The 72,089-nt window shown below is 36.1% G+C and overlaps 1 long non-coding RNA gene across 1 annotated transcript; it reads right to left on the reverse strand.

Annotated features, from left to right (window-relative positions):
* Positions 1-13,805: 13,805 nt before the first annotated feature.
* On the reverse strand, positions 13,806-37,824 carry LOC309610904. Its single transcript, XR_014234222.1, has 2 exons — positions 14,523-37,824; positions 13,806-14,485 (listed from the first exon to the last, which is right to left on the reverse strand). It is a non-coding gene; the product is annotated as an uncharacterized lncRNA (long non-coding RNA).
* Between the last annotated feature and the right edge of the window lie 34,265 nt (positions 37,825-72,089).

A 72,089-nucleotide genomic window follows, 5' to 3' on the forward strand; every position in this document is an offset into this window, starting at 1 on the left:
AAAAATTGGTAGGTGTTATCTCTAGTACTTCTGAGCATCCACTGTGCTGCTTTATGCTTGCTGTTAACTTTTACTGTCCATTTAGAGGATATAACTCCTTGAAAACCAGCACAGGTAGCAGTGTGGGAAAGGAGGGTGAAATATATCATCCCAGGAAGTATACAGTCCCATAAGTAGAGTGTTAAAGAATATGAAGGGATATAAAGAGTCTGATATTAGTGAATATAGGAGATACCAGTTTTTACATGATTTATTAATTCCATGTCCCAAAATATCAAAGTGAGTTTATGATATGATCTGTCATCTCATTAAAACCACAGTTGGTGAATATTTTTCAGCATTTGAGAATCTGGTGAGCAGTTGTACACATCAGCAGTTGTGCCAGATGTGAGTTTATAAAGGAACCCAGAATCAAATTATCAATGAGTCATCAGAGGCTGAATGAGAGAAACTGGACTTCTGATTTCACCTGTCAACAGTGAGATGGTGCCTCCAATACTCTACAAGAAGAGTGTCAAAGATACCCACCTAAAACAGAAGGTTTAAATAAGATCCAGAGTCTTAGGATATTATGCAAAAATGTCCGGATTTCGATAAAAAAAAATCATCATTCATCATACAAAGAAGGAAGATCTCAAACTGAAGAGGGAAAATAGAAACAATGAATTATATAAATATATATACATAACATCAATATGACACAGATGTAATATATCAGAAAAAGATCTTAAAATAATCATGATAGAAGTATTTCAATGAGCAATTATGGACATGCTTGAAACCAGTGAATAAATAGAAATCCTCAGCAAAGAAATATAAGATATATAGAAGAACCAAATGGAAATTTTGAACTAAAAAAATATATTATAGCTGAGATAAAAAGTCAGTGGACAGGATCAACAGGAGAATGGAGACTAACGAGGAAAGAATGAATGAACTGAAAAATAGAACAGAAATTATCCAATCTAAATAATAATAAAAAAATAACTGAATAAAAACAGATTTTCTCATGGACCTGTGGGATTATTGCAAAAGATATAACATTCATGTTAGCAGTGTTTCAGAAGATGAGATGAGGGTGGGGCTTAAAAAGTACACAGAAAAAATAATGGCTGAAAACTTCCCATATTTGCAAAGACATAAACCTACAGATTCAAGAAGGTAAGCAAACCCAAATGAAATAAACTCAAAGAAAGTCAAACCAAAACACATAATAATTAAACTTCTGAAAATTAAAGACAAAGAACAATACTTGAAAGCAAACAGATAAAAAAATAACCCCATACTGATAGTAGAAAAAATAATTCAACAATAGTGGATTTTAAAATTAGAAACCATGCAGTCTTGAAGGAAATGGCACAATATTTTTTAAGCGTGGAGGAAAAAAAAACTACAGTTAACTCAGAAGCCTATGAAACTATCTTCCAGAATGAAGGGGAAATCAAGACATTCTCAGATAAAGAAAAACTTGTAACCAGGAGATTTACTGTAGAGGAATGGCCAAAGAAAATTCTCTAAACAAGAAGGGAGTGGTAAAAGAAGGATTATTGGGGTGTGCAAAGGGAAGAAAACATGGTAATCAACAATCTAGGTAAATACCATCGACTTTCATTTTCCTCTTGAGTACTGTAAGTTATGTTTGATGGTTGAAGCAAAAATTATAACAATATCTGATGTGGCTCGAAATGCATGTAGAGAAAATATTTCAGACAATTACGTTATAAACAGGGAATCGTAAAGAGATGTAAAAGGAGGTAAGGTTTCTATACTTCACTTGACCTGGTAAAATTATGACACTAGTAGACTGCTGTTAATTATGTATATACAGTAGACCCTTGAACAACATAGGTTTGACATGCATGGGTCCACTTATACGAGGATTTTTTCACTAAATATGTAGTACAACACTACATGATCTGTGGTTGACTGAATCCATGGATGCAGAACCAGGGATACAGAGGGCTGACTGTAAAGTTATACATGGATTTTAAACTGCACAGAGGGTCAGCACCACTAACTCCCATGTTGTTCAAATATCAACCATATAATGTAATACCTAGATAACTCAGTAAAAAGGTATATAAAGATATATACTACAAAACAGTACAGATACATCAGAAAGGAATTCTAAAAATTGTTCAAGTGATCCACAGGAAGGCAGGAAAAATGAAACAGAAAAACATAAACTATAAAAAAAAAACAGAAAACAAAACAAAACAGCAAAATTAATCTATATCATATCAATAATTACATTAAATGCAAGTGGTCTAAATATACCAATTGAAAGACAGAGATTGACACTGTGAATCAAAAAACAAGACCTGATTCCATACAGTTTATAGGAAAATCACTTCAAATATAAGAATACAGATCTTCCTCAACTTGCAATGGAATTACAGTCTGATAACACATTGTAAATTGAAAATATTATAAATTGAAATATATTTAATACATCTAACTTACTGAACATTATAGCATAGCATAGCCTACCTTAAATGTGCTCAGCACACTTACATTATTCTATGATAGGCAAAAACATATAACACAAAGCCTATTTTAAAATAAAGTGTTGAATACCTCATGTAATTTATTGAATACTGTATTGAAAGTGAAAAAACAGAATAGTTGAATGGGTACAGAATTGTTGTAAGTGTGTTGGTTGTTTACCCTCATGATAGCATGACTAACTGGGAGCTGTGGCTTGATGTCACTGACCATCATCAGGAGAGATTATCATACCACATATTGCTAGCTCAGGAAGAGATCAAAATACAAAATTTGAAGTATGGTTTATACAATGAAGTTGAAAAATTGTAGGTTAAACCATTATAAATTGGGGACCATCTGTATATGGAGATTGAAAGTAAAAGAATGGAAGAAGATTTATCATGCAAACATTAGCTAAAGGAAAGTTGGAGTGGCTATATTATCATCACATAAATTAGACTTCCAAGTAAAGAGAAAACATTATATAATGATAAAAATGTCTGTCAGTGAAGACAACATAACAATTCTGTGTTTATACAGCAATCTACATAGCTATAATATATGTGAAACTAAAACTGGAAGCTCCAAAAGGGGAAATAGAAATAGAAAATAAAAATAGGAAAAACAATATACACATATATGAAAAACTCAATTTCTCTTTCTTAATAATTGAAAGAACAACTATATAGAAAATCAACAAGCATACAGAAAAAAATAACATTAACTCATAGTATCAAAATGGCATGAGCAGATCACCCCACCAAACAAATTCAGAATAAAAATTCTTTTGAGTTGTCCAAATATATATATCAAGATAGATTATATTATAGGCCATTAAATCAAGCTCAGCATATTTATAAAGTCAAATTTTGAATATATTTAAAGGTAAAAAAAATGTTTGAATCAATGGATAAACCTACCATGGTTTTAAGTGGAAAGATTAAATATTTCTTTTAAAGATAAAAATTCTTTCCAATTATTTAAAAGTGGATGGAAATTGTAACCAAAATCAGATCAGTTGTTTGTGTATTTTGCTTTTTAAGAACTTGTATGCATGACTCAATTTCATCTGGAAAATAAGTGTGGTGGTCATTCTTAGTTTTTGTAAAGAAAATAGTCTTTCAAGAGAGTTGGATTCTAGTTTTAACATCACAACTTATTTCTAGTCATTTTGGAGACACTAAATCTTTCTAGGTTTATTTTATATAATTCATATAATTGACATAATCATGTATAATTTACAGTGTTATTGTGATTATTAAACATCCGAAGAAATCATTTAGCACAATACCTGACATAGTTAACACTCAATAAACGGTAGAGTTTTTTCACTACATTTTTCAAAGCTGGATAGCAGCCACTGAATTTTACCAGAAATTCTTGCCCTTCCGATGAAGACTGAAATTTATTTTTGGTCCAGCCACACCCTTAACTTTTGGAAATGTGTGTCACGGGCTTTTCAGTACTGAAACATAAAGCATGTGATAAAGATGTGACCTCACACTTTTGCTTCAGAAAAGAACGTTCAGTGTAATATTTAGGTACATCTTTTACCAGAAATATCCTTCAGCATATTTTTAAAAATTGTTTACCAAATCTGAATTTAGACTGCTTTATGCACATAAATATGTATGTATTTTTGGGTGAATGTTTTTGCAGAAAATATGAATGTAGCTAGAGAGGACAATACATTTTACATCACGATGGGAAAAAAAAAAAGGTCGTGAGTGACAAATTTATTTAGTTGGTACAGTGAAGCCTGGGCTGAACTGTTTCATACAAGATGTACTTTAAAATCAAATAACTTATTCCTAGGTAATATACTGTCAGAAGGTTAACAGGTAAGATTTTCCTTGATACTAGGGAATAGGGACAGTACTAGGTCTGGAGATCTGGGTTTAAGGAAATACTTGGATAAGAGAAGAAAGAACTTCTCAGTTTAGTGGAACTCAGAAGTGGAGAGGCATGGAGAATTTAGAAAGTTGAGCAAGTGTGCTGAGGGTTAGAGAGAAAGCAGAACAAGTGTGAATCGGGAAACCAACCTGGCGAAGACATGGCCAGATCTATGTGGTAGCATTTAGTTATTCCCCTCCACTGGTTCAAAACCTTCTGCAAAGTTTTACTGTTCCCATCAGTTCACAATTGGGCTATAGAGAATCAGAAATGGGTATAATATATTGGGTTGGCCAAAAAGTTCCATAAGATGTTATGGAAAAACCTAAATGAATATTTTGGCCAATCCAATACATCTTCTGTTGGGTCTGTTGAAACTATCTATTGCCTTTGTTTGGAAAATGATCTTTCCTTCACTAAACAAGTAGTTTCAACTGGTGATATGAACGCCCTCAACTCACCCTAACTCTGCACAAAATGGATTGAGTTGATTGATGAAGGCATGGATACCCCAGGTTACTTTAGTTCTCTATCCCTGCCCACAGATGATAGATAAAGGGAGAGGAAAATAAATCAAAGTGAGACAGCTAGAATTTTTCTGTAAGTTATTTGAACTTGAGCTCAATATCTTTCTGGTATTAGTCAATAATGGTATGACATAAAAATTGTCAGTGGGCAAAGTTATGTGGCATAACCTAAATGAGAAGATGAAGCTCACCCCACACCTCAAAGGACTGAGAGCATCTATCACATATGCTGCCCAACCCAACTTTTTAGGCCCTGATGTGGAATCTATGTGAGTAACCCACAAGCTCTCTCCCTTATTTTGAGCTTTGATCTAACCAGAGTTATGACTCCCCATGCTCCATCAGGTTGGATACTATTAAATTTGCATGCAGGAAACAATAGATACAAAATGATGTACGCTGGTCATACATGAATGACCCTGCTCTAAGGCTGACATGTTTGCCAGGGAGAAACATCAATAAACAATAGGTGCTTTATCTCCAGGATAGAATATCATATCCTAATAATGAAACATAAAAGGACACAAAAACTTCCATGCATGGTTTTTATAGCTCCTTTTCTGAGTTTCTGGGAGATAAATTCTCATTCCTCTTGGTTCTGATATCACTGACTGGTAGACATGTCACTGGATTTTCCAACAATTGCCAGTTTCCAGAAAATTATTCACAACTGAACTTTCTAGATTATTTTAGTTAAAAGAGATTAAGAAATGATCAAATCAATGTCCTGTCTAGTGTTGAGAGTACACTTATATCACTTTATTTGGTATTGTTTAATGCTAAAAACAGTACAGTGAGCTGTAGTGGGGACATCTTATGTTGGGAAATTCACCTTAATATCTAATAGTCTCTGGAGATTAATATTCTTCTCCTCTAGGAGTGGTGGCACTAGATTCAAGTTTTTTGCTTTACATACACCAAAAACTGCTTAAGTCATCGCTATACCACTTAATACTGCCTTCTACATATATTAACAAAATCTTTATTCTTATTTAAATACTTTAAAATATAGTTTCTTTCTTGAAATGATATGAAAAAATATATTGAATAATGGAGAAATTTAGATATAGCTAGTTATGGGCAAAGTGGGCTGGAACTTAAGGGTTTTTATTCTTTGTCTGGTCTTTTCTGAAAACTCTTACTGCCTCTCAACTGAAAACAAGATATATTTTAAAAAATGAAAAATGTAAACCTAAGATTCTTTTTCATTTGTTTCAAATTTGCATAAAAACATATATATATCTATTTTTATGTCATTCTAGGTCTGTTCATTCATTCTTGGAATAGAGTTATTCCTCCCTTCCTACCCCTTGCCTACTTGCTAGTCTAGGAATTGGTACAAACAAAATTATCTATCAGTAGTAGTTCTGAACCATGACATTTCTATAGGTCAATTTAGGAGACAACAATGTATGCAAAGACACCTCTGCAACAATGAAGATGAAAGCTATTAATATTTACTGCAAAATAGAACCTCCCATGTAAGAGAGGTTGTCTTAAAATACATAAAAGTCTAAGGAAAACTTCTAAAAGCTGTAAGTACTGATCACACACTACCAATCCATAAGATTAAATGCAGAGAGGCCAAATGGTAGAATTCAGTAAGGGGAGAAAGAGGATGAAAGTAAAACAGAAAGAGAGTCTCCAAAAATAAATTCTAACTTTTTGAGAAAATAAGTTAAAAGAGAGAAGGCTTTTCAGGCTATATTCAACAGCAATAATCAGGATTCACAAAGCAGAGGCATTGTTGGTAGTTATGGAAAAGCTGTTTTAGAATGTGCTCTGAAATGGACTCTATCTTTGCTTTCTTCACTTTCTTTTCTGATTCTGTACATTGTTTCTCTATGGTGCTGTCACTCAGTTGCCTGTGTTTGACCAAGGACACCCTGAGAAAACTCAGCTCTGTTGCTAAATTCCCAGGATTTGTGACTCTTGCTTTGACTCCTTTCTGTGACACATTTAATATCTCTGACCCTTTTCTCACCTTCCTTAACATGGACCCAATTAGGGGAAATTTTTTTCCTTAACAGAAAGATTGGGCTAGTTCTGCAGCCTGGATTCTGTCTAAATGCTGGTGGCATTTCTTTAGCGTTTCTAACTAGTACAAAAATAGAACTTTCTCCTCACATAGGTGTTGGGAGAATTAATTAATGTTTATGAAGCACCTCAGATCCTTGGATGAGAGGGCCCTGAAGAATTCTCTCATTTGAATGTGGTATTATTGCATCATCTGATCCTGTGGTGAAGCTGGAAGATAAAAATAGCCTCAAGTACAGTGACCAGCTGTAACTCTGTGAGGGAGGTGTACTCTCTGTTCAGGGTCTGGGTAAAACATTTATTAAGCATTTCCAGAGAAAAATTGACTCTATGCACATTTTAGGATTGTGCAATTTTCTTTCACAAGAGAAACTCCCAATTCCATGCTTTTCTTTCTTGGGTGAAGACCTTATGTCTTCCCTAAATATAAACACCAAGGACATACTATTTTTTACTTCTTCTCTTTTGAAATTTGATAGCAAAAAATATTAGTAGTAGTAGTTAGTTATTAGTAGTTCACATACTAGTATAAATAATTGGTAAAGCTTAAACTGGTACTCATAGAATGAGCACTCATTCACATCATAAACTTCATACCCAAAGGAAATAATAACCAGATAAATGAAAGAATTCTCAAATAAGGAGATTTCAGAGTATTTTGATTGGCTAAGGTAGTCTTGCTGCCTTCTCTAAATTCGGAATACATTGTCTGACATTATGTAAAAACCAGATAAGATAGAGTTAATGGTAGAAAAAAAAATCATTGGAACTTAACACTTTTTCTCTCCTAGAACAATTTTTGACTACTCTAAGATACTCTTTATTTCAAATCATAATATCTGCTTTATTTCAAGTCATAATATTTCAAAAGTAATATATGCTTTAGATTAGGAAACTTTATTTTCTCACAGTACTTTCCTGAAGGTAAAACAATAGATGTGAGTTTATCAATAATAATAAAAATTAAAATAGCATTTATAAGCTAATTATATCTCAAGATCATTTCTAAGCCCTTCATCAATATTATCTTATTTAATTCTTGTAACCTGAGAGGTACATGCCATTACTGCTTTACAGATGGAGAAGCGAAGGCACAGAAAAGTGGAATGACTCGCCAAAGATGGCAGACTGAAAAGTGGTGGAGGCCAGGTATAAACTCAAGCCATTTGACTTCAGAGTGCTGGTGGGTATAGAGCTTTATTGTGTAGCGTCATGAAGGTGCTTTGATAACATTTGATAACTAAACTCTGAGTGTGAGGAATTTTAAGCACTTTGAAGAGAGATGACTCTTGAGAAGTACATAATTAAATAAAATGGGGAAAAGGGAAATTTATTATTTTCCTTCCTTTAGTCAGTGGTAAACCTCTCTGCATTTGAAAAATATAGGCCCCCATGAAGTAGGAGCATGGCTTTCCGCCAAATGAGAACTTTAGGGTTAACAGCAGGACAGACTGTGAGCCCACAGACAAAAGAGGACTATTCATGCTTGTCCTCTATTTGGGCCCATTCCATCTTTTCCAGACACAATTGTGTCCTTGGATCTCTATTTGAAGAACTCACAGTTGGCATTCTGTTATTGAGTGTCTGGAGAAGTTTGGTTATCTCTCCACAAGGAATCCTAGGGCTGGACTCATGACCTTGTCACAAAGACTAAGCCTTGTGCTACCCCTGAAAGAAAATAAACAGATGTGTCTCCCCTGGTTTAATGGGATGTAAAACAGCACTTAGGCTTGTCACTGTTCCTCCCAGTATTCATCAGCATCTCACTACTAAATAGCATGCTCCCAACTCAAGCAGCTGCCATCAAGGTAGGAGGTGACAGGCTCTTGGATGGCAAGACGAGATTTCAGATGTGGAACAGTCAAGGTGCCGACTTGAGGAACCTGTAGGGGGATTTAACCATGGTGCTTTTATTTTCAGGGTAATGAGTCAAAGGGAAGGGCCCACCTATGCAGACTGCATCCACGAATGAGACTAGCAGTGAGATTAGGCCAAAATCAGTATTTTCTTAAGAGACCTGGGAAACTTGCTTGTTTTTTCATATATCTAATTATTAGATGGTAATGAATCATACTTAAGAATGCCTGTTTGAGGATCATTGGATACTTGGATAGCAAGACCACTAAAGTGATTATCAGCAGAGTTGGGTATCTGACCACATGCCATCTCATCCCTTTGGCTGTCTTCCTGCAGGTTTCAGAATAGATTGAGGAGGGTTATTCACTGACCCTACTCTGGGCAGAAGCCTTACTGTGCCCAAGGAGACACTGTCCTCATACCTGAGAGCACTCACAGACTCAGAGAAGAGACAATGCTCTAATTTCAATCCTTGATGAGTTTAGGGTAATGTCGGCCAACAAAAATAAAGGCCAGAATGTTATCTGCAGAATGTCATCCATGAGAGCAAATCCTTCTCAAAATTATTTGGCTTTCATGCTTTGAATTAAATATTCTGAATATTTCTATTGATTGAATTTATCAGAAAACTTAGATTTCTATTGCAGTATGTGCTGCATAATGATAGGAGTAAAATGCTAACTAATGATAACATTTATTCAGTAGTTAAAATGTCAAGTTTGAAATTCCTTGATTCTCTGTAGGTATCCCACCCTTGTTTAAGCTTTTGCCAATAATAGATCAGTCCTTCAAAATCTCTATTCTCAGGCATGGTACAAGTAGAAAAGGAGAGAACAAATATAGAATACGGTCCCTGAAATGTAGGCGCTTACAGTGTGGCTGGAGAGAAATTACTCAATAATATTAGAGAAAAAGAAAAAAAGGAAACAAAAAGGAAATAACACAAGTATTCATGATTTTAGATCATAGAGCTTAGGAATTCAGAATTTGGACCTTAAAGGACTGTCACCCACATAGCAATAAAGACTTACCACTTGCTAGGCATGTATCCTTATGTATCCTTATTCATCACATCTCTAGAGTAAACAAAGCAGCATGTACAATCACAGGGTTATTGTGAGGATTAAATGGATCAATGTAGAGCAGTGTTTAACCAAGTACCTGGCACATAGTACATATTCAACATGCATTATATAACAATGGAATTAATATTACTGTTATTATTTCCCCTTAGATAAATTATAGATATTATGACCCTGTAATACTAAGGACTTCAAAATCTACTGATTATATCTATGTTGTTTAAAATCCAGGTTCAGTGAATAATAACAAATGACCTTTGATCATTCTCTCTACATCAATCTGCATACCTAATTCTAAGTCATGTCAATTCCTGTTCATGTATATTTGTATTTTAGACACAGATTCTAAAAGATTCACACAGACCCACCACATACCAGCTTGTGAAATGTGGCATTTTCACTTTGTTGAGCTTATGTTTATTGCTTACTTTTCCTACAATGAACGTGTTAACATGTATTGTTTATACTATAGAAAAACAGGATAAATATTTTTGAATTATTTTTCTCCTCCCCAATTTTACTGTTAATGCCTTAGTTCCGTTTTTTACAACTATTTTTTCAGCCACAGTGTTGCAGCAGCTCTCTTGATGACTCTCTTCCATGCAGTAACTTTGGTGGGAATTCCCAATTGCAACTCTGTGTGACCCCCATAGCCCTGGAGAATGTAGGCCATGGGTACTCACTTTGTATAAACTTTCAGACAACTCTAGCACAGGATATTATAACTGTCTCTGTCTTTCTGCTTCTCTCACCTCTCTATGAATGAAATAAATGAAAGTGGAAAACATTTTGCCATCAAGTTACAATATATTCTCAAAAGACTATAGTTAACAGGGTATATGTAAATCCACAGCTTTACACTTAAATTGAATTTCATTTTTGTAGTTTGCATTTTTTAAGTTGAAAATTTCCACCCAACAGAAGTTGTATGGTAATAATTCACTTTTTCTAACTATGTTTAAATTCATTTGAAAATAAAATGAAATGAAAGAGCTCAAAAGAATTATATCTCATTAACTTTGAAGAAGGAAATGATCAAGATTTCACTACTTTTTTCCTTATATAAACTGCCTGTTTTACTGCAGAATGTCAGTGTCTGGCATGCCTTCCTGCCAACATGCAGAACAGATGTAGGAGGGCACCTTGGGGACCATACATTATAAAGTATGGCTGAAGAACTATTTTTACACCTCTCCCAGCCCTGTCTTCACCTGTTTATGCAGGAAACAGACCTGTGGATTTTAGTTCATCTGGTTCCATGCCAGTGGAGTCCCAGCGGCTCCAGACAACTGCTTTCTCATTTGAAGTTCTGTTCTTTTCCTCCTAGTTTTGGCTGACAGTTGCTCAGGTTTGGCTTCTGGCAGGATGTCAGAGGCCTCTTTGCTACAGGTTGCTTCAGTTTAAGAAGAAGTTGGTAATAAAACAGATTTCTAAGAATGAGACTCAGAAATAAGGCTGGCATTATTTTAATGATGAGGGAGACTTCTACGTAGGCACCTTCAGAAAGAGGAGCAGACGTTTGGTCCTTCCTGGTTCCTGTCTATTACCGTGAGGCTATGAATGCAGGGAGAGAAAGTTTAAACCTATAAACTCTAGGTATATATCCATACCCATCAATTAGTAAAACCACACAGTGTAACAACATCTAAACAGTATCCTGTAACTAATGATTTTCGTGTGATGTACTCAGCCAAGTAATCAAATGCCCCCAACAACCTCAGATCATATGTGTTAAGTTATAATATTAATTGCATTAAAGTCTAATAATTAAAAGAGAATTAGCCATGAACTCCTAAGAGGCAGAAAATTCAAACTTTGATGCCTTAAGGATCAGAATGGATAGAGGCCAACAATAAGCTGTAAAAAACAATACAGACCAAAATTCAACATTTCTGTTCCCTACATTTTTCTTGGCATGGGGAACATTGCAGATGCCTTCCCTAGAGTGTGGTAATTAGTGCCATAAGAGCTCTGTTATCTCACTTTTGGAATTTTATTCCAGAGATGCTCACACAGGTGATGTGAACTTGGTTGGAAAAAAGTCCTTATTCACTTTTAGAGACTCTCTTTGGATGCAAAAGATCTGAATGATGAGGCATCTGTGTTTTCTTTCTCGATTTCCATCCTAGTGGAGTTAGAATGTCTTTGGGAAAACAAAAAAATGCTGCCAGATACTTATAAATTACGCTTTTGATGTGACTCTGAAATAAGTGTCAATATATCATATGTGTGCATGTTCAAGCTTTAAGGAACATGGCATGGGTGAAGACTGGAAAAGAGAGGACAAGATGTCTCATAACAGACTTAATTCTTTTCTTTTTTTGTTAATGTTATTGTATGGAGACCAAATTGATGAAGTGTCAGTAGCTTACAAGGACAAAATTAGAGGTCTTCTAGGACCAAAGGTTAAGAATTATAAGCCATCTTGATAATGTTCTTTTGCCCTCCTTCCCTTTATCACATGGATACCTGACTAAGGAAAAGTGCCTTGGGAAGTAGTAGTGATATTGGCACTTCTAATGTTACTGGGAACAACTCCCACCAATTCGAAACAGGATTGGATTTACCACTTTGCCACATTCCCCAGACATTGGAGGTAATCCTTCAGCATAATAAAATATTTAATATTCTGTGGCCATAGATATTTTTTAGAGCCTGGCTATCCTTAAAATGTGAGTTTCTTCAGAATGTGAGTAACTAGGAATAGAGCATTACACCAGTCTCTGAAAGGATACCAAGCAGTCTAGACTAGAGATTAGCAAACTTTTTTTTTTTTTTCTGTAAAGGGCCAGGGAGTAAATATTTTAGGCTTTGCATGCCACCATGCAGACACTGGGATACTTATTCAACTCTGCTCTTGTAACTCAAAAGTAGCCATAGATAATACATAATAAATATCTAATTTGGGGCGTCTAAATTGCAGTAGAACTTTATTTACAAAAATAAATGGCCAACAGTATTGGCATGTGGTCTTTAGTTGGTTGATTCCGTTGATTCCTGACCTAGACTTCTGCCCACAGTAACTTCACAGTCCAATTGGGCAAATATGGAGGCATGTGAAGAGACAATTAAAGGTAATAACATGAGAAAAAACAAAGCAGTGGAGATAATGATATACACAAGTTCAGAGGAACAAGAAATACTTGAGAATAATAATTATATATTACATGAGCCTTGGATAAGATCACCGATGTTCTTTTACATTCTGTAATCTTAAAACGTACCATCATTATAGCTTTTTCTCTGTTAAGCAGATTTCCATTCCTGGTAAGTGTACCTCAGGAGAGTACATTTTTATTAAAAGAAGTGGGTGGAAAAGGTCTAGAAGAGAGGTACAGAAAATAAAGGACTTCTGAAATTTAAGTGGTTGATTAAATAGACTTGAAAGTACCATAATATGAAGTTTGTGTAATTGCCATCTTCTCTATTTTACACATCCCTGACAAGGACCTGTGAGCCTTAGAGTCTGATGATTGTTTCATTTAAGAAAGCCATGTAGGACGATTCTTGGAAATATGTTGGCTTTCTGTTTTCATTACAAGCAAATATGGAGCTCCTTTCAGACTAAAAATCAAACTTATAACTCCCAGCTAATATTGTGGCCAGCACATTTATTTTTGATAGAAACGAATGTCAATTTAATTGCAAATGAGGCACTCTCCTTAGACTCATGGCAAATTGCAATCCTGGCCCTCAGTTCTGAAAGCTTGGGTTTTTCGTGCTGGATTTTCCTGAGCTGGCTTAGAAAATAACGTTCTGAGTTTCACCAAGCAATATTTAAAAAGGCATCCTGTGCAGATGGTTTTATGGAGATGTGAATGAAAATGAGTTGAAGATGTCTCAAAGCAGCTGTAGTCTCTCATTCAGAGCAACCAAAGACATCAGAGACACTGCATGAAATCAGAGGACGTGGCCATCTTCCTTATCAGGGAGCTAAATTTCCTATCAATGAAAAGAGCTTCTTTCTTTTAATGTGATCAAGATGGGTCCCTTAGGGTCATAGTTGAAGTACGTTAGTGGAGAGATTAAAGCCTACCTTCTGCTCATCTATGTTTAACCTGAACACAAAAGATTAAGAAGATTTTAGACTGGTGAGCTGACTCATTCTTATTCTCTCTCTCTCTCTCTCTCTCTCCATGAACACTGAATTTATCATTTAAATGTTAAAAAGGGAAACCAGATGCTATAGTTATTAACTTTTGGAATCAACTATAATCTTCCTATTAAATTCTTCCATCCAGGTACAGGCAATTATTTGCTTGATCTTGGGGTGCAGAAAATGCAGGCACACAGGGTTTCAGAAAGTCCAGTTTAACAAGACAGGTGGGTAACTAATAATGTGGAAAATTACCTGCAGATTGAGGATATTGGGAATGACTAATGGCCAAAACTAAGTGAGTAAATTAGTTGCAAAATGATACCATTTGCAGTAGTTGTGTGAACGGGGGACAGGAAAGCACAGTGGCATGTGGCAGTGAGCAGAGCTGAACAAAGTTTGAATGTGGCCCAGACACAGGAAAGCATGCCGTCTACTTATGCCTTCCCCCACCCCCACCCCTGCCCTGTGGCTGCCTCTGGCCTTCATTTACTTATCTACTTTTGCTCATCTACTCATCTACTTTTGCTTATCTACTTTTACTCATTTTGTGCTGGGAGAGTAAGTTTTAACAGTGCCGGCTGTGAAGTCTAGTTAGCTTCATAAAGTCTAACACAAAGTCATCACCAAGGTCAAAGCCATCAGTTACAGAGCTTGAGTTTGCTTCACAAACCCAGTAGATTTCAGACAGTCAAATATGGTCAGAATTTGTAGAAAAGGGCACAGGGTGGGCTTTGGAACAATCAAAACTTAAGGTTGACTGTTATTAATTAGAAATGTGTTGGTATTATCCTCTAAGACAGGTTTGTTGAGCAAATATAACATGAAAAACTTTTGTTTAAAGATATTTTAAAATGATGAGTGTCATATAATTGATAGATTTGCTTTATGTGTTGTTTTTTCTCTTTTCCTCATAGAATTTTTAATAAATTGATAGTATGTTTTCAATTCTGTGATGCCTTAAGATAGAAAATACACATATCTTGTTGATATTACATCCATTTTAGAACAGACTTGCTGAGCTACCCATTTTTCCTTCTTCCAGATCCTCTTTGAGGTCCCATCCAGTACTAGCAGTTCAAAGGAGATAACAAATAACATTGCAGTCCATTGTCTAAACTTACCTCAATGACAATAGAATGACACTTGAGACAACTTTAATCAATAAAATGTTATTATTATCTATCTTAGAAACTGTATAAATACAGGAAGATCTTCTCAGATCTAATGTTCTTGCTGCTGAAGTGGTAACCATCTGAAAAGAAGGCTAATTGACTACTTAATCCATTTTCTTTGATAAATGTTTAGTTTAAGCTTACCATGTTCTGCCCATGGTGGTAGAGAGAGGGTATTGAGAGGTGTTTAAGAGAATCACAAAACAAGATGTCTGCCCTCCAAGTACTCATAAAACTAAGATGCTCAATTGTATGAAAAGTGTATCATTAAGTGCTGTATAGTGTAATATATTCCCCTAAGTCACATGGTAGGACATTTAAACTTTCTCCATAGCTAAATTGAAGACATGAAAAACATAATTAACTTTTTTATATCTTCACTATCAAAGAACAGGTTTTCAGTACTTCATGTATAAAAGTCAGCAGTTACCTTATACTCAAGCTGCAGAATATATAGACATATATTTTGGCTGTCTTATCTAACTAACTGGTTTAAAACTTCCTTGTGTTGACTTTACTAGTAGACACTGTCCTTCTCCAGGTGAGTTGATCTATCTGTCCAATAAAAGGGCTACATAATTCCCTGAGTGTTTTGATGACCAAACAATTCATGGACTTTTGTAACATGGCATGAAAGACTTCAGACTACAATGCTAAAATCCATGGATTAATCCCCTTTTCAATGTTCTTTCTACAGTAGTTGGTAATTCAGGTGGGCAAGGAAGAAGAGCTGCCTTTTGCTGAAATCTGTCCTTTGATATTTTTAGGATTAAAATATGAGTCACAGGCCTAGAGAACAAGAGTCCAAAAGGACAAAAAACACTCTATTGCATTAGGGCATGCACATCTCAGTTTAGTAGGGCATTTTAACCATTGCAATGAGCATTATATGAAACAAAACTGCAACTTCATTAGCAGTTACCAAGTAGAACATAATTCCTTTAAAATGTACTTACTGGTTTACATACTTGATATGAAGTCAGATCTTTTCCTTGTGTAGTTTACATGCTATGGTGATACACAATATACAGATGAGAAAGATAAAAAATTAAAAACATGCTTTTGTAAAATGCTTTTAATTTGTTAGAAGACTTTGACATTTATTATCCAATTCATCAAAATTTTACTTCCAATGTTGAATTCATAATCTTCTATCCAAAGCAGTCACCTCCCCTGCTTTTCTTCCTTGTTTTAGTTAGTCATACCTAAATCTTGGAAGCCATCTTGATTAGCTATAAAGTACTATTCTACAATGTCTCTTACACCTGAAACTTTGTTTCCATTTCTATTGCTGCTATTCCATTTATTACTATAAAATTTTCCTGAATCTTCTCCCATCATTGTTTACCGATTTTAAAAAAAGTATCCCAAGAGGATAGAACTTATCTGCAGCAGGGTGATTTTCATACTCAAAAAAGTGCATCCTCATTGTCTACAAAACAAAGTTCATGTTACTAGTCAATCATTCAAGGTAGATGGAATCAACTTTGCAGGAATTCTCTATCTGTACCATCTGATTTAGGATTGAAACTGAATTTTAAGATAGATATACTCTTTTCTACTCTCTTTACTTCTTTTTCTTTTTCTGCTACACCTATGTTGTAGGACTTTTTTTATTGTTTCCGAAGAACTAGTGACTGCCTCTGAAAATGGTCTCTTCCTCTACTTGACATCGGCTGGTTTAAACATGTTCATGAATCATTCCTCCAATTCTTAGTAAGTAAGACAGGGTCAGGAGGCAGAGTTTAACTGGCTGCTGTTCTTGTAACTTTGGTTGGTATTGTAAGTCAGATGTAATCAAGGGAAATATAGTCAGTTACAACAACATGTTCCCTGCACTTGGGATGCAGAGCAGCACTGCCCTGTTCTTAGCTTCCTACCTTCATATCTTCACACTGAGAGGAGTGCATGTTTTCTCAATAAACCAATGGATTATATTATGACAAGTGATCAGTTTTAGTGAGAAAAAAAAGGTTTTTTTGCCTTGAAGCATGTGAAATTTTAGGATGAACAGGAATTACTTGTTCAACTACGAGGGACCTGGCATGAGGAAGCAGGGGCTCTGCAAAGACTAGATAGAACAGGAGAGAGGGAGGCTGACCAAATGAAGGATGGAGGCCCTGGGCACCAATGGGAAGAAAACTCTAAATGAAATGAAGAGGCTGCTGGGAATAGTAATAGATTGTTATTTCTTTTTGTATCATATCTCTACTTTAAGGTAGTTCTCAATCGATTATCTCCTAAATGGTATTTCCAGTTCTTGACTCTGTGAACCTGTTGTGGCCACTGTATATAAAAAAGAAGGACCCCTCACATAAAATTTGCTTTGCTGTCAAAACTAATGACACCACACACAGGCACATACACACCAAGAGAACATGAAAAAGTTTATTTCTCACATAATGAGGTTTTCTAGGGAAAGCAGGGTGGCTCCCAAAAAGATATGAAAATTGATTGAGAGATCAGAAAAGGAGACTGACTGAAGGTTTTTATGTTGTTTAGGAGTGGTAGCTGGGATGAGGCCTTGCATGTATGTGCAGAAGATTGCCTTGTTTCAACTTCCCACCTGTGTCAAATAAGGGAGTGCCTAAGGTTAAATATCAGCTTGTCCAAATGTGGGGCATAAGCAGAAAAAGGAGGGGTGAGGCTTAATAGCTGTCAGCAGGTAAACATCAAAAAGTAGAGTCTGACTCTTTATTACAGAGACATAACTGCCTGAGTGAAGTATCAAAGGTGGTGGTTAAAGTGGTCCAGCTCAATGGGGAGAAGCATTTTACCACTGATATTGTTTAAGATTGCTGGTGACTGGTGATAATAGAAGGCATATCAAATTTTAACCAAGCCTTTATTATTAAATATTTTTTCTGGAGAAAGAGTACCCCCTCTTATCTGCACATCTCCCAAAACATTCTCTCCCCACTACCCTGGTATATTTGTAGCTACAGGAACACAGAGTCTCTGTCTTTTATTCTACAAAAATATTTCCCCATTGTATCTAAGGCTGGACCCTCAAAATAGATCCATGAGGTGGTTTGACCTTGTAGAGGGGTGTGGCAAAAGTTTGGGGTAAGTTTCTGCAATAGATGTTGCAGACTCCTACAAAAGCAGTCATCTTTTATTCACGCAGAAGTAGTATCCTTAACTTCCACAATCTAACAGAACTTTGTTCTTATCTCATGGATATTGTCATACCTTGATTATATTATAGTTATTGTGTGCTTTTGAATTTTTCTGTAAACTTTTTATTTGGGGATAATTTTAGATGTCTAGAAGAGTTGCAAAAATAGTACAGAAGTTTCTATATAGCTCGTACTCAGTTTCCTCTAATGTCAATATTTGACATTACCATGGTTTTTGTCAAACTAGAAAACCATTATCGGTGCATTAAAGTCCAGACGTTATCTGACTTCCCAGATTTTTCACTAATGACTTTTAAAAATGTTTTGTTCCAAGATCCAGAACAGCACATTGCATGTGTTTATCATGTCTCTTTAGTCTACTCTGGTCTGTGACAGTGTCTCAATCTTAACTTGTTTTTCATTACCTTGACAATTTGAGGATAACTGGTCAGATATTTTATAGGATGTCCTTCAATTTAGGTTTGACGTTGATCTCATGGTTAGTTTGGAGTTATGTACTTTTGGGAGGAATACGATGAAGGTGAAGTGCCTTTTTCATCATATCATACCAGGGGATGCTAGCTTTCATTTGTTTTAATATTTCTTCTGCTAGACTCTACAAAAGCTCTTTGAGGTGAGGAAGTATGGATTTTTCACTTTTATATCCTTTCAACCTGGTTAATAAAATGTTTTCTAGATAGAAGGTACTCAATATGTGTTTCCTGAATTAATTAAAAAATGAATACATTCTCATACTACTTCCTATTTGAAGGAAAGGGTAGGGAGTGTAAAATTTTAAATTAGAGTCAAGAAAAAGGAGACCCAGGACATAAAGTTGGTAATTAGCCCTGTTAGAACAAGAAAACAGGTTTTTGGCACTTGCATATTTATGCCCAAATCACGGAATCAAACTGATTTCTATTGGTAAGTGGCATGCCTAGTTCCTCAAATCCCAGAGTTTGCTTTTAGAAAGGAATTGATTAGTTTTCTGCTTGGCAAAACCCCCAAAATTCAGGGAAGTGAGCCCGCAGTACAATTTTATTTTTTATTTATTTATTTTTACTGTTAGGGTAATTAAAAAAAAAATTATTGGAGTATAGCTGCTTTACAATGCTGCATTAGTTTCTACTGTACAGAAAAGTGAATCAGCTATACGTATACATGTATCCCTTCTTTTCTGGATTTCCTTCCCATTTAGGTCACCACAGAGCACTGAGTAGACTTATGTGTGCTATACTCTAGGTTCTCATTAGATATCTATTTTATACATAGTATCAATAGTGTATATATGTCAATCCCAATCTCCCAGTTCATCCCACTCCCCCTTCTCCCTTGGTCTCCATACGTTTGTTCTCTATGTTTGTGTCTCTATTTCTGCTTTGTAAATAAGTTCATCTCTACCAATTTTTTTCAGATATAACATATATGCATTAATATATGATATTTGTTTTTCTCTTTCTGTCTTACTTCACTCTGTATGACAGTACGATTTTAAAAGTTAGGGAAATTAGTATGTTAGCTGATGTGGTATACTGCTCAGATATACCCATTTAAAATCAGCTTTAGGATATAACATTCATGGGGGATTTCAAGATTTCTACTGGTCCAGGAAGAGTAGATATTTGTGACCTTGAATCTTTTAACTTTTTCTGAATGTTAGCTGTTTCATCTGTTTGCATCATATTTGCTCAGGCTCAGGATTAAAATTGAAGACACATCTCATCTCCTGAGGAATTCGGGGGTTCAGCATTGACTTTTTAGTCTTTAGCATACCAATTTTCCCTGCCATCCAGAGTTTTATATATGAATATTCTTTGAACCCATTTGATGTGAACCAGAAAACTAAGATAAAACCCTCTCATTCAAGAAGCAGACACACGGACAAGGAATGCTGCCGTGAACGTGCATTTCTTGAAATACTTTCTGTAATTCCCTGAAGTCCTATAACATTCCTTGACATCAGTGAAAATTATTAGTTTTGTTCTGTGCTGTCGTGTATCATGGTTACCTCTAATTGAAATGGAGGTGTTCCGAATAGCACAATCAGTTAAGAATCTTGCCAAGTGCCTCATTTAGATAATTTATAGTAGGATTCGAGGCTGATGAGTTCAGAGCCCATGAGTCCCCAGAGTCCTTAATCTTTGATCATATTTTGTGGTGGGACAATGCTTGATGAGAGCGGACTTTGAAGATAACTGCTCCCTGCAAATGTATTTATCAAATACCAGTGTTCCTAGCAAAGTGATTTGAGATGGGGATTACCTATCACTGGAAATGAACCACAAGGAGTATCTTAATTTGAAGAAAGTACAGGCTTGATACTTTTTAATAAATTCCTGATATTGAATAAAACGTAACACAGCTCTCAAGTTTAAATGACTTTTTTCATTAGAGACAAGTAAAAAGTTGGAAAAGGGCTAAGAAAGAAATGAAGGAATTAATATCTTTGAAAAAGATTCTGCTGAGAAGTGGCAATGATAAGGGTAAAAAAAAAGTCACTCTGCATCAACTCAGGGACATAGTCCAGTCCTATTTTCCATGTATTACACCAGGAGTTTTCAAAGTGGGGTATACCAAGTTCAGGAAATTTGCAACACAATACCTTAGGGCATGATAATAAATTATTAAAACATGATAGTTCATTTTTTTAATCTCAGCCTACACTGAGGGAATTTGTTTTATAGTGTATATAATATTTTATAGTAAAATGCATATAAATAGATATATAAATATACATTTACTGGGAGTGCATAGTGTAATTTTTAAAAATTGAGATAGAAGTGTGATGAGAACATTTTGGGGAACAGTGTCAGACCATCCTGGTATGACTTGTGGTAGAGTGAGACTGTCCTTTAAAGTGGAAATATCTTTCTAAATATTCATCTTTTCTTTCATTTATCTATGGATGTTTACTACCCATGGATATACCTGAACACTTTCTAAATCTGTGTCGTTAGCTTGTGTTATTTCTTGAACTGAGCTTCATATGCTTACTAAACCCTGAAAAGTGGTATTACCATAATTTATTATATTTTTATTTCAAGATTTATTGCATAGGAGTGCTCACACTCATTTTAATGCTCCGGTTTCATTCAGAGTTTCAGGCTTCTTTTTTCTATTACTTTTTATAATCTTATGAATGATGAGTATAAATACTTTTTAATTAGTCTTCATATAATCAATTTCTCCATTTGATCTTTGACACTTTCCATTGTTTGAAACTTCTTGAGTTATTTTTACCAGAGTACTTTGCAGTATTAAAGATATAGACATATATAAAATATTGGTTTAAAAATGTATGTCACTATTAGTGTTTAGATAGTATGACTTTATTTATTCTTTCATTTAACACATATTTATTGAGTATACAGTTTCTGCCTTAAATGTGCTAAGACATGATTATTAACTTTGCACAGAATATAGGCTGATAAGAAATAGGTCTTTCCTTTCTTCACCTGTGATAAGAGCTATGAATTAGAGATGCAAAGAAGAAAGCCTGATTTAGAGGTCAAAAAAGGTTTCTAATGGAAATTCTTACACTTAGGTGAAGATGATGATGCTCAGTATGATGATACATGATGATGATGAATATGATGATACTATGCAAATTTGTATTGAATACTTCTAAGTATCAAGCATTCTCCTGAGCACTTTCTGTGAATTAATTCATATAATCCTCATAGTAACCCTAAGAATTACTTTGTATTATTTTCCTCATACTTCAAGTGAGGAGATTAGATAACAAAAATGTAATAATTTATCCATAGTCAAACAACTATCATGTGGTGAAACTAAAATTTGTATATTATCTACCTGATTCCAGACAACATTTTTAACCACCAAGATAGCTGTACTACCAAATAGAACTAAAGGACAATAGGAGTAAGACTGAGATCTTAAAATAGTTGAATCTTGAAGAAAGTAGCACATGTGATTAAAATAAAAAAGAATGCAGGATATGAAATTTGGAGAAAATGTAAGACAGGCAAGAGAGGAATGGGGGGAGTAGACCATGGATTGACTTGCAGGATATGTGAGGGATTTTTATTTATATTATGAAGATGATGGAAAGACATTTAAGGGTTTTAAATATATGTGGTGTATAGGGGTGCATATTGTTTGTGCATGTGAAGATAGCTGGTATTCAAAAGATTATTCTGACCTCCATACTGGGAATGGACAGCCATAGGCCAAATGTGGAGGTAGACCAATATCAACCAGGAGATTATAATAGTCCTTAGAAATATGATTTGGTGGCTTAGAATAGGATGGCAATGATGGAGATAAGGAGAAGGAAATCTATTTCTATATGTTTTTTCAGGACTTAAAACCAACTGGATCAGTGATGTGTTAGATATGAGGAAGGAGGAAAGTGGAGTTATGGAAGAAATCTTAAAGTTTCTGCTTTGTATAACTGGATGAACCACGTTTTCATTGCCAAGTTCAAAACCACTGAAAAAGTAATAAACCAAAGGCAATTGTGGGTGGCAAAAAAAAAAAAAAAAAAAAAAAAAAAAAAAGACACTAAACTGAGCCTTAAAGAATGCCAACTTCCTGGTTGGGAAGTGGATAAAAATCCTATAAGAGGGGCTAGGGTGCAATAATTAGGAAGGTTGTGAGAAAATCAAAAAGTGTAATTAAGGAAGTTAAGGGAAAAGTTTGGACTAAGAAGGAGGGAGTGGTAAATGGTCAATCAATTGAATGATATTCAGAGGTCAAGAAAAAGGGCACATGGTTTCGAATTTAGTGTCATAGGTGTCTGCATAAAACTTTCAGTCTTGTTAATGTGTCAAATATTCTAAACTTTGACTCAAGCACTGATTGTGTACACTTTATATTCTGAAGCTTTTAGTTTATTTACTTGTAATTTAGAAAAATAAGAGAAGAAGAGAATTATGATAATCTCTGAAGTTCTTCCTAGTGTTAAAATTCTATAATAACAGCTAAACTAATTAAATACAGACAATAGAAGTACAAATATCAAGAGAAGTTTGGCATTCACTGAAAAGATTCCTTTGTAACAGGGCCTACTTTACTAATAAATATTTTTCAAAATAACCCTGATTATATCCAAACACAGACGATAAAAATGGTTGAGTGTTCCAACTGGAAAACTATGAACTGAACAAACTGCTAATATTTGCAGAGATAGCCTCCTTTCAATGATTAAGGAGAAAAAAGTCCTGGAAAAGAAGAGGCCATCTACTTTCACTGGAATCAGCTGGAAAACTGCACCTACAGGCAAGACCTTTAGTAGTAACACAGCTATTTTGGGAGTTTTGTTGTAACAATTGTAGGGGTGGGAAAGAGGACTAAGAAAAGAACGTTATTGTAAATTACAGTAATATCAGTTTGTTGCCAAAGTAATCAGAAATCTCAGACATTTTACTTGATTCAAAGTAGTCTATCATTTCAAATGAGATACATTTATTTTGTTTATAAGCTACATACTACATTAAGAGATAAAGGGCAATATAATAAGAGACCCACAAAAGATAAAGTAGTAAGTCACAGCTTGCCCATAGTAAGCCTCAGTTTCCTGGTCTGTATATTAGGGGTATTTATAGATAAACAATTGGATCATAAAAACTTTTTTAAGGATTCATTCATTTACACAGATTGTTTTTCTGTGTAAATACATGTTTATTTTATGTCATTGTTTTGTGGGGCACTGGGGCCTTCCTTCTTGAACTTACATCTCAGTTGAGGAAACAAGCAAGTAAATAAACTTTGTCAACACAGAGTTAAGGGGTCCCTACACAGGAGTACTCATCTAGATAAATCAGAAGAGTCTTCCCAGAGGAAGTGATATGTAAGCTGGGTCTTAGAGATGAATAGCCAAGAAGCAGTAGGTGTGGGGGGATAGAAGGGCCAGTCAGTGGGATTGTGTCTTGGTCTTCTTGGGATGCTATAACAAAGTACCATAGACTAGGTAGCTTACAAACAACAGAAATTTATTTTTTATAGTTCTGAAAGTGGGATGTCCAAGATCAGTGTACTAGTATGGTCAAGTTCTGGTGAGCACCTTCTTTCAGGCTGGGGAAGCTAGCTCTTTCATGACTCTTATAAGGGCACTAATCTCCATCATGAGGGTTCCACTCATGACCCCATCTAATCCTAATACCTTCCAAAGGCCACACACTGTAATACCATCATGTAGGGGGGTAGGGTTTCAATAAATGAATTTCGGGGGACACAGGCATTTAGTCCTTAACATATGTGGAACAAACAAGGAGGAAAATATAGTGCTTTCCATCAAGACCAAGTAGAGTTTGAAGTGTCATAGAATATTCAAGTGGATAGGTTTAGTTGGAGGTTGGATATATATGTGATTAGACTTCAGGAGAGATTTTAGAAAGTAAGAAAGGTAATAACTGACTCAATGGAAGTAGAATTGATGTTTTCCAGGGGGAAAGGGGAGAAAAAACCCTGAGGGATATATCATACAAACAATAAGCAGATGAATAGAGAAAATAAAGGAAATTTAAAAGTAGAAGAGGGAAAAAAATAATAAGTACAGTTTAGAGACATAGATGCCAAATGTAGAAAAATCTTTCAAGAGAAAAGGAGTTGTCAACAATGCCAAATGATATAATAAAGATAAATTTATTGGATTTACTAAATACAAAACCACTGACATATTTTGCAAAAAGAATTTTTTTGGTCATGGAGTTAAATACCATGTTGTTTTGCTCTGAGACATGAGAGGGATACTAGGCAAAGAGTAAGGACATTTGCATCAAGAAACTCGTCTGTATTAGGTTATTTGATTCATTTCAGTGCTGACAGTGTAACCGAGCAGAACCCTAAGGAGCCTTCCCAGAACAAACCACCCCCTCCCCCTGTCCCCAGCCTGCCTTTTGTCTGTAGAAAAAACTTTAGTCAAAGAATAAATTTAATGAGAGAAGTGAGAAAATGCAGAAAGAAAGGAAAACAGTCATTAAACAAAGTCAAGGACCTTTATTTCCTCCTCAAGTGCTATAGATAGTATTCTGAGCCATGTCCTTTGAGCTGTTTTGCAGGTACTGAAAACCCCACAGATGGAAGAAGTTAACTGTATGCTGCCCACAAACACATAGACCCCAGACTGATTGGAACCAGATGGTTGATGATGGTGAGTCCCAATTACCTTACCACCAACCAATCAGAAGAATATCCATGAGCTGATCACACATCCCACAACCCCCCTCCTTTACCCTCACTTTAAAACATTTCTTTGAAAACCTTCGGGGAGTTTGGGCCTTTTAAGCATTAGTTGCCTGGACTCCTTACTTGGCACCCTGCAATAAATGCTGCAATTTCCTTCAGCACAACCCTGTGTCAGTAGATTGGTTTTACTGCGCTTGGGCAAGTGGACCCAAGTTTGGTTCTTAACAGTAGGTGCCTATAAGAGAAGAAGCTAAAAAGTGTGCATGATTGAAGAAGGGGTTATCTGAAGAGAGTTAATTTCTTCTGGAGAAATTTTCTTTTCTCTCTGCAGAAAAGAGAAAGATGCACATTTGGATAAATTATATTCTAATAACTGACTGGCTTAAATAGAGAAGCAGTGTTGTTACATGCTTCATTTGGTTAGAAAGTGATCATTTCTTTGAACCGCCTCAATAAATCATTTCCATGGGGAACTCAGCTTAAGGAACCATGGAGTATCAGGAGTAAAGTGAAAAGGTCAACAGAAAGGTAAACACACACACACACACACACACACCCACACACACCCCAGATGAAATATTGTTCACATAAACAAATACACAGTAGACCCACAATCCTATACATTTCTGGGCAGAGGTGTAAAAGATGAATACATGAACAAGATGATCAAATATCCAAAGATAGTACACTGCTGCCCCTAACTTCAAGACAACCAATCAATTCAGTGTGAAAAATCCATTAACCTCTGTTTCTGGCAACTTATAGACACAGACAAAGCAGTCAGACAAACTTGGACTTTTCACTTTGCAGTTGATGGGGTTGTTGTCCTATAGACTCAGATGAAAATATTCATTTTATTAAACCAAGACTTCTCCCCAACCCCCATCACACAAATCTCCACATTTTTATTTTTCTCATGTTAAAGCCTTCATAAATAACCAATTTATCAGCTAGCCAAGTAAGGGTGGTGGAAGCCATAGGGAAAGAAATGTCTTTTGTTTTTTGGCATAAGTACCCTTTTGAATTCACAACAGTATGTGAGCACGCTCACAGCATTTCAATATAACATTAGAGTGTGAAAGAGAAAAGGCAATGATCACCCTGAGAGAAATGCTATTGAGAATAACAGGAAAAAAGTCATTTTCTTCATGGTGAGATTCTCAAAGTAATTCCATGGCAGAAAAGTCAAGGTAAATATTTACTCCAAGTTTCTTAGAACCTGCAGGAGGCTAAAACCTTCAGTATTTCTATTTTAATATTTATCTCATGCTTTCGTAAATTAGTTTCATGACCATCATTTCCCAAAGGGTCACTATTTTAGAAAATTAGTGCATGGGGACAATGCTCTGATGCTGGTATGGAATAAAAGTTTCTTTTTTTTTTTCAATATGAAGAAAAATATCCCCATTGGCCCTTTGGCATAGTTGAAATCTGGCTTTTCTGTATATGTTCTGGTTCTCTCACCCAGAGCTTGGGTCACCCATGTCACATGGGAAAATACATAATACTTAGCTATTTAGTTTGTGAAGAAAATAGAAAGTAATCCCTGTGAGGAAAATATCAGAATGGAGGGGTAGTGGTTAAGCCACTGAAGAAGTAAACTTAAATATTGCAAAGTATTGTTGCGTTTTCAGGGTCCAATGGCATAAAACTCCTGTGAGTGTTTAATTTCTGCCTTAACGAAGGGGTACAAAGAAATTATGTGATGTAAAACAAATTATTTTTGCTTTCTCTCTCCTCTGCCACTATGCTCAGCTCTGTGAACATTATCTGAATCTATCATAATAGAAGCTGTACATGAGTATTTAGGTGGTGTTTCTTTTGAATTTACTCAAGGGTACAAAATTGTCAATCATTTATCAATGTAAAAATCAAACAATGAACTTATTTTGTATTAAATCAAGTGTCTCTGAGTGTATGAGTGTATGTAGAAGTTACTTTTCATTTTCCTTAAAATTCTTAAATCAGTGCTGTTTGATGTCAGCCAGATTTTGGAAAGGAATAAATGAAGCAGGAAGGAAGAGTGAAGTTGTCTATATCCTCTTCTTTGCAAGGAATCAACGGAGATTGTGGAGAAAAGAAACCACAGAGACAGCTATAAGGCAGCAGCCAAAAGACTTAAGAGCAAATTTTGATACATTATTTATCTGGATTACAGTTGGTTACATCACAGTTTTGAGGTAAAAGTTTAAGATTGCAGGTTAGATAAAATCCAGTATTTGAACTGTGCCTTCACCACTTAATATTAGTGTAATCTTCAGCAAGTTGCTTTAACTCCATGAACCACAGTTTTCTCATCAATAAAATTGAGGTGATAATATCTACCCTATTGAGTTGCTAGGAAGGTCAAATAAAATAAAGCTTGTGAAAATCCTTTATAAATTATAAGAAGTTATACAAATATTAGGAATATTACATGTTGAAAAATCTTCAAATATATATAATCTTAAAGATTTTTCCCACATTTTATTTATAAAAGAGATATATGTGGATGGCTTGATTTCCCAACTACTTTACTGACAGAACACCCAGTGTCTCCCTCTTGACTATTGAAAAACACCCAGGGCGACACGTAGTCCTAAAAGGGAGCTGTGTTCAGTTTTCAGTTTATAATTGGAAAAGAGTTGGGATCTGATCAGTCCACTATTGCCAGAATTTCTTGCCGTGACGTGGTATTGCTGCTAAAAATTGATAACACACAATCTGCCTGCTTGTGCTGGGCCACTGCTGATATCCCATTAAGGCTGACATGGCTTTGCAGGGAGGACAGTCCTACTCATGCTAAACTCAACCAAATGCTCTGCATTGACTGCAGCAATTAGAGAGTTCTAATCTTTTCTATAGATAGTTCACATTTTCATTTCTGTATCTTCCAAGGCATAGCCAGGCCCAAAAGACCCAATTCACTTCAAGTCTACTATCAACCACATCACAGACCCAGAACTGTCATCCTTTTCTCCTACACTCCTTGTACTGTGATACACTCTCTTGTCCTATGGGATGAATGAATTTGAATTTGGGATAATTTACTTCTCTAAGAATATCTTCTAAAATCATTTTGTTACCGAATCCAAGCTCATACTGCTTGCAGAATGACAGACTGATAAATCGAGAGACAAGTTGTTGGAGCAAGAAATAGCAACTTTACTCAGAAAGCCAGCAGACTGAGAAGATGCTCAACTAGTGTCCCAAAGAACCATCTTACCAGAGTTAGAATTCAGGCTTCTTTTATACTAAATGGGGAGGGGGTATGGCTGGTTGTTGCAAACTTCTTCCTGCTGGAATCCTTTGTTCTTGCAGTTGTCCATGTAGGTCTGGTAACAAAGTTTTTATAAACTTCCAAAAATACAAATTTTATTCTTTGTTCTGCAACTTTTTATCTCTATATGAATAGGAAAATGTCTGAAGGCTAGAGCCTTGAGAATGGGCTACCTCATATATTTCAGGCTACAGGAAACATTCTTTTACAAAAGATGCAGAGCCAGCGTGCCTAAGCACAGGAACAGAGTACAAAGGTTAGAGCTAAAGGAATAGAATCAATATGGAGTCAAGTTAGTTCTGCTACAATGTCAATAAACTCCACACCTACCTTTCAGGAGAACCACTTTTAGCCATCTCCAGAAGATCTTCTTTCATGCAAGAAGATAAAACAAAGACCAAGCAAAACAAAACTCTTAAATTTAATTTCACCCCTCCAGTAGGATACATAATTAACTCAGTTTGCTATAGCTCAAGAATTTTGAAGATCCCATGTATTAGTTGGTAATACAAGATGCTATAACAAACAAACCCCAGAATTTTAGCAGCTTAAAACAATATACATTTACTACTTTCTCATGTAACTACCCAGTGTGGCTCCATTATGCAATACATTAGGGCAGAGAAAATATCTTGGCTATTTAAATTGCTTCATAAGTGATGTCACCTATGCTCACACTTTATTGATGAAGACCACTCAACCCCTTCTCAATCCAGGAAGTGGAAGTGGGGGCATTGGGAAATAAAGTCCTTGGCTAGATAACTGCTAAGTAACAACAACATAATAACATACAAAGGAAGCATGAGACTTGTAGACAGTAAAGTATCTTTGCAACATGATGTTTATGCTGCTGCCCTCTGAGCTCTTTAAATTTTTCCACAGTAAAACCAATATCCGTCCTTGCAACTCATCTGCCCTCCCTTTTTGATGTTCTAGGAGAGGAGTCAAACCCCAGATTCCAAATTTGGCTGATACAAGTTAACTACAAGTGCATTTTAAAGAGGACCCAGCCTTGTGCAAGATCCTAAAGGAACTCTGGCATTTGAACTTTGAATTTAAGGCTACATGACTTATGGAGGGATGTGCTACTAAAAGGCTGAGAGTCAGAGAGAAACTAAGCAACACTGAGCCCACCAGCAATTCCTAGGTTCCAATTTTGTGAGGAATATTGAAAAATATTACAACTATTATCAGTGAGTTTATTTAAATTATCTATTGGGATAATCAATTAGTTTAGACATTAAGAGTTTGTAAGCTTTAGGTGATCATTGTATTCACTATGAATAAAATTGTGTACATGATTCTGAAATCTACTACCAGTTTTTCTCCTAACTTACTTTCTGATAGAAAGGCTAACAGTACATATATGGGACTCTAGTGGATTCAATGAAAGAGTGACTATAACAAAGGACATTCTTGCCTTACGATACTTATGTTGTAACTTTTATTTTGATAAATCAGTGAGACACAGTCTTTCCAAATTCATCTGATACCATTAGTCTTTTAATTTTTTCTTTTCCTTTTCATATTCCAGAGTTTTTCCAGGCTTCCAGGCTACCAGGCTCTGTGCTAGATGTTCCCTCTGCTGGGTCTTCCCTTTTCCTGCTTCTTGGCATCGTCAACTCTTCTCATGCTTTAACAGCCTCAACATTCATCTCTCTGATCACAGCATCTAAAGTCACATTCCCCCAAACTCACAGTTTCTCTAGAAGTTTTCCATCAGTACCATCTTATCTGAAATTATTTATGCAGTCATGAATCTCTGGTTATATAGTCACATATTCAGTTGCTCTAGAAATGGAGCTTTCTGCTTTACTTCTTTTTTTTTTTTTTCTATAACCAAACTGATTCCTGTTTAAAAAGCAGAAACTTTATCTCAGTACATTTAGGAACACCCCTGCCTCTTCTTCCCTCCTCACCAGACTCCAAATGGCAACTAAATTTTAGGGATTCCCCAAATGACCCTTGTTAGGTGGTAGGATGTGGTGTGTATGTGAGAGGAATCTTGTTATTTGTCCTTTTCTGTGAAACTAAATGAAACTTGAGCTTCATGACTCCTCCATGTCTTTGTATCCATTTCTGTGTTCTTTGTATTAAAAGAGAATTGTGTAAGCTTTAGGTCCCACAAAGCTGAACCTACTCCTAACAATATCCTTAGAAAGGCCATAGAAATAAACACTGTATTTTAAACTAATTAATCCATCTATACAAGTCTCATTTTTCACTTGGGGAGCTTCAAATTATCTCTGTCATTTGAGGGAGGCTTGACAGTTCTACTGAGATGTTTATCCCAAAGAAAAAAGCCTTTGTGACCACAGTGGCTGTGTTTAAAAGACTGATGACTCTCATGCAAAAGTGAGGTACAATATATTTTGATAACTCCAAAGGAAGAAATTAGACAGAGAAGGAAACAAAGAAGGGAGCAGGGTTATTGGGGACCACATATGTGCCAGGCACTTTACATTTCCTCATTACTTCTTACAGACAGGGAAATATATGATAGATACTTTATTTACATCTCTTTACAGAGTAAAAAAATAAATTAAAAAAAACTTCAGAAGAATTGAATTTCCTTCCCAAGGTCACTACTAGATATAGTAAGTGGGCAAACAGACACATTCACTCCTTTATGATTCTAAATCTTTACAGGTGCAATAAATGCCCTGTGGAATGTATCTCTGTTACTACAATATGCTTAAGAACAGAACTGTTATATAGTATGAATATCACATTTATTTTTTAATAATAAAATGATATTTCTTACATTTATGTGAATTGCACATTCTAGACATATTATTGAAATATCCTGTTTTGACCACAGCAACCACACAAATAGGCAAATTAAATAGAAACACAAATAAGTAGATGTATGTACATAAATTACCTTTTGTACCAGAGACATGGGGAAAAAACTGTGCACACAACAATGCCACCTGTGGCCGTAAGAGAACCATTCTGAAAAAAGATAGAGGAAATAAAATTGGATCGTAGAATGTGGATGGGCATGGCAGGGGTGGGAATCTAATGGCCAGAGAAGAGAAATCTGCTTTTGAAAGAGGGATAAAGGGAGCAATATAAAAAACAAACTCACAATGAAAAGATTCAAAATAAAATATAGTGAAGCTCTTCCATTATTTTGAGTCCCATAGGAGCCTGCAAAACAACAACTTGCTGTCAGAATGAAACTCTGAGTGTTCCCATCAGAACTCAGTTACATTAAACAGGAGGAGCAGTTCTCAACGTATTATGCTGCTGTCATTTCTTGGTAAATCCATGTCATTAGCATTGATTTCTCAAGGAGAGATTAAAAGAGATTTAGTTAGGAGAGTAAGGCAGGAGTGGATATTATCCAAGCTAGTGCAGCTCTGGGTCTCAGAGATGACATTTTCCTCTCTGCTTCATTAACTTGCAGAGCTTGTCGAACTTCGGCTGTTTCTAATTAATTCTTTTACTGGCTTTTTTGAGTGTGTATCATCGCTGGCAAACCATATAAAATGAAGAAATCTCTCTAAGGTTTTACCCTTTTAATTATTATTTTTATTGCTTAAATGAAGCACCAGAATTGCAAATGTTGACATTTTGGTTTATTCTAGTTATTAGAGTTTTCAAAGAGGGGAAAAGAATAAAGAAAGGAAGAGGAGGAGGGGAAGCATGAGGAGGAGAGGTGGTGTTGAGCAGAGGAAATGAGGTGAGGTTGGGTCTCAATTGTGCAGACAAACACTGAACAGGGAAAAACAAACAGGTTTGTCTAAAGTGACCTCCATGATGATTTTGCTCTTGTGAAAAAGAAAAGGAAATGAAATATCATTAGAGGTAATTCCTAGTGGTCTCTTACACCAGCCAGTGCTCAGATTACACAGGGCTTGATGCTGCATGTGACATTTATTTTGATGTAAACAAGTAGTTCCAAATATGGTACACCGTCTTTTTGTGTCCATTTGTTTGTTTCCATTTGAGTATTAGAAATACAGAGCATAACTTTTGGGAAAAATAAACTTCAATTAAAACAAATTAGTTAACAAGTAAATTTGCTTTGGTGATACACAGAGCAGTTGCTGAGAAAAGCCACCTCTGGCGGGCCTAAGAAGTCAGTTTCAACCAATATTAATTGAACATCTATGTAAAAAATACTATGTTGGATATGTGTATAGCTTGACTGTTATAAGGAAACTCTAGAGAAATCTGTCTTTTAGTATTTTAGGTTGAGTCTGTAATATAAGATGCATTCAAATAAAAATGTAACACACATTATTGCCAATAGTCTCCTTCCCATATATTGAAAAGAAGTTTGATTTACAAGTGCATTTTTGAAGTTGGGAGGCATTTTTCCCACAGAAAAGTATTTTAGACATGGTGTATTAGTTCCCATTCCACTCACAAAAGCCTATTTAAGTCATAATGTAGCTGAACTACAGTAATGTCCTAATAACACTATGGAAACTAAATACAAAGCATAACAATGTTTCTATGGCATAATGCATTCAGAATTTAAATTTGTATCTCCAGGAGTGAGTCTCTGCTGCTGTGTTGGAAGGGGAGTTATCTTAGCTCCAAGTCCTCAGGGCCCCTGTCATTTGCACTCAGCAATTCAGCAGGGCAGAACCTGCAGACATGTATATAGAAGTAAGTGCTGAGGCCCAGAAGGGAGGTGTAAGAGCATGGTGGTGAGGAGTCCTGAGAAACGTTGGCTACTGGTCTATATTAATCCCTGAGGGCGTGGCTTGGCCTGACTGGCTCCTGGTTGCCAAGTTGTTTTTCATTTATGTCCCCCAAGGAAAGGATGGGTTTCTATTCTGGCTGTCCCCCAGGATTGGTCTCACAATTTTTCTCTCCTTTTATCCCTGAAGGGATTGCATACTTCTTTTAAGAATTTTTAAGATTTGTTTGCCATTTTTTTTTCTTTTAACTTCTTATGTGAAGGCAAGGAAGATGCAGAAGAAAAGGTTCTTTCCCTTTCTACTTCTATACCCATCTCCTCTCCCCTCAGTGTCCGTTTTCATATTGTAGCTTAGATCTTAAACACAAAGCCAAAATCTATGCATAATCATTTCCATTTCAAAGAACAAAACCAGTCACGCCATTCCAATCTAGGAAAGGAGAGAATTGAGAGGATAACACATTAATATAAAAATAACTCATATTTATTGATCATATACTATGTGACAAGTAGTGTTTTAGGTAATTTGCATGCATTAATTAATTTAATCTTCCTAAAAAGTAAGGACAATTATTATCTCTTGTGTACAGATGAGAAAACTGGAGCACTGCCCAAGACCACAGAGTTTCATAGGCGATGAGGTGATGATACGTTCTTCAAAGGGATGAGGCCCAAGAATTCTGCTGAGACCAGTGCTGAAACCAGAATACCCCTGCTAAGAAAGGCCTTGTTAAGGGAATGTTACTTCCTCCCAACCTACTTTTTTTCCCTAATCATCCATCACAGTTAGTTTAGCACCTACAAGTTTGAATTGACTCTAAATCTAGCAAGGTGAGGTAGCAGGATGAATTTTAGAGTTTCATCTCACGTGTGTAAGAAATACCTTTTCCTTATTTCTCTGTAACTAAATTTTATTTCTAAATATGATTTCCCATCCTACCAAGTGTTTGGAAGTTTAGTTTAGTTGTTCTTGGAATTTCCCTAAGGTGATATAGGATTCTAGGATGTTATGTATGGGTTGAAGATTTGGGGAGATGCTGACACCCCATCATCTATCTATATAGGTTACCTCTGAGGCGTCCATAATTCCTGGGTACATGACCTCTTCAGGCTCCCAGGCTCTATGCTGTCTCAGACTCATGCTTGGGGCTTGGGAATTTTGATTAAGCCTGAGAACCCTGTGCCCAGAACTCACCAACTCTGCTGCCATTCCAATTGGAGGATCTTGCCATTAACCAGCAATGCTGTCCAGATTTAAGGACCAGAGCCTCCTTGCTGTGGAATTTCCAGAACTATCTTTCCCCACATTCTATTTTCACATTTCTTCTTAGTGCTTCTTTCACTTCTTTCACTTGATCTTTGAAAACATTCTACCTTCTCTGAAAAATTTAACCCTTTGAGAAAAAAAAATTAGAAATACTTGTAGGCTACTCCATCCTTCCACCATGAGGATGGTAACAACAGAATCAGAGAAGTAGTTCAATGAAGGGATGGAAAAAAGGAGGCAATAAGGAAGACAAGTAAAAGACAATGTTTTATTAATATTTAAAAATGTTTTCCAATCACAGCAAGAATAAGGAGGGATTACCAGGCAAAGATTAAAAAGTCAGAGAAAAGGAAGATGTAAGGGAAGCCAGTCTCTTGTGGCAGCAACAGTGAGTAATGGGGATTTCTGCAGCCACAGTATCTATTAGGGAGGCACAGACAATTTCTAGCTTTAGGTGAAGAATGGCTGGAATGGAAAGGTTGGATGGTGAAATTACTGAGGAAGGACATGGGGTTTCTTCTGGATTTTAAAAGATGAATAGGATTTGGAAAAGCAGGAACAGAAAGGGAAACATGTTCAATAGCAGACTGTCTAGTAAAATCCAGCATGTGGCTTGAGTAGGGTCAAGTATAGCCCATCAGCAGAGACAAGAGAGTCAAACTAGCACTGGACAAGCATGAAGCTCAGAATAATGTACCTGTCCTTGCTTTGCCACAAACACAACCTTGTGCATGGAGGTCAGGTTTCTCCTGTAGAGCAAGGGAGTTTTCTTCTTGGATCCATTTGCTTCCTTCCACTTCTGCCCTTTTGTGTGTGACACTGAAAAGTGTGATCCACCATCCAGATATTGGGCATGGAAGTTGTCAATCTTCTTACCTGCGAATTATGAAATGGGCACATTGTGTACTCCCTTCTCTCAAGGAATTTACAATCTCAAGGTAAAAATTACCATTAAAAGTAAACATTCAAGGAAGCAAAATATTATTTTTTTCACTTTTCTGGTCTGATTTCCAATGTCATCCTTGCCTTCTTTGATTCCTGGCATAAGCCACAAAACTTACTTTTCAGACTATACCTTTCTTATTGTTCCTCTTTCGTATCTCTGTGAAATTAGTCTCAGTGAGACCGTGGCCATGAGTATAAGTGCGTAGATGACCCAGTGAGGAGCTGGTACAGCTTGTACGGCGGTACTAATGAATTGATTCTCTAAGTACAGAGACGTTGGCATAGAGCGTTTGTTGTGTTCTACGCAGAACAAATTAATTTTCCAGGGTTACAGAATGGTCCAACTCTAAAATGTTTACTTTCACTTCTCTCCGACCCTGGGCTCCATTGTTCACCTCCCTCTTAATAAAACCCAAGAGTTGCAGGCTTCAAACTACATCTTCCCTTTCCTTTGAAATTTCATACAGTTTCCTCCAAGTATCTACAACTTTACAAAGAGACTTCTCTGTAATTTTTTTCAAAGAAATAAACAAAATGCTTGCATGGGGTTTGGCAAGATGGGAGGATTTTTCAGCATCATTCAAAATTATTTCTTTCCAGTATCTTGAGATTTAGTTTAATTATTTTCCATCAGTGTGGTTTTATTTTTATTTATTTATTTTTTTGCCTCCACTGGGAAACAGAGGAGAATTAGAAAAGCTGAGTCTATTTGCACTTGGATTTGCCCTTACATAACCATCAGGTGCTCTGGCAACGGATGCTGCCGAGTTTGAAGGAACACTGGAAAGCAGTCATCTGGAAGAAAATAAATTGGAGATTTTAAAAAGTCTATTTTTTTGCCATAGTGGTTTTCTGAATCAAACACCTTTGACTTCCATGAAGATCATAATGAATAAATACAGAAATGATCCACTGTTGATGAGTGTGTGAGTTTTGGAGAAGGGAGGCAGGGAGGGGCCAGAGAGGAGAATTTGCTGGTGAGTAAAACTTCTTCCAGGCAGGTGGCTAAATCTTGACAAACTGCCAAAGCACTTTAACAGCGGCCACCATTGCTCAAGGCACTCTTCCATGCTTTTAATTTTTCCATACTGAAATACCTTGAGCAAAAGAATCTGCCAGCAACTGCCGTCAATGGACGGTTATATAAATGACAGAGAGGTTGAGTTAGTGTCTGAGCAGGTTAGGCAATAGGTGGGCCTTCTGGTGATGGAGAAACAGCAAGAAACAAGGTGAATGGGGGTGGCTGCATGAACCTGAGTGTCTCAGGAAAGCATGGAATCTGCTCTTTGATCTTCATAGAGGACACAGAAAGTGAAATCTTACTAATTGTGGAACAGGGATCATGCCTATTAGTCCACTGGTATGACTCCCTTGTCTGGCATATAATTATAAATATTAAATATTGATTGAAAAAGTGGAATCGAATTTATTTGGAGTAAGAGTGACTAGAAGGGCACAGTAAGCTGAATTAAACTGGGTGACAAGCTGTAAGCAGTTCCAGTTTGTCTTGAAAGCTGGAGCACTTGGCCTGGAAGTCTGACTTTTAGTTCCACCTCTGCTCTATTTGGCCATGGGACTTTGCATGGCCAGGTGGCTTTTCCAGCCCTTAATATCTTAATCTGTTAAACAAAAATAGCAATAAAGAATGATTAAGTCATGTTTAGCATAACTTCTAGGTCTGATACTCTATTTTATTTTTTTAGGAGAGACTTTCAAAATGGCAGATGTTCAGAGAGGGAAGACAAGAGAAAGTGTGTTAAAACATGATTAAAGATAATATATAAATGCAATCATTGCAAATGGAAATACCAGCATCAATGAGGTTACCTGCCTACAGGAGGAAGTGAGCTATTATAAAACATATCCCTGACTCTCCATTAATATTCACATGATCGAGAATTTATTTTTAAACTCAAGCACTATATGATTTGGCCTATAAATGTGCCATGATGAAATGAGCACCTCAAGCAGGAGCAGCTTTGAGAGAGCATACTATCTTTAGGTAAGTTTAGTAAGACTTACATCTTTAGTTGTTGGTTTCTTTAGTATCTGGAAGATCATTTGCAGGAATAAAAGTCCCCTGAGCCTTCCTTCTTCCTAGCTTACCTGCCCACTCAGCAGGCTTATGTTCATCAGACACACATCCTCATCAACTATGGAAAATATTAATACACAACATGGGACAGAGATTCATTCAAAATGAAATAATCAATATTTTCTTTTGGAAGACTAAGAGATTGTAGGGAAGATCAAACACATAGCCACTAGGGTAATGTAGATTTAAAAATGGCTAAATGTCACTCCCCTTAGAATCCGGGTAACCTCTGTGACTGTTTGTCCAAAAGAATGCAGTGAAAATGACTCTGTGCCAATTTATGGGCATGGGTTTTAAGAGGTAGGAAGTTTACATTCCCTCTTTAAATACTCAAATTTGGAACCTAGCCATCTTTCTATGAGGGGTTTCCAAAAGCCCAACTGATAGGCTCATGTAGAAATGAACTAAGGCTCTGAGCTGAAATGTACAACTGACAGCCAGGACCAGTTTGCCAGCTATATGAGTGAGCCATCTTGGAAATGGATTTTCCAGCCCCAGGAGAGTTGCTTGAACTGACACTGGTGTGGTACAGATAAGCTACTGTAACAAAGCCCTGTGGAAATTACAGCTCTCTGAGAAAAAAAAAAAAAATGATTATTTAAAATATTAACTTATTAAATTTGGAGATGGCTTATTAGGTAGCAATAGGTAAGTGCAGCACCAAGTTTTGTTTTGTTGTTATTATTTCTACATTCTTTTCTCTCCCTAAGTTCATTTAGAATTCTCTCAAACTTAACTCTTCAGAGGGATCTTCTCTGACAATCCTACCTAAAGTCACACACCGCTACCTATTCTCTATAACTTTGCTTTATTTTTTATCAGAGGATGCATTTCTACCTTAATTATTATATGAGTCTATTTATTTATTTCCCTCTGCCTCATTAGTATATAAGATCCATGAGAAGAGGAACTTTCTTTTTGTTTATTGCTGTGTCCTCACTTCCTTGATTAGGGCTTGGCATATAGAAAATGCTTAATAACTATTTGTGAATAAATGCCTGATAAGTGAGATGCAAAGTGCCAGGGTGGCTCAGAGATGAAAGAGATCATAGTGGCTTCTCAGAGTAAATAACAAGGAGAAATTTGTTTACAAGCTGGACCGGAAGTAGAGAAGGATTTAGAGAATGTAGATAGGGAAGGAGAGGAAAAATAGAAGAACTTTCAGTTGAGAGAATTAGAATAAACAATAGATCAAAAAAGAGAAGGTTCATGGTATAGTTAAATAAAGTGGGTAAACTATTTAGAATGGAAAAATGATGCATGGTCATGAAGAATAAAATTTTTCTTTTATACTGAAGACCACTCACTTCTTTAGACAGTCACCTTCCCTGGAGTGGAGCCGGCCTCCAAGATGAGCCACCTTGTGATATTTCTGCTTTTTGTAGTCCCACACACACTGAATGGAGCTGATGTGTGTAACTCATAGGATTGTGCAGAAATGATAATGTGTGACTTCTGAGACTAGGTCACAATGATGCTATAGCTTCTTCCTTTGCTCTCTTGGATCACCCACTCCCGGGAAATTTAGCTGCCATATTGTGCCTCTCCTTTATGAAGAAGTCCATGAGGTGAGAAGATGAGGCTTTCTTGACAATAGCCACATAAGTGAACTGCCTTGGGAGCATATCTTTCAGCCTTATTCAAGCTTGCAGTGACTGCAACCCCAGATGATATCGTGGCAGCAACATCATGAGAAGATCTGGAGTCAAAACCAACCTGCTACGCTGTTTCGAAATCCCTGACCTACAGATTGTGAGATAACCCATTCTTATTGCTGTTTTTGCTAAGCCATTGTGTAATAGTTTACAAAGTAGTAGATAACCTGTACACCTGGATTTCTTAACGCTCTCTTCTGATCCCTTTCCTCCTTCTCTGGATGCTTCTTGGTTCCTTTTGTGTATCTTCTCTCTCTGCATTTTTTTTAAAATTAATTAATTAATTTATTTGTGGCTGTGTTGGGTCTTCGTTTCTGTGCGAGGACTTTCTCTAGTTGTGGCGAGCGGGGGCCACTCTTCATCACGGTGCGCGGGCCTCTCACTATTGCGGCCTCTCTTGTTGTGGAGCACAGGCTCCAGACCCGCAGGCTCAGTAGTTGTGGCTCACGAGCCCAGTTGCTCCGTGGCATGTGGGATCTTCCCAGACCAGGGCTCGAACCCATGTCCCCTGCATTGGCAGGCAGATTCTCAACCACTGTGCCACCAGGGAAGCCCCCTTTCTCTGCATTTTTAATGTTGCTGTTTCCCAGGTTATCATCTTTGATCTTCTCTCTTTTTCCATTTATAAAATATCTTAGGAAAATCTTTCCCATTCCCATGACTTCACTTACCACCATTATGTTAATGTTTCCCAAATCTATATTTTCATCGCAAATGTATACTCTGATTTATAGATCATATATCCAGGTTACCTCCAAATATTTCCACTTGACATTATAACTTTAGACATGACCTCAAATTCATGTTATTCTCAGTATGTACCTTCCCCACCAAACATGATTTTCATCTAGTATTCTTTGTCTGAGTGATCACTTTGTCACTCATCCTGTCGTACAAATTAGAAATTGGAAATTAATCTCATCTTCTGCAATAGATGCCAAGTCCTTTGGTATTTCTTGTTTATGATATATTTCATATCTATTCCAAGTTTCCATTTCCATAATTACTAAAGTGTTTTAAACCTTTATATGTCTAGTCTAAATTATTAAACTATGATATTAGCAGGTATCCCTGACTCTTGTTTCATTTTTTTTTCCAATTCAGTCTCTATTGTGCTGCTAGAATAATTGTGCTGAAAGGAAAATCCAATCCAAACACTTCTCTGATTAAACATTCCCCATAACATTCATGCTAAACTCTAAAATCATTGCCTAAGATCCTAAAACTGTGTAGGACCTAGCTATGTTCCAATCTGAGCCAGTTATTAGTGCTGTGTTACAAACTACCCCCAAACTTAGTGGCTTAAACCAATACATCCATTTATTTTGTTCATAAAGTACAACTTTTGTAGAGCTGGGCAGGGACAGATCATCTCTGCTCAGTCAGTATTAGCTGAGGCAGCTCAAAGGCTGAGGCTTAGAACCATCTGAGGGCAGACTCACATTGCTATTGGTAAATGCTGGCTGTTGGCTGGGAAGACTCACACAGTCCGGGCAGTCAGTGAGAACACTTACTCATGGACTTTCTAAGTTTCCATTTGGCTTTCTCACAATACAGTGGAAAGATTACAAGGGAAAAGAGAGAGCCAAGTGGAACCTGTGGCCTTTTTTGACTTAGCCTCAGTCATGTAAGGTCACTCTCTCTACACTGTATGGGTTAGTTACAAGCCATCCTGGCTTCAAGGGGTGGGAAATGGATTCCCTTTCTTAACGGGAGAAAGGCAAGTTTCTGGAAGAGTACATGGGGTCCGAAATACCACTGTTGCTATTTTTGCAGAAGCTAATCTTACACACAGTTCCATTGTTTGACAAATGGACATTATTATCTATATTTGAATTAATTGCAATTTCCAAAATAGATAACACATTTAGTATATTTTCCTCTGCACATGTTCATCTCTTTGGTTGGAATATGAGTCATTTACCTCTCTCTTATGCCCTATTCTTCCTCCAAGATTCAGTTTGGCTGACATTTTATCTTAAATTCTCTTCTTAAAACCCTAGCTCCCATTAGGCTCCTTTCTCTGGGCTATTTTAACATTATTTTCAATCTTATCTTCTATGTGTTTGTCCTGACATTGTACTTTCTTGAGTACTCATCTGTCTTTTCTACTGGACTCTAAGCAACTTGGAGCAACTGGTAGGGATGCCATATCTGCAGTTAAATATTTAATGAATGTTTTGGGTAAAGATGTTTGGGGTCCCATTGCCAAAGACCTTGAATGTCAGACTAGAGTTCAGACTATATCCTTGTTTTCACTAGTTAATGATATTTATGTTGATAGCATTAATCAAAGAAAGAATATAGAACTAACATGATAACAGAATAATACATTATAGGCCAAGGGTTGGAGGTAGAGTGTTCTCTGATGATCTATCTAAAAAACAACAGCAACTAGCTTGCTTAGATTTTAGATGCAAGTTGAGGAAAAGACTCAAGCTTTAAAATCTGTTGCAGTCCTATGATAATACTAAGCATTCTGTCTAAATGGTTATTGCTCCATTGCAGAGCCTTAATTGCTAAACTGAATAATTTCTGACCTGATTTTCTGGAAGTTGATGAGTCACACACACAGAGACTTAGAGGCTTTATTGGTGTGGGTCATTTGTAATGCGTAGTGCTTGCAGCTTAATTTAGCATGGCTTTTGCAGATCCCTTAATATGCATAATCTGACCCAATATGGAGATGGTCTTTAGAAAGAGAGAGTTATGGGGAAATATATATATGAAGTGATTTTACAAGATTTCCCAAGTGCTAGCAGACTAATTTGAAGGACCTTCACTGAATTCTGATCAGAACCTCTCCAAATCTCTATGTCACACCTGGATTTGGCCATCTGGCTACTTCATTTTAATATTTCCCAAGCATGGCTCAACAATGGGGATGTCGGATTTGGGTGCAAAAAAATGATTTTACTCTTTAAAAAAGATGTGAACAGTGAGATAAGATTTGAGAAAAAAGGAGCTTGTTTGACTGACATTTCCTACCACACAATTAGTAAAAACATCAGTATATGACTTTATGGATGTAAGAAATGATGCTTTTATTCCAAATAACTATTTGGCATTCGTATGTAATATACTGATAATGAAAAATAATATTTAGTTAGAACCTATTATGAATTAGATAATATAGAGATACTAGACAAGAGACCCAGTTATTACCCTTAAGACACTAAAATATGTTTTGAAAGATGATACATGAGAAATAAGAATCCAAAGCAGTGCGTGACAATTGTGTATACCAATACTATTGTGATACTAAACTTGAAAACATTTTGAAGAAAGGAGAATTGAGGCTACTTCATGCCAAATCCTTACATATTTATTTCATCTAACAATTACAATAATGCTTTAAAGTTCTTATTATTTTAAGATATTACCCTATTTTCAGATGAAGAACAGGAAGTTATGCATTTGAAAAGTTCAAATTGAAACATGGATCTTATTTCAAAGATATTTCCCTTTCCAATTTGTCATTCTGTCTCTCATGTATTTTTAATGACAATGTAATTGATGTAGAAGATAAATATTATGTAATTTCATAAAATCAATTTCTAAACAAACTGGAATTAGGTTGACTTCACACCAGATGTAAGGAATTAATCTGGCCCTGAAAGATGGGTAAATTTGGAGAGGTGAAAAGGCAGATGGTTTAATTAAGGAAAAGGCATGATTGAACAAATGGAAACCAGAAAGAAATGCAGATTGCAGGAAAGGGGGTCAATGGGAATCCCTTCCATCTTGATTAAGGATCAAGCAAATGGATTGTCTAGGGATTGTAGTAAGGTGCTGACCATGAGGCCAGACCAAGCTGATACCAGGCCAAGGAGTTATGACTTTAAAAATGTATACATTTTTTGTTAACAATGCAAGACAGTCAACTACTTTTTGTTTAATAAAGGTTATCTGATAGTGTATAGTCTGGTTGATCTGTAGTATATATATTGACTGAAGGTACATGAACTGGAGAACATATATTACTTTTATAAATTTCAAAAGATTAATAACATAATTAGTGGAGGAAGCAAAGTGAAAAGCAAGTAAAGGTGCAAAAAGTAGGATTGACTGGCCTCATTTCTGCTTCCCATCAGAGCTAAACCCATTCTTTGTAAGTCATGGTAGAATGGATCCTTTCCCAAGCTATGCTTTTATGATTCATGTTTGGAAGGAATTGCCATGAAAAAACATCCAAGTCAAAAGTAACTCACTGTAATATGGAATGAGAAGGCAAAGAAAAACTGATTCTAAATTTCCATTCCAGTTTCATCCTTAACCACTCTGTACCAAACACCAAAGTTTCCAGGATGAAACTATATCAAACTATACCAAAGCACCTGACTTTTCAGTTCATACAAACACGTAAGTCCCTTCACTCATCATGGCACTTATCAATACCTGAAAGTTTTTTCTCCCCTTTTCCATTAGGAAAACTAATCTCGTCTCAGCCTTTCTTTGCTTCAGGAAACTTAATTCCCTTATTTTCCTACCTGGGCATCTCCTAATGGTACATACCTATTAAAGACTTTATCACATTGCAAAACGTTTGTTTGTTTCTACTAGAATATGAAAAAACTAACTTTATTATATTTCTTTCCCTCCTAAGTTTTCTAATGATGTTTTGGAATAAAAGAATAAAATGTTCTTGAATCTGGAAATATCTCTGTACTTTAAATCATGATGATTCTGAGAATAACCCTAATAGATAAAATTAGTAAGGAAGAAGATGTTTATTACTTTTTCTGATAAAGATGACTTCTGAATGGTAATCTTGAAGGGATGAACTGAAACTTTGAGCCTTAAGACATATTACAAACAACATTACTGTCCATTTTAAGCAAAGTAAAGATGACAGTTGCTAAGCATACTTTTCCAGCAGGTAAGTGTGGGGAGAGGGCAATGAGGAAGAAGAGAGAGAAGTTGAAAGGAATTCTAACATGAAAGTAACATATTTAGCTTAAACAGAAATACTTGTTAAGCCACTGAGAAGCCCTAAATGTCCTGAGAATGTTTTCATAGAGGAGTGGTGTAGAGCCCCATGCCTGGAGGCAGTGATGGAAGCCATACGATGCCCCACAGTAACCCCTCCACGATCGTACTGGAGGCACAGAGGGGTCTTTTTTATGTGGTTTCTGCCAAAAAGAAATATGAAGACACCTAAATGTAACTGACTCCAACACGTGGGAATGCAGGCTCCTTCCCAGCTTCTGTAACAAAAATGACCTTTCAAGCAGCAGGAGTTTAGGGAATAAGGTAAATAAGTAAATAAAGTCAAATAAGCCAAGCTGTCTTCAGTGCTCTCTCATCACTTCCATTTTGATGCTATTTCCCATTCCTGGAGCTCTGTGTTCCTACCCTTCTCACCTCTTGCTCTTAGACAAGGGGTGGTCCAGTGGAAGAAATCTGGATTCAGAAATTGAAGCCCTCCTTTCTTTGCAAACTCACTAGGTTTTCTTGTTCAAACTTAGACTTCTTGGTGTCTGCACTTTAAACCTGAAAATTAAAAGATTGATTTACAGAAATTGTAAAGACTCTTCCAACTCTACTTTTCTCACTTAAGATATTTTTAGGGTTAATGCTGAAGGTACAAGCTTCAAGGTGAAGTCAACCCATTGTTGTCTTGTTGAATTATCAGTTTTATGTTTAATTTACTGAATTCCTCTTCCTTCACTTCCTCAGCTGCCATGCTGTGTATCAGAAGCTCACATCCTCCTGTCCCATTTTTTCTCCTCTTCATGCCTCTTTGCTGTGGGAGACCTACAAGTCAGTCATCATCCAGGAAAAGGTGATTAGAGGGCTGGGGGTCTCAAAGGGGTCCAACCAGTCCTATACTCCTAAGAGGGGTTGAAGCCAAATAAGCTAGGTACTTAGCACTCCGTTCAAACTTAGGAGCATTAAATAAGCAGTAAACCCTCCTCGAGAAAGTCAGCAAGGGATGATGGTGTTAAGGATGGTAATGTGAAGCATTAAATCAATGTAGGTGTCATTCAAGGGTTAGACAGGTAAAGACAGAAGAGAGGACTAAGGTCTGGGATCAACAATAACATTTAGGATTTTCTCCCAGAAGGTGGCGTTGCTGCTGGAAAATAATTTCCACAGTGAGTTCATTAATGACCTTCTATGATGACACCTTAGTCCAGTTTTAGAGACAACTGGCTTGTGGGGCATAAGCAGAAGAGGTTGGGTAAGTCTGGTCTTCTGCAGCAGGTGTTCAATTTTAGCAGTGCTGAAGTCTCTGAGACTTTGTTGCAGCCACCTCTTTGGGGTGAGTGAAGACTCAGTCAGGGCCAGATGGAACAGGTAGAAAGCAGGCCTAGATTTCATTTTCTCACACTTTGCCTTTTCTTTTCCATTTTCTTTTCTCCCCAAAGCCAGCAGCATGATGTCATTGAGCCCAGGTTGTGATGGTAAGGTCAAGATTAGATTAGAGCAGAAGAAATCATCCTGATTACTCTCTTTTCCTACATCAATTTTGATAGTTTACTCTGCATATATGGGACTTTGGATGTCTAGATGGGCAGACAAGCCTGGGACCTAGAGCTCAGGGTTTTTTGTTGATCTTTTATTTTAAAGATATTATGCTTAACAGGGAACTCTGCTCAAGGTTATGTGGCAGCCTGGATGGGAGGGAAGTCTGGGGGAGAATGGATACATGTATATGTATGGCTGAGTCACTTTGCTGTGGACCTGAAACTATCACAACATTGTTAATCAGCTACACTCCAATATAAAATAAAAAGTTAAAAAAAAAAGATATTGAATATAGTTCCCTGTGCTATACAGTAGGTACTTGTTGTTTATCTATCTTATATATTAAATAAACTTTTAATTAATAGAGTCTTACAGCAATCATGGTTTGCATGTACTACATATAAGGGGAAAAATAAATTTATTTTTAAAAACCTTAAAAAAAAGATATAATGCTTAAGTCAGTAGTGGCAAAGCCAGTCTAGAACAAAGAGAAATTTTCTTCTTTCTAAGTAATTATAAATTTGACAAACTTTATGGGAAAAGAGGTCTTTAGTGGCTCTTGTGAAAAATGGAAACAGGGTGCAAATGTTTGATTTCACAGTGCTGACTCAGATACAACCTTCATGTCAGGCGCCCTGGATTCTAGAGGATTGAGAGAATCTCTTAAATACTTTGGAAAGTTCTAGATGTCACTAAAGAAGTTAAAAGTTGATTAGAAGTTTATTAAAAGATTAAATTTAGGGTTAAAATTTGTCTGAATCAGGAACTGAAGGTTGACTGACAACCACCTTGGCACTACCTCCTTTGCACTGCTTTGTGATCTCTGCCAGGGTCTGAAACATGATGGGGACCACCTGCATGACAGGGGTCCCCTCATGGGTGGTACTGTCTTTTGTTTCACTCTTTCTTTCTCTCTCTTATTTATTTATTTATTTATTTATTTTGTTAATACAGAAACTTTACTGAGGAAAAGCCTGGTAGGACATCATCTTGACCAAATTGAGAATCATGATTAATGAGACAAATGGAAATAATGTGCCAACCAACAGACTACAATTAGAAGACTGCAAGATCTCTTTTTGTGACATCCCTGCCCCCCCAATACATAACCTAAATATTTTCATGAGGAAAAATCAGAAAAACCCAAATTGAAGGACATTATTCAAAATATCTGGCCTGTAATCTTCAAAATGTCAAGCTCATGAAAGTCAAGGAAAACCTAAAGAAGTTCTTCAGGTTGAAGAAGACTAAAGACACATTATAACTAAAATAATACATGATACTGGATGGGAATAGTTTACTAAAAAAGGCATTGTTGGGACAATTGGCAACACTTGAATAGGCATCAGTGGATTCTATAACAGTAATAAGGCAGTCTTAGTATCCTGACTTTGACAGTTCTATTTTGGTTATTTTGGAGAATATCATTGTTTGTAGGAAATGCAACAGAAATATTTAAGGATGATAAGAGATCACATCAACAGCTTCCTCTCCAGTGTCAAGGGGAAAATAAGATATTTATCTGCACTACTTTTGCAACTTTTCTGAAAGTTTGCAATTCCTTTAAAATTAAGTTTCAAAAAGGTAAAAAAAAAACATCAAATATCTATAGACTTAAAGGTACAAGGGATTCGAGTTCCTTAAAGGTTACTACTAGAAAGTTATGTGGCTATTCACAACACTTCTGACACCAAATGTATAAGTTTTCTACACCAAGCAATTGTCCAATTCTTGTGGACACCAACTGGGTGTCCTGAAATTTAATTCCATTCTGACAATAACTATCCAGAGTTCAAGCAGAAACCACAGGTTAAGGGTTCAGTACCCTAAGACTGCTTCACTTCAGACATCAGTTGCAAATATGGGTCTCCAGGTTACACACAACTTTTGTCCAACTGCGTTACAAATTCAGAATTCTGACACCCTCCTCAGTTTCATTAATTTGCTATGACAGCTTACAGAACTCACGGAAACTCTTTACTTATGATTACCAGTTTATTATAAAGGAAATTATAAAAGATTCATAAAATGAAAGATAAAATTAACAGCCAAATGGAAGAGGTAAACAGGACGAGGTCCAGAAACAGCCTGAACACAGGAACTTCTGTCTCCTTCGGGTTTGAGGTGCACCACTCCCCTGGTACGTGGATGCATTCACCAACCTGCAAGCTCTCTGAACCCCTTTATTTAGGGTTTTTATGGAGGATCCATTACATAGGAACAATGAGTAGATCATTGGCCATTGGTGATTAATTCAACCTTTAGCTCCTCTCCCCTCTTAGGAAGTCAGGGAGGAGGATTGAAAATTCCAATCCTCTAATCATATAGTTAGTTCCTCTGGCAAGCAGCCCTCATCCTAAAGTTATCTAGGGGTCCACCAAAAGTCATGTTATTAGCATAAACTCAAATATGGTTGAAAAGGATTTGTTATAAATAGCAAAACATGCTCCCCTCTCCCTTACCACTCAGATAATTACAAGGGTTTTAGGAGCTCTGTGCCAGAAACCAGGGAGAAAAAACAAATATACATTTCTTATTATATTACAATATCACAGGTACCCAATCCTTAGAAACAGAGTAAACCATGTGGGATTAATGTGCATTTATTTTAGCAAATATATTTCATATTGGGAAATGAGATACTAAAGTCCAAAACTCACAGAATTGGCACAACTGAGCCTTAATTCCATGTCCTCCATGGACAGAGGCCTGTGTGAGAATTTACTTCTGACACTCAGCTTCCTCATCTGTAAGTAGGGACCACTCTCCAACTTTGACAAGAGAAAGTTCAGATTAATTGGTATATATGAAAGTGCTTAAAATGCCTCCCCAGGTGAAATGAAGGACCACTATCTTTGGGAAAGCTACTTGAGTTGATTCTTAGATAAAAGTAAACATGTTTTAACCTTTCTAATGTGACTGTCTTTATTATCACTTTCATATTTTTTGTGTAGACCCAGACTCAGATTAAGCAAGTTCTAGTATTTCCAAAAATGAGTTGTTTGGTTCCACTGACGTTTAGGACATGGGGCTTAATGGTAAGCTTTTGCCCATCTCTCACCTGAGGCACTGACAGTGGAATCAACAAATACTTAGATTGTTCATTTAAATAATGTGTTTTCCTGACCTTTTGATCACAGAAGAATCATGGATTAGAAAGATGACTAGGAAAGGGAAAGAGGTTTATTGCATTAATTACATCAAAAGAGGCTGAATCTGTGCCTGCTTGGGCTCTTAATCAGACTGGTAAGATTAGTGGTCTGTGAAAAGTGCCCTCCCAGGTAACAACTCCTTCACTTTTTGTCACTGTAGATTAGTTTGCATTTTACAGAGTTTTATAAAAACATAATATCGCATGCATTTCTTTTCTTTTCTTTTTTTTTTTTTTTTGGCTTGGCTTCTTTTATTCAACATTTTCATTGTAAGTTACATTTAAGCTGTTGTGTATAGCAAGAGTTTATTTATTTTTATTGCTGATTAGAATTACATGGATACTCCAAAATTTGTTTATCCATTCAACTCTTGAAAGGCATTTGAGTTGTTTCCAGTTCTTAGCTATTACAAATAAAGCCTCTATGAGTATTCATGTACAAGTGTTTTTATGAATATATGCTTTTTTTTCTTTGGTTTAATATCTAGGAATGGAAGAGTTGGATTATATGGTAGGTAAATATTTAACTTTTTAAGAATTTGTCAAAATGTTTTTTCAAAGTGTATATAACATTTTACATTTTCATCAACAGTGTCTGAGAGCTCCAATTCCTCCACATCCTCACCAAACTTGCTATAGTCTGCTTTTTAAATGTTTGCCATTCTAATGGGTGTGTAGCAGTACCCCATTATGGTTTTAACTTTCATTCCCCTAATGACTGATGATGTTATCTTTTTCTGTGCTTATTTGCCATAAATATATGTTCTCTGGTAAAATATTGGTTCCAATCTTTTGCCCATTTAAAAATTGTGTTATTTTCTTATTATTGAGCTTTGAAAGTTTTATATATATATATATATATATATTCTTTATATATGTATTATGATCTTTGAGGCTGTGGATGGTCTTTTCATTTATTTTCTCTCTTGTGATTTACTTATTTTTATTGACACATAGCTGAATTAAAATGTTGTGTTAATTACTGCTGTACAGCAAATTGACTCAGTTATAAATATATATATATATATATTTATGTATACACTCTTTTTCATATTCTTTTCCATTATGGTTTATCACTGGATATTGAATATAATTCTCTGTGCTATACAGTAAGATCTTGTTATTTATCCATTCTATATATATATATATATCGGTTTGCCTCTGCTAATCCCAAACTCCAATCCATCACTCTCCTACCCCCAGCCCCTTGGCAACCACCAACCTATTCTCTATGTCCGTGTTTCTTTTCCTCACTGGCAGGGAGAGCAGCTGGGACAGAAGGGGAGCTTCAGGGGCTTGGAGGAGAGACCATCAACACATTTGTGGCAGGCAGGACAGAGTGAGACCTAAACAGATGGTCCATGCCACAGCACTGCACACAGCAGCCTGAGATGGGTGTCTGCCAGTGTGCACAGGGGCTGGGTGCTACATTGTAGGGTTTAGAGAGCAGACTGGGAGAGGGGACTGCTGTTGGCTGTGAGGAGACAGCCTGAGGGAATGGGAGTGATGAGCTCCACAACTGGGAATGATCCTGGAGGAAGCCCAGACCACCACAGAAGCATAGTACCATTCTTGAGTGATGCACAAAGAGTGGGGCCGCCATTGCAGCCTCTTTTGTCACAGGCCTGCCCCTGCCTTCATAGGCACTAGAGGACGGCTACCGCTAGAGACAGCTTGAGTGTCCCTGTCATCACCTCCTTTACCTCCCCCCAAACCTGGGTGACCCACTCACCCCAATTGCCGACTGACAATCTCATGCATTCCAATTGCTACCCCAGCACCCTCCTTCCTGGATGGTCTGCTTGCCCCAATCACCTCTTCGGCTCCTTCCTCACTGGCAGGTTCCTGTGCTCTGGCAACCTCTGGAGCTGACTCTGGTGACAGGAACACACACAGAGGTGGGGCTGAAAACCCAGCTGAGCACCAGGGGTCATGTGACTAAGGAAGAAGAGCTGAAATCTTTCCTCACAGATGCACGAACCATGGAATTACACCTCCGCTGACAGCTTCCTAAATTCAACACCTGTGAAACATCTGAAAGGACAACAAGTGCTCCTACAGCTGGGACAGGTCTGGCTTTAGCAGCTGTGGTCTTTGTGGGCATGTACATCTGGGGTCTGGGCCAGGCCAGAGTTCAATCTGTCTCCATACCTCCCACAGCAGGTCCAGGTGCACAACTACTGCAGTCCTGGGACCTGACATCAGTGGATCTGAGCCAGTTGCCTGGTGAAAACAATGCCTGAGAGTCACCAGGGCCAATTGCCAGCATACCCACAGTTAAGGTGGGACCAAGAGCAGTGACAACAGTGTACTTTGTGAACCCACATAGTGGGCAAAAGGAGACACAGCAGAGCACATTCACAGGTGAACATCTCCATAGGAGGAATAGTCAGTGGCTTCTTTCCCAGTGTAAGTGATCCAATCCCACCTACCTTGAATGACGGATCAGAAACACAGCTAAGAAACCTAAGAAACAGATCTAGGAGCCTCTACTCCAACAACTAAGGAGCAGACCCTGCCCCTGAAAGGGCATGACAACAACAAAGCAAAGGGGAGGCCCCACTCAATATCCAGGGCAGGCTCTGGTCACCACAACACCAGTCAAGCCTCCTATCAAGGGGATAATGGCACAAGCCTCTGCACCAACCTCACCCACCATGGGGCAAACACCAGAAGCAAGAAGAACTACAATCCTGCAGCCTGCAGAAAGGAGACCACAAACACAGTAAGTCAGACAAAAGGAGATGACAAAAAAAATATGTTGCAGGCAAAGGAGCAAGATAAAAACCTACAAGAACAACTAAATGAAGAGGAGATAAGTAATCTACCCAAAAAAGAATTCAGAGTAATGATAGTAAAGATGATCCAAGATCTCGGAAAAAGAATAGAGGCATGGATCAAAGAGATACAAGGAATGTTTAACAAAGACTTAGAAGAACTAAAGAACAAACAAACAAAGATGAACAATACAAAAACTGAAATGAAAAATACACTAGAAAGAATCCATAGCAGAATAACTGAGGCAGAAGAATGAATAAGTGAGCTGCAAGACAAAATGGTGGAAATTAGTGCCACAGAACAGAATAAAGAAAAAAGAATGAAAAGAAATTAGCACAATCTCAAAGATCTCTGGGACATTAAACACACCAACATTCAAATTATGGAGGTCCCAGAAGAAGAAGAAAAAGAGAAAGGGCCTGAGAAAATATTTGAAGAGATTGTAGTCAAAAACTTCCATAACACGAGAAAGGAAATAGTCATTTAAGTACAGGAAGTGCAGAGAGTGTCTCACAGGATAAACCCAAGGAGGAACATGCTGAAACACATATTAATCAAACTAACAAAAATTAATTACAAATAAAAATATTAAAATCAACAAGAGAAAAGCAACAAATAACATACAAGGGAATTCCCATAAGGTTATCAGCTGATTTTTCAGCATAAACTCTGCAGGCCCGAAGGCAGTGGTATGATATATTTAAAGTGATAAAAGGGAAAAATATACAACCAAGAATACTCTACCCAGCAAGGCTCTCATTCAGATTTGAAAAAGAAATCAAAAGCTTTACAGACAAGAAAAAGCTAAGAGAATTCAGCACCACCAAACCAACTTTACAACAAATGCTAAAGAAACTTCTCAAGATGGGGTGGTGGGGCACAACTAGAAACAAGAAAATCACAAACGGGTAAACTTACTGGTAAAGGCAAACATACAGTGAAAGTAGGAAATCATCCATACACAAATGTGATATCAAAAGCAGCAGCTGTGAGAAGAGGAAAGTACAAATGCAGGAAATGGCAATTGCAGTTGAAATTAAGAGACCAACCACTTAAAACAACCTTGTATATATATAGACTACTTTATCAAAACCTCATGGGAAGAGCAAATCAAAAAACTACAACAGATACACACACAAAAAAGAAAAAGCAACACAAGCACAACACCAAAAATGCTCATCAAACCACAAGAGAAGAGAATAAAAGAGGAAGGGAAGAAAAAAGACCTACAAAAACAAACCGAAAGCAATTAAGAAACTGGTAATAGGAACATAAATATCAATAACTACTTTAAATATAAATGGATTAAATGCTCTAACCAAAAGTCATAGACTGGCTGAATGGATACAAAACAAGACCCATATATAGGCTGTCTAATGGAGACCCACTTCAGACCTCGGGACACATACAGACTGAAAGTGACGGGATGGAAAAAGATATCCCATGCAAATGGAAATGAAAAGACAGCTGGAGTAGCAATACTCATGTCAGAAAATATAGGTTTTAAAACAAGGACTGTTATAAGAGACAAGGAAGACCACTACATAATGATCAAGGGATCAATCCAAGAAGAAAATATAACAATTGTAAACATATATGCACCCAACATAGTAGCACCTCAATATATAATGCAGATGCTAACAGCCATAAAAGGGGAAATCAACAGTAACACAATACTAGTGGGGGATTTTAACACTCCACTTTCACCAATGGGTAGATCATCCAGACAGAAAATTAATAAGTAAATACAAGCCTTAAATGACACATTAGACTAGATAGACTTAACTGATATTTATAGGACATCCCATCCGAAAGCAGCAGAATACAATTTCTTCTCAAGTGCACATGGAACATTCTCCAGGATAGATCACATCTTGGGTCACAAATCAAGCCTCAGTAAATTTGAGAAAATTGAAATCATATCAAGCGTCTTTTCCAACCATAATGCTATGAGATTAGAAATCAATTACAGGAAAAAAAAAACTGCAAAAAACACTAACACATGGAGGCTAAACAATATGTTACTAAATAACCAATGGATCACTGAAGAAATCAAGGAGGAAATCAAAAAATACCTAGAGACAAATGACAATGAAAACACAATGATCCAAAATCTATGGGATGCAGCAAAAACAGTTCTAACTATAGCAATACAATCTTACATCAAGAAGCAAGAAAAATCTTAAATAAACAACTTATCCTTACACCTAAAGCAACTAGAGAAAGAAGAAAAAACAAAACCCAATGTTAGTAGGAAGAAAGAAATCATAAAGAACAGAGCAGAAATAAATGAAATAGAGATGAAGAAAAAAATAGCAAAGATCAATGAAAATAAAAGCTGGTTCTTTGAGAAGATAAAATTGATAAACCATTAGCCAGACTCATCAAGAAAAAAGGGAAAGGACTCAAATCAATAAAATTAGAAATGAAAAAAGGAGAAGTAACAACTGACACCACAGAAATACAAGGGACCATAAGAGACTACTACAAGCAACTATACACCAATAAAATGGAGAACCTAGAAGAAATGGATGAGGTCTTAGAAAGGTAAAATCTTGAAAGACTGAACCAGGAAGAAATAGACAATATGAACAGACCAATCACAAGTACTGAAATTGAAACTCTGATTAAAAACCTTCCAACAAACAAAAGTCCAGTACCAGATGGCTTCACAGGTGAATTCTATCAAACATTTAGAGAAGAGCTAACACCTACCCTTCTCAAACTCCACCAAAAAACTGCAGAGGAAGGAATATTCCCAAGTTCATTCTACAAGACAGCCATCAGCCTGATACCAAACCAAAGATAGCACAGAAAAAGCAAATTAAAGGCCAATATCACTTATGAATATAGATGCAAAAAATCTCAACACAATAGTAGCAAACTGAATCCAACAACGCATTAAAAAGATCATAACCATGACCTAGTGGGATTTATCTGAGGGATGAAAGGATTCTTCAATATATGCAAATCAATCAATGTGATATACCACATAAACAAATTGAAGAATAAAAACCATATGATCATCTCAATATATGCAGAAAAAGCTTTTGACAAAATTAAAAACCCATTTATGATAAAAACTCTCCAGAAGTTGGGCATAGAGGGAATCTACTTCAACATAATAAAGGTCATATATGACAAACCCACAGCAAACATCATTCTCAATGGTGAATAACTGAAAGCATTTCCTCTAAGATCAGGAACAAGACAATGGTGTACTCTTCCCACTATTACTCAACATAGTTTTGGAAGTCCTGGCCACAGCAAACAGAAGAAAAAGAAATAAAAGGAATCAAAATTGGAAAAGAAGTAAAACTGTCACTCTTTGTAGATGACATGATACTGTACATAGAAAACCCTAAAGATGCTACCAGAAAACTACTCGAGCTCATCAATGAAGTTGGTAAAGTTGTAGGATACAAAATTAATACACAGAAATCTCTTGCATTCCTATACATGAACAATGAAAGTTCAGAAAGAGAAATAAAGGAAACAATCCCATTCACCATTTCAACAAAAATAATAAAATACCTAGGAATAAACACACCTAAGGAGGCAAAAGACCTGTACTCAGAAAACTATGAGATACTGATGAAATAAATCAAAAGTGACAAAACAGATGGAGAGATATAACATGCTATATCAATATGGAACATATGGTATACCATGTTCTTAGATGGAAAGAATCAATATTGTGAAAATGACGATACTACCCAAAGCAATCTACAGATTCAATGCAATCCCTATCAAATTACCAATGGCATTTTTCACAGAATTAGAATAAAATAATTTACAATTTGTATGGAAACATGAAAGACCATGAATAACCAAAGCAATACTGAGAAAGAAAAACAGAGCTGGAGAACTCAGGATCTGTTTCTTCAGACTATACTACAAAGCTACAGTCATCAAAACAGTATGGTACTGGCACAAAAACAGAAATACAAATCAATGGAACAGGATAGAAAGTCCAGAGATAAACCCACACACCTGTGGTCCCATAATCTATGACAAAGCAGGCAAGAATATACAATGGAGAAAGACAGTCTCTTCAATAAATGGTGCTGGGAAAACTGGACAGCTACATGTAAGTGAATGAAATTAGAACACTCTCTAACACCATACACAAAAATAAACTAAGAATGGATTAAAGACCTAAATGTAAGGCCAGATACTATAAAACTCTTATAGGAAAATATAGGCAGAATACACTTTGACATAAATGCAGCAAGAACTTTTTTGACCCACCTCCTAGAGTAATGAAAATATAAACAAAATAAGCAAATGGCACCTAATTACACTTAAAAGCTTTTGCACAACAAAGGAAACCATAAACAAGATGAATAGGCAATCCTCAGAATGGGAGAAAATATTTGCAAATGAAGCAACCAACAAAGGATTAACCTACAAAATATACAAACAGCTCATGCAGCTCAATATCAAAAAAACAAACAACCCAATCAGAAAATGGGCAGAAGATCTAAGCAGACCTTTCTCCAAAGAAGACATACAGATGGCTAAAGGCACATGAAAAGATGCTCAACATCACTAATTATTAGAGGAATGCAAATCAAAACTACAATGAGATATCACCTCACACCAGTTAGAATGGCCATCATCAAAAAATCTACAAACAGTAAATGCTGGAGAGGGTGTGGAGAAAAGGGTACCCTCTTGCACTGTTGGTGGGGATGTAAATTGGTACAGCCACTATGGAGAACAGTATGGAGGTTCCTTAAAAAACTAAAAAATATAGCTACCATATGATCCAGCAATCCCACTCTTGGGTCTATATCTGGAGAAAACCATAATTTGAAAAGATACATGTACCCCAGTGTTCACTGAAGCATTATTTACAATAACCAGGAGGACATGGAAGCAACATAAATGTTCATCAACAAAGGAATGGATAAAGAAGAACTGTTTCACTTTGCTGTACACCTGAAACTAACACAACATTGTAAATCAGCTATACTCCTATATATATATATATAATGGAATACTACTCATCCATAAAAAAGAATGAAATAATGCCATTTGCAGTGACATGTTTGGACCTCGAGGTTGTCATACTGAGTGAAGTAAGCAAGACACTTATATGTGGATTCTAAAAAACGTGTATGAATGAACACATCTACAAAACAGAAATAGAGTTACAGAGGTGGAAAACAAACTTATGATTATTATGGTTACCAGGGGGTAAGAGGGGAGGGATAAATTGGGAGATTGGGACTGAAATATGCACACTACTATATATGAAACAGATAACTAATAAAGACCTACTGTATAGCACAGGGAAATCTACTCAATACTCTGTAATGACCTATATGGGAAAAGAATCTAAAAAAGAGTATATATATATATATAACTGTTTCACTTTGCTGTACACCTGAAACTAACACAACATCTTAAATCAGCTATACTCCAATAAATTTTTTTTTTTTTAATGTGAGATTTGTCTGCCTGGCACAATTGGATTTTTAATAGCTCCTTAACACAAAAAAGTGTTGGTCCACAAGTATGCCTATACATTGAATGAAAGTGTAAATGTACACTATTTCTATATCAGAGATCACTTTCTATATTTGACTTATATTCCTAATAGCATTTCATTTCAATCTAGACCACATGATACAGTGCCACAAAATTCTTGCTAATTGAATATAATTTAGGATTTTTTGGCAGCAAATAAGACAATTTTCCATGCATAAATGGTGGTTTGTTTACATCTTTGGCTATGCAAAAACCATAGAAGGTCTTCCATACCTGAGAAAATTTCTTGTAGTGGATTCGAATGAGTATGCAGTTTTCTCATCATTTACCAGAAATATATCCTTTCCTCATGTGAATTCATGAGCTTGACCAATGTCAGAGTCTCTTGAGCTATCTTGTTCACCTACTAGTTTGGTAGCCACTTTTGTCCTTCACCAGGCTGGTTGTTCTGCATCTGAGTGTTTGCTTACATGATGAGTAAGAAAGAGAATCTATAAGAAAATGTTCTATCTTCATCTATATAAAATTCACTTTCTTTTGTCCTCCAGAATGTATTTACTATGAGGGCAGGATTTTTACTCTTGTTTCTCTTATGTAGCCCCATTGGCTGGTCCTCAATAAATATTTGTTGAATTAGGTGTATGAGCAATAAAGGAAAAAATAAAATGATAAATTTATATATTTGTTTGTATATTCTTGTAGCAGTCACCAACCTTCAGCCCTGAGATAGGATGCCAGATGCTGAGGTTGTTAACTATGTATGTAACCCTGGTGATGGTGATTTTCTTCTTTATGCATCTATCTATTCTCTCCAATTTCCCATAATGGGGGTTTACCATATGATTTTCGATTAAAAAGTTTAAAAATATAAGTTTGCTCTTTTTTTAGTGGTTACCTTGCTTACAACCTAGAAAGTTTTGATAAGTATATTTATTATTTTAAGAATTTATTCAGGAGTTGATGAAAGCAGAATAGCATTACCATCTCTGTAATGTGTTCTAATTATTTAGAAAAAATATTATTTGCTACTCTAAATCACATATTGTATAATGCTTATTTTAAAGTATACATTAATGCTAGTGAGAAAAGATGAAAATCTTCGGTTTAGTCATCTGTCACTCATTCTTTTACTTAATTTTCAAACTCATGTTGAGATATCAATGCTCTATACTTTCATAATATCTCACTCTCAAAGTGTTTCCCTATGTAGCTACTGAAACTAAAATGGTTTCACTAGTTTCACTAGATTTAATTATATATTGAATTCCAGATCTAGATACTCCCAATACCTGTATTCATTAGGCAAGGTTTGTGCCCTAAAATGTGCCCACATTACCCACCGCTACAGTTCTTCCCAACAAGTGATTTATGTAGAGTGTATAGGTAGCACACTGTTCCAAATCAAAGCTATATGAGTTCTATAAAGAAAAATTTTGTGCACATAATCTACTGAGACTATTAAAGAAGATAAATCTACATGTAGGTAAAGACAAACAATATATGTGATCTATTTGGATTTTAAAGATTTTGTGACAGTGTTAGATCCAGTTAATAAAGAGGGAGAAAAAAAGTGAGAATAGAAAACAAATGTGTATGTTCTAACAGAGCCAGGGGATAATTAAATTAGGAAAAGTGAAAAAAAATGTTTGGTTGTAGGAGGGACAAGAACAGTGGCAAGAGACCAATTTTATGAGGTCAGTCTGTTTCTTGCCATTCTTCTTTAAAATTGATCGCCTTCCAGATTGGAAAGGTGAGTTTCTAATTAGCTCCTTTCTCATCAGTCAAGGCTCAGTCTCTCTAAACAATCTTTGGGTAATGATCATATCTCCACTTTGATCAACATTAAGGAAATTGCAGAGCCAAATATTAAACAGGTACTTATGTAATTGTGCTCAACCACCTGTTCTCTTGACCTCTAGCTGACCCAGTTAACAAAGACCGGTGTACTTCAAACAGTGCAAATATAATCAACCTCTCATTAACACTGGACTCTTTTCTCTCAGTCTTTCAATCTTATTTTCTCAAATTAATCTTCAGTATATTTTTATAACTCAGTGAAAGATCACTAAGAAACTGTAACTTGGTCCTGAAAAATCTATGTATAATATTGACTACAACACTAAGGACTACAATCTTCCCCCACTTGAATTGCATATTTATTTAATTTGCTTATATTTATTTGCCTTGGGGCTAAAACAACTGTCTATGTAAATCTATTAAAAATTTTTCCTTATGTTAAAAAAAAGGTTTCACTGGCATCCATAGCAACCTCTTAAGGGTTCAGTTAAAAAAGAATTCCAGAACTCAGATCCTGCCTCAGAACTAGGGAATGAGTATCTTCAATGGTGGGGTCTAGGTGTTTGTAACTCTAACAAGTTCACCAGGTGATTCAGATATAGACCAATACCTGAGAAACATAAGAATGAACTTACATAGTTGACCCTTGAACAACAAGGGTAGGGGGTTAGGGGCCCCAACCCTCCACCAGGGTTATACGAAAATCCCCTTATAATTTTATAGTTGGCCCTCTGACTCTCCATATCCCTGGTTCTGCATCCCTGGGATTCAACCAATCCAGGTCATGTAGTATTGTAGTATGTACTGACGGAAAGAAATCCACAGATAAGTGGACCTGCAGAGCTGAAACATGTGTTGTTCAAGGGTTGGCTGTATTTGGAGGATATCGACTTAGAACAAAGCATCACAGCTTTAGGTTTCTGTTTCTGTTGTGTAGTAATGGAACTATTTCCTAACAAAGAAGAATCCCATAAAAAGTAGATGAAAAGTGGGCAGGTGAAAATCTAGGTAGATAAGAAAACAGAGGAGCATTACTCTTTACTTGCTCTCTATGCCCATCTCAAATTAGTTCCATTTTTTCACTCATTCTTAAAAACATACCAAGTGTCTATCTTTGCCAGGAATATATGTATGTTGGGACACAGGTGGGAACAAGAGAAATGCCATCTTTATATTATGGAGTCAAAATGTTGTAGCAGTTAAGGGTTCAAGTTCTGTAGTCTGACAGCCTGCATTTGAAACTTGGCTTTGCTATAAAGCAACTGGGGTAAGTTCTTTTTCTGGTCTAAACTACTTAATGTGTTTTCATCTGGGAAATGGAATCATTGATACATATTTAATGAAGTTGACAAAAAGATTAAATGCTTGGCTCATAGATATTGCTCCATATATGATTATTTATTGATAAACAGATAATGCTATTTTTCACATAACTTCTGCAGCTTGGGGGTTGAGGACCCCTGCTCTAAGTAACCTGGGAGTGCTTAGCCATCTATCTTCTAAGCATTCTCAAACTCCAGTGTGCATTCAGAATCACCTGGAACCATCTTCAGAGTTTCTGATTCAGCAGTTCAGGTGTGGAACTTTATAACAAGTCCTTAGGGGATGCTGTTGCTGTTGGTTTGGGACCAAACTTTGAGAAACTCTGTTTTAGAGCGCACATTATGTCTTACTTCACAAGGATAACCAAGACTCACCTCTTTGTGTAAACTCATTTGTCAGCCACTTTGGCGGTCCTCCTTTTTCCCACTGGGAGAGCTAGTGATGGCTGCTGTCATCTGTTGCCATTTCTAAAAAAATACATTAAGAAGGGTGTTTTGTTTTTGTTTTGTTTGTTTTTTGTGTTTTTTTTTCTTTTTTTTTGGTTAGGGACTGTTTTCTTTACTATCTCCTTTACATATAGGTAGATAAATGGAGATCCAGGGATTATCTAGCATGCTGAAAAATCATAGGCAAACCTTGTCTAGATTTCTTAGAAAAGTTGACATTTAGGGTGAACATTGAAGAACAGAGGATAATGAGAGACAGAAAATGAGAACCAGGGACTGACCTAGTAAAATCATTTCTTGTCCATTGCAGCACATTCTTCACCTCCACATTAAAAAAAAAAAAAAAAAAAGAAAGAAAGAAAGGAAGAAACCTAAAAGAGCAATTAACACCTTGGAAAGCACTTTGGAATTGCTCTCTAAACTTGGTGTAATATAAACAAATGGACATTTTGATTAAACAGATATCATTAAGATGACATGTTATGATCTCAACCCATGGTTTAATGATCTAATTAAGACCAAGAAAAATTCATTATGGACTCTCAGATCAAATAATTCATTTTACAGAGCCATGGAAAAAGACTATCTGTTTGTTCAGGATAGGAAGACTGTCCCGGATGAATGAAGAAACGAAATTTAACCCTGAGAAGTTTATGTGTCTTTATTTCTAAGAGGAAAAGATAACAGACAAAGCCAACAATGAAAAGTGCAAACTACGAGGAGGAAGAGGATGTAGGCCCTGGAGGTACTTTTGCCTTCAGCTACTCTTTGCTGTATTTTACCTCAGCTTGTCCATTACAAAGGGAGAAAGATTTGGGAGAAAGATAAGGTGGATGAACTAGGATAACCAAAATCCCATAGCTTTTGGAGGTGTGAGTGTTATCATATACAGGGAGTTAAGACAAAGGAAGAAGTAAGAAAGCAGGTCAAACGAGGGTGAGAAAAGACAAATTGCACAGAGGAGGTCAGGGGGAAGCAGTGGTAAGAAGCTGGGAGGTAATAGAGCAAGAACTGTGACAGTTAATTTTTTGTCAACTTGACAGGGCTAAGGGATGCCCAGATCGCCAGTAAAATATTATTTCTGGATGTATCTGAGAGGGTGTTTCTGGAAGAGATAAAGCATTTGAATCAGTAGACTGAGTTAAAGAAGATTTGCCTTCACCAATGTGAGTGGAATTATCCAATCTATTGAGGGCACAAGTAGAACAAAATGGTGGAAAGCAAACTCTTTCTCTCTCTTCTTGCAGTGGGACATTGTTCCTTTCCTGCTCTCAGACATCAGAGCTCCTGATTCTTGGGACATTGGACTCCAGGACTTACATTCTCAGCCCTTCAGTCTCCAACTGAAAGTTATACCATTGGCGCCCTGGTTCTCAGGTCTTTGGACTTAGACTGAATTATACACCATTGGCTTTCCCTGTTCTCCAGCTTGCAGAGGGAATATCATGTGACTCTTCAGACGCCATAATTGAGTGAGCCAATTCCCACAATAAATCTTATCTTACATATCTGTATCTATATATCTATATCTACTGTTGGTTCTGTTTCTCTAAAGAACTCTAATACTGTAACCAAAATATTGAAAGAAAAGGAAAATTGAATGGATTAAAATTAAAGCATGAAGCAGCCATGAGATTTCTATGGAATACCACATGTAGTTTTCTTGGAGATAACGTTTCCCCCTCAAAAGTTGAATATCCCTGAAATCTGTACTCTAAAAACTCATTACATTCACAGGTTTATTGCATACCTTCTTGCTGAAGTCTTTAACTAAATATCTAAAGAGAAAGCAAAACAAAGCACTATTAGACTATTGAGTAATTCTCACTTGAAAGCATTTAAGATTAATTCACCTAAAACCTTAAAAAACAAAAATTTAACATTGCCTGTGGCTTTTCCAATGGCAATCTATCTGCTGTGTTATATCAGGGGACACTGAAGCGGGATTATAGCTAACTGCTGTCAGTCTTCTTCCCCTTTTGAACATAATATTTCCAGTGGACCCATTTGACCGTGCCTTATTCTTCTTAGGTTTACTGCATGGATTGTTAGGACCTCAGCCACATGAGCAAGGAAGGGAAGAGATGGAATTTGAATTGGACAGGATGATGAATGGGGAAATTAGTTTAGTTATAGATGTGACCCCTTAAAGGTAGCCAACTGGTGGGCAAATTTTGTGAATTCTGCTTGATTAGACTAAGTGTTAATGTCTGAGAAGGTTCAATACAGAGTGAAATCCAAATGCTAAATAACATCCAAAGCCAAACCAATGGTGATGCTGTAAGTGCTATTATGAGAATAGAAGGTATAAACAATGGTTTTGTTCAGGGGGTTTATGAAAATTAAGCAGAATGTCAAAACCTCTATTCTTAGAATAGAGGGGTATGCAAGAAAACAAGGAGAAAACTGAATCAAAATAATTGGGCCATTGTGACAGGAAAGTACCTAAATGCTGTGACTTAGGTACTCACGGATACCAAGGTTTTACTCCTGGCACACTGGACTGCCAAAGAGTCCACTGTTTAGAGAGATGAACTTGCTGATACCCTTTTGGTCTAGTTCCCATTAGTTGAGATGGTAAAAGCATCTATCAGTGTAACCAGCAAGATGGGAAAGGCAGGGGTGGACAGAACATACCACCGCCTGTTAGAGGTCATTGTCTCTGCTTCTTTCTGCTGATGAAGCTGCCTGTTTGCTAGACTACACAGTCCCATGTGTTGTGCAACTACTTATTCCAGTCACCTTCATTTAACCTTGCTGCTAATTCCTTCACAGCCAGAACAGAAAGAAATCCTCTGTCTTTCTTAAAGACTGAACTTCAAAATGACATTCCCATGAGGGCTTGTGGTAGAGGAGATAAAGCACAATTTTTTGAATTCATGCAGAAATTGAGCTCAAATGAGTAAATGTTATTTGCATCCTGTTGGTAATCTGAGTCTTAGTTCCTCATCTCTGGACTAATTTAGCATTGTCTGTTTCATGGTGTGACTGAGATGATTCAATGAGAGGAAAAAAAAAAAGTTAAAATGCTTAGCTCACTAGCTGGCACTCAACAATTATGAATTTCCTCTACCCTTTACCATATCATCTTTTTTTTTCCTCTTATTTAGGGTTTCTTGACACTCACCTACTTCCTGCTCATATATTCATCTTTGTGGCCCTTTGTAGCATCTTACCTTCAAGCACAACATGTTGTTGAGTTAATTTTACTCCACTCTAGCCTCTCGTGGCTCATGGTTAAAAAAACAAAAAAAAAAATCCTGTTCAACCAAGTCATTACCAACTCAGATTGTTCAATATCTGAAATTAATAATCAGTTGTTGGATAGAAGTAGAATTTAAAAGTCAGAAGTCTGAAAAGACAGTTTTGACATTTTATATATACCTTGAAACTTTTTATATACCTTTGCAGGAGTAACATGAACTTCATTTCATGTCATTCCCATCTTATTCTAAAATTAATACAGTAGGAACTCAATAAACCTGGAATCTTATTAACTGATGTAAATATAATATAGCTAACCTTTCCTTTGCCATAGGGTGTTTAGTTGTTGTTTTGATATATTTTATGTTGTGTTGTTTCATTCTGCCTTATATTTCTTACAAAGAAAAAATGTTAAATTATCTTGAAGATGAGAATATCAATGAGTAATGTCCAAAGTCTGTTATAGAGAAATAATATAATGGGTCAGAATCTTTGCATTATTTTGCCATTGTTCAAAACAATAATTTTACTGACTGTGAGCTATCTTCCAGGAATATATCAGGTCTGAGAGGAGGCAATTTTTAAACGTTTAGGAATATTTAGGACGATGCTTAACCAATAATTAGAGAATTGGTGTAGTCTATTTCAACCAAAATATAAAGGAGGTCCCCGAACCTCTTTTGATAGGAGAGATAAAGTAGTTTACTTGAAAATATAGGCCTATTCAATTCTAATGGGGATATTGTAAGAAAAAGGCAAAGAATCAAAGCCCTCAGTAGAGGAGGAGTTTGAAAAGACTCATGTTGTGAGATAATGGTGAGACATATGGCCACTTAATGAGGAAGGCTATCAGAGTCTATACACCAAAGAAATTAGCTTCTCATGGTGATGGGTCTTCAGAACAGGAAGCTTTGGGGCAGGAATAGCATCATGTTGGATAAATATCAGCTCAAAAAGCAGGACTTGAGCCTTTCCAGAGTAGGATTTTGTTATTTTTCCTATTGAAAGATAAAGGGGTTACCTCTGAAATCTCAGAAACTCTTCTAGATGGGCTAAACATGAGGTTTCTCAGTGGAGGGTGGTTCCAAAATTGCAGGGGGGTATAAGATGGGCTGTATAGTAATTTAGGTGTAAGGCTACAGTGATGAATTCAGGGTCCCCTTTTCTAGAATTTTTAGGAGAAAAATAAACAAAAGTATTGATTTACTGGCATAAAAGGTGGGGACTGACTGTAATATAATATCTCCCCTCACCTTGTATAGTGATTTGTTGATAGGGAGGTGAATTATTATATATCTCTTCATAGAGTGTGTTGAGTGGTAAAAATAAAGGAAGGATGCCTTATGTCAACAAAATATCTGCATAATTACTGGTGGTAAATATACCATTTTCCTAAGACAGCATTCTCCAATAGAAATAGAATGCATAGCACATATAACATTTTAAATTTTCTAAGTACGAACATCAAATAATTTAAAAGCAGGTAAAATTATTTTTAATTAAATAATTTATTTTGAGATAATGGTAAACTCACATGCAGCTGTAAGAAATAATATATTGAGATCCCTGTACCCTTCAGCTATTTTCTCCCAGAGATAAGATCTTATAAAACTAGAGTACAATACTACATCCAGGATATTAACATTGATGCTATCCTGTCAATCTTATTCTTATTTCATCCATTTTACTTGTACTCATTTGTATGTGAGTGTGAATGTGGTGTTTTACAATTTTATCACGTCTGTTCATGTATCCACTACCACAGTCAAAACGCAACAGTTCAGTCACCACCAAGATCCCTATCTATCTCAGTTTCCTATCTCCTGTGTCCCACATTTCTAACCCCTAGCAACTTATCTATCTTCCATTTCTATAATTTTAGCTAGAAAAATTAATTTTAACAACATATTTAATATAGCTAAACTATTATCATTTCAATGTATAATCAGTATAAAAATATGAGATATCTTACAATTTTCCTGTATTATTAAGTCTTCATGTTCTAAGGTGTATTTTATGCTTACCGTACATATTGATTTGGACTAGTAACATTTTAATGTTCATTAGCCACATGTGTCTCATGGCTATTGCATTAGATTGCTGAGGTCTAGGGGATGAATGTTTGCTCTTGGATTGTCCATGCCATCCAGTGTAGAGGTTTTACATTCAGGGAAATATGAAAATATGGGTATATTGAACCCTTGGAAACAATCTGAATATTTAGCAGTAAAGGAATGGTTAATTGTATATTATAGACATTAATTTTCATTTACAAAGAAGACAAAATAACATGATGTAGGGTGACCAATAATCCAATTCCTGGGTCTGAGGGGTTTCTTGAGATGTGAGACTTTCATTGCTAGCTAACATAATTGGAACCCTAACTCAATGAGAAAATCCTCATAATAGTAGAAGTGTTTTATATAAATATATACATGCAAATATATATACATATATATCACACATATATTATATATATATGTGTGTGATATATATGTATAGATATGTACAATGTATATGTGTACAACATGTATATGTCTCACAAAGAAAGAGTAATAATATACAAAGAAAAGCATTTTAGAAATAAATATAGTAGATGATCACTTTTAAAGTAAAATCTAAGGTATCACATTCACAAAATTGAGCTTTGCAAGGCAGGTATAGAACAGGAGGGAACCTAAGGGTCTCAGTCTTTTCTTTGTAAAATTACAAATGGGAATAGACAATCTCTAATATTCATTCTAGTTCTAAAATTCTACAATAATAACTCCAAATAAACCTTTGTACAGCTCAAAATTACTATAGAAAATCAAGATGCAATTTCATTATTCCAGAAAATGTTCATAGAAGATGTGAGAAGTACATATGACTTTGAAAGATCAGGTGAATTAGGTGAATTTTGTCTATGTGAATGGATAAAAGGAGGTAATTCAAAGCAAATGAATAATAGTAAACTCAACAAGGCACAGTGATAAAACAATTGAGCTAAGGTCCTTGTTAAGGGGAGCACTTCAGGCATGAAACATTATTTTAAAAGAATCTTATTGATCACCCTTAAAGCATTCCTCTCTGTGTTAATAACTGAGCATTTTACGTTTGCCAAAGAGATTATAAACAGAAGTGATGAGTTTAAGGCAAATGATCACTTTTTTAAAAGCATTCTTTTAGTTTACATCAACTATTATTTAAAACTCTTATCTGATGTAAACACTAAGAAATAAATAGCTTGTGATGCAGGTGGGGGATGTATCGATGGGAAACTTGCCTTTCCAGATCATGCCCATTTCAAAAGACTAATTCTTCCAGTCTGCCATTGTTCAATCATAACCCATGTTTGCATCTAAAAAAGGCATTTGATACCCCTTACTCTCACAATAAAAGATTCAGTGATATGTGGACCAGTCACTCTTTTATTGTTTCTCTGAATTAATGGTACTCGGTCATCTTTTGGAAAAAGAAAAAGAAAGAGACTGAGACTTGATCATTTAGCAGACTTATAACAATAGTAGACCTGAGAATGGAGTAGTAGTATTTGAGTTATGTAAAGCAGAAGAGCAAAAAGTCTGCAAGAAGAGAGAACACAAACAGAAAGGACTGAAGAGGCATGTTTCTACAAAACCACATGTCTGCTAGTCAGAATGACTCCTGACAATTATGTTATTGGTCTGTTCAAGCATACAAAGGGAGAGGTAGCATATAAAGAAAGAGTACTGCTACCGTAAGGCAAGGAAAGAACAAAAATGTATTAATGAACAAACATTAACTCTATGTTTGGAACATTTCTAGAGGGGAAAAACATAGGTCTTGGGTTTCTAGAGCAGGAATTTGCTCTTAAGAAACGTTGCAATATAAAAATCCAGGTGTATTGGGTTTCCTTCACATGGAGGTATGTGGTACCATCTGCTCCAGGGACAAAGAATTTTTTTTCCACTTAAAGATGAATGGTTTGAAAGTATCCTGGGTAACGTGATGGCAGGCTAGGCAGTGATTCCAGCTCTTTCTGTGCCTGTGTGTAAGAGGTTGATTTTGATGAGCTTGCCAAAGGACATAGACACTTCTCCTCCTCCTCTAAACATCTGTGGGTGATCCATTCCCCCCGAAATGACAGTATCTGTCTTCCTGCTAGCTGACTTGAGAGCCAGTGTGCCAGACTCTCACAGCTGTGGGAGCACAGCTGACAATCCATCTTCAAAGTGCACCACATGCCAGTTGTTTGGATTGAGGTAGCTTGGAAAAGTCACTTCTTGGGAAGAAAACTTTATCTGAGAGCTGATCTTCTCACAAGGAGTATATTTCTACTTTCCCCTCAACTTCTGCACGTAAAGGGGGCATCTAGATGAGAAGTGCCCATCATCAGATAAAGACCTTGCCTTTGGGGGCTCTTTCTAGCTATTAACAGCATGACTGAGTCACCTGGGCTGAGAGCTTTGATGAGCATTCTCTACCCTAAATAAAGGTCATTCTCATTTTCCAGTGCATGTTGGCAGCTAGACCTTATGAAAATTACAGTTGTCTCCCATAAAAGTTTTCACCACTTTTGCTCACAGGAAGAACATGAATTAATAGACCTTCACTTCAGCAATAAGTAGATCCTAGATATTCTTTCATTTAATTTATTAATTACTATTTCAAAATCTATGTTGTATTTTGAGGAAAATTCCATATATTTTTTATGTTTTAAATATTAATGCAAATATAATATAAATTCATTTAGTAAAATGTGTCCTAAGGCATCCAACAAAGTAACAGGAGAGATGTGGATGTGTTTATCTATAGATATCATATATATATATATATATATATATATATATATATATATATATATGTATGTATGTATATATATATACACACATACACATGTATACACACATATACACCCATACATATGTAAAACATACAATAAATACATACGGTCATATAGTTTGTATATGCATACAGACTTAAAAAGACACATGTACTCTTAACCGTATACAAAAATATCACTTTATTAAGTAACATAACACTGAATGCTCTAATTATATGATTCATTTGAGCATTTTGTATAGATTCTCATGACAGTATCTCTGTACCCGCCTTTCAGTATGAATACATGGTTGCAGAGGGGCAAATAGCAAAACACTGATGTGATTTTAATACCTTTAAGTATGGCTGAGTTAATAAGATTGACAAATGCATTGATTGACATTTCCGTCAATTAAGCAGTTCTTTGGGAGAATTGATGGGTTACACCCAATGGAGGCTAATTACTTCTCTACCCAACAAATGACCCTCCTTAGAGTTTAGTGCTTTTGATTTACCTAGTGAATATGGTTTCACTGGTTCTTATCTCATATTATCTACAAATGGGTCACTGATGCCTGGTGCACATTTATTAACAGAGTAAAAAATGTAATAAAGCTTGTAATAAAATAATCATTTAATATTCTGTTGTAGCTTTTTTCTTAATTAAAAGATCCATTATGCATAAATTACTTATCATAATTCTTGGCACAGAGTAAGAGTTCAGTGAGTGTTTATTACTGTTTTATTAATATTATGAAGCACCACAATACCATGTCAAAAAGGTCAAATCTAAATATTATATTTTGCATTCTCTGTATTAGGGAAAATCATAAGCAGAGGCTGAGTGAAAACTGAGTATACTCCATAGAGGGACCCATTAAATGGCTCTGTAAGGACCTAAAAGATTTATGTTGGCTTGTAAATACAGGAAAAGGCCAGATTCTGAAGGATAGAGAAACAGGCAATGCATCGTTGCTTTTCAGATGATACAAGTTCAAGAGATAGAATAAAAAAGAGGCCAAGCATTCTAACTGATTTAAAAAGGCTGTGGTTATTGTTCTCATATAAACAGTATTGCTGCTTCAGTGGTCGAATCTTTAAAAAATAAATGCCATGTTTGAATATATAAAATCCACTTTTGCGAATGGAACTAACACTTTTGTTAACTTTATGTTTTATGTTTTGAAGTTTTAAATGAGATATCATTAGAACAATTGCACTGTTTAAAATATTTGAAAAGCACCAGTCTAAAGACTAGTATATTATATTTATAATATGATAACAATTACTGCAATAGAAGTAGGTACATATAGGATGTGACATTAGAATAAGGCAAGTCAGAAGTAGAGTTCTCTGCATAATTTAAATAGAAAGTTATAAAACATTTACCTTTGTGTCATTACACAGGTCAGGTTAATCAAATGTGAATTAACAGAGAAGATTATCTAAATAAATATTATATATATAAGTATGCAATATGTGAATATATGAATATTTTAAAGTTAAAAATCAAACTGTAAGCTTAGGTTAGTACTTTTGAGACTAGTTCTGGTTGATTTCCTAAAGACGGCAATTCCTTATATTCATGAATTCATAATGATATCTTAAAAGAATTTCACATGTATTATTTTTTATTTGCCTCAGAAGACCCCCATAATATGTAGAATATTTATAATTTATTTTGGATAAGTGCAACTATAGAAACTATACGTAGTTTATCAGAGTTTATAGAGCAAGTTGCTTTCAAAAGACATCTAGAGAAGTCTTCGGGAGCTAGAAAGGGGCAGCTATCTCCCCAGGGCCATCTTCCCGTCAGAAGTGAAGAGTTCTGCTTTGCCCCAACCCACATTGGCAATGCTTGATTAGTGTACCCGTTTTCTCTCTATAGTCACTTTCCCAGGTAGCATATGTCAAAAGCAGACTTGGACAAAGCTCAGAAGGAAACATGTATGCAAATCATTTTCTTTGGAGAAGAGAGAATGGGAGGGGAGAGGTATGGCTTGGGTGTTCTCCTTTCTCAGAATGATAACTCTATCTCTCCTCTGAATAATGAAGGATATGATCCCAAAGAAAGCGCTTCCCTCCTGGCTGACCTACAAAAACAGTCACTACAGCAAACTCCCAGGGAAAGGAAAGTGTCCTTTACCTTTTGACTGATGAGAGTTCACGATAATTTCAGAATAAGCAGTGATTCTTTACTGTCTTTGTTAAGAGTATGATGAATGTGGGGAGGGCGATAAGGCAAGGGATAAACAGAGGAGGCAGGGCCACAGGGACCAGCTTGGGAGAGAAACGGGCTGCCATGTGAGGAGGTGGAAATGGTTACAAAGGGCCTCGTCTTCAGAAAATGATCCTCCTTAGAATGCTGATAAACTTTACTACAAGAAGAGCTGCTTTGCCTCTTTAGGAGTTTATTTCTTATAATCATCTTTGATGGAACAGCTGATCCACATAGTTACCTTAGGTATTACCTAAGTGGAGATAGAATTACTTTTATATTACCACCAAATGTAAAAAAAGAAAGAAAAAATTCAAACTTTATTTTCAACGTCATTTTCTTTCCTTATATCTGTTTGAAATAGTAACTAAGTACTTATTTTAATCCTGTTTAAACTAACTTTCCACAAATATACTAAATATAAGATTTAAACACTTAGAAAGAATTGGAAGATGCCATTGAGTAGAGTTGCACTCATTAGCTAACCAAAAGAAAAGAACTTTGGAAGAAAAAAAAAATCACAAATGGCAAGACTTTGAAGAATCTACTTGTTATCTTTTCCACTCTGGCGATTTTAGATTTTCACACCAAATTGAAACACCATTTTCTGAACAATAATGTAATACATGTTTTTACATCACAAAAGAATGTTTTTAAGGCATAAAAAATGCATTTCCCTTATGTAATCAAAAATAAAAAAAACTATAAATTACAATGCAATAAACAGTCCAATTCCTCTATTTAATGTATTTAAAAGATATATGCTGATTAAGCTCTTAGTCATTTGTGTTAACTGGCTAGTTGAAAGCTTTCCGAATCTGGTTTAACCCATATTAAATGTCCTAGTGGTGGCCCTCAAATAAAAAGAGAAGGGGAAAATTAATCTTAGCCTTTTTTTCATTATATATTTTAATAAATGTTGCTGTACATTTATAATACATTTATGTCTCACACAGAATGCCAAAAGGTTTGATTTTTTTTCCAATGGAAAAGCCAAGAGCAAATTTACACATTAAAATGTACAGCAATTCAACAGTACAAGCTTTGTCTTCCAGAATATGATGTATTTTCTCTGCTTCTTCATAACTCTTTATAGTCATTTCAGCTTTATATATAAGTAGGC

The sequence above is a fragment of the Balaenoptera borealis genome, assembly GCF_965194805.1.
Source record: "Balaenoptera borealis genome assembly, chromosome: 14".
NCBI lineage: Eukaryota > Metazoa > Chordata > Mammalia > Artiodactyla > Balaenopteridae > Balaenoptera > Balaenoptera borealis.